The 70223-nt window shown below is 30.7% G+C and overlaps 3 protein-coding genes and 2 long non-coding RNA genes across 6 annotated transcripts in view; 1 reads left to right on the top strand and 4 right to left on the bottom strand.

Moving 5' to 3' along the window:
* Window positions 1-2136, bottom strand: part of LOC120576914 (phenylalanine ammonia-lyase) — a 3724-nt gene extending 1588 nt beyond the window's left edge. The window contains exons 1-2 of the mRNA XM_039827587.1: window positions 1575-2136; window positions 1-297 (exon numbers count right to left, since the gene is read on the bottom strand). The exon at window positions 1-297 is cut by the window's left edge and continues 1588 nt beyond it. Coding sequence (XP_039683521.1) covers window positions 1-297; window positions 1575-1999 — 722 coding nt within the window. The 5' untranslated portion in view covers window positions 2000-2136. The remainder of the gene's footprint in view (window positions 298-1574) is intronic.
* Window positions 2137-10355: 8219 nt separating this feature from the next.
* On the bottom strand, window positions 10356-13387 carry LOC25499317 (phenylalanine ammonia-lyase). The gene is made up of 2 exons (XM_039827585.1): window positions 12834-13387; window positions 10356-12219 (listed from the first exon to the last, which is right to left on the bottom strand). Exons 1-2 carry the CDS (start codon window positions 13256-13258, stop codon window positions 10470-10472), a joined length of 2175 nt encoding a protein of 724 aa, XP_039683519.1. The 5' UTR covers window positions 13259-13387; the 3' UTR covers window positions 10356-10469.
* An 11388-nt stretch (window positions 13388-24775) lies between these two features.
* Window positions 24776-27901, bottom strand: LOC25499316 (phenylalanine ammonia-lyase). The gene is made up of 2 exons (XM_013594536.3): window positions 27343-27901; window positions 24776-26711 (listed from the first exon to the last, which is right to left on the bottom strand). Exons 1-2 carry the CDS (start codon window positions 27765-27767, stop codon window positions 24962-24964), a joined length of 2175 nt encoding a protein of 724 aa, XP_013449990.2. The 5' UTR covers window positions 27768-27901; the 3' UTR covers window positions 24776-24961.
* An 8955-nt stretch (window positions 27902-36856) lies between these two features.
* LOC112416431 (uncharacterized) lies at window positions 36857-39607 on the bottom strand. Of its 2 annotated transcripts, XR_005643278.1 has the most exons (3): window positions 38956-39607; window positions 37488-37574; window positions 36857-37225 (listed from the first exon to the last, which is right to left on the bottom strand). It is a non-coding gene; the product is annotated as an uncharacterized lncRNA (long non-coding RNA). The 2 variants fall into 2 exon arrangements; XR_003006904.2 differs by lacking the exon at window positions 38956-39607 and having other exon boundaries at window positions 37488-37810.
* Window positions 39608-66252: 26645 nt separating this feature from the next.
* On the top strand, window positions 66253-66921 carry LOC120577135 (uncharacterized). The gene is made up of 2 exons (XR_005643188.1): window positions 66253-66620; window positions 66764-66921. It is a non-coding gene; the product is annotated as an uncharacterized lncRNA (long non-coding RNA).
* The last annotated feature ends 3302 nt before the right edge of the window (window positions 66922-70223 follow it).

Raw genomic sequence — 70223 nt, 5'->3', positions numbered from 1 at the left:
TTAAGTACTTCTCCAGACGGTCCATGAGCTTTTGAATTTGGTCTTCCGGTTAGTAAACCAGCAATGTAAGATAGAGGGACCAAATCTCCTGAAGCTGTGATTGTACCGCGAAGTGGTAAACATGGAGTGACGTTGTTGTTAAGGAGCTTAGTGATGGCTTCCAAGATTTCAAATCTAATTCCTGAATAGCCTTGGAGGAGTGTGTTGATTCTCACTAGCATGGCTGCTCTTGTTGCCGTGTGTGGTAGTGTGTGATTTGACTCTGTTCCATTTCCGAATATTCCTGCATTCAAAAACCTGGAAAACAAGAAGTAAGTAGAATAAGTATTAGGAAATTTTGTTTAATGTTGTTTCTTAACCATAAAACAGACACTGACAAGAACAAGAAGGATTTGCTAAAAAAAATCATATAATTTCAAGTATTTTATATAAGAGTAATGATACATAGACACCCATTATTTTCATACACCCTTGTACACCCCATGCATTAGGAAGAGAGAAGATGAGAGAAAAGAGAAAGTGTGCTTGTACGGGATCCACGTGACTACGTGTCAGATTTTTGTGTGGGTATCAAAGAGTGTATTGCCACCTAAGAGTGTCTATGTATCATTACTCTTTATATAAATAAATTTTTGAACAAGAGTATTTTTATAATTGGTTTGTTTATAAGTTAAAAACAATTGCTGTAACTCATCTTTCTGTTTAAGCATTCTAGTTTAGTCTCCTATAAAAGCAATGTAATAAAAAAAAAGGGTTAATTCTGTAAATATTTAAAATTTTGTTTTTAATCTCTATAAAATAAAATTACACTTTTTAAGATATATATATATATATATATATTTTCTCTGACCTGATTTGCATTATGTAATATTTTTTTTAATGGGTCGGAGTATCCCATTATTATCATTTGCTTAAAAAATATATTTTGTTTATAGAAAAAAAAAACTTTCAACATATTCGAAGAAACCAACACCTATATTATGACATCATGTAAATTACTATTACTTTCATTTTAGCATTATTATTTGAATTTATGTACACACTTTTAAAAAGTCACGCATTAAATGTTTCTAATTTAAAAAAGATATAATTAGACTAAAATAAATGAGAAGCCACTCTTATAAAAAAGTAAGTTTCTTTAGGCAAATAAAAAAAGTTACTGAAATACTTTCAGAATTTTTAAAAGAAGTAACTTAACAAGTTTCACTTTTATATTAATATTAAAAAAAACGGAAGTAAAGTGAGTGGTTTAGAATACCCTACCATTTGTTTTAATATTAAAGATATATGTTGACAAGTTACACCTTTAACATTTATTAACAGATTAAAAGTTACAATTAGCAAATGTACTCCTAAAATAATTAATAGACGAGATTAAAGGACAAGTTTTTTTAAAATCCAATTTATATTAATTAAATTTGTTAATTAAATATATGAAATGCATAATAATTTAATTTTAAAGTCATGTTAATAATTTTAATTAAATCAAAGCTATAATACATTCTTATGAACTGAACATCCATGAAAATAATTATATCAAAATGGAAAAAGAAAGAATGAAAGTAGTGTATTACCTGATGAGTTCTTTCTGCAAAGCACCACCTTGTTTGGTACGGCGGTGTGAGGTGGCGCCGAATCCGGTGGTGACACCGTAACTGTCTGTTCCTTTGTTCATACTCTCCATCACCCAATCACTGCTGGCCTCAACACCAGCCCTAGCAGATTCTGACAGCTCCACCTGCACACCATGGTCATGTGCAGCAATGGCAGCCACCTGAGAAATGGTCAGTGTTTCGCCACCAAGACGGACCACCGGCTTCCGGTACTCCTCCACCATACGTTTCACTTCATCCAAGTGACTGCCTTTCATTGCTTCAGCTGCCACACCCCAATTCAAAGGATCAGCTTCATTCACTTTCATGTTATTATTCTTAGCATGAATCAAACAGAATGATTCATTGGCACTGTTTTTTGTGATAGCTGCTGATATTGTTTCCATATCTTAATTGATAATAATTAATGTTCCTTAATTTTGTTGTGTGGTGGTACCTAGAATTAATTTTGAGAGAATGGAAATCCAAATGATTGTGAAAGAAATAAATGAATATTAGAGTTGTAAATTTCCTGAGATGAGAAGGAAGAGTTATTGAGCATTATATAGAGTAGAGGTTTGTTTTGGAGGCTACAATATATCATTCTTATTGGCATGTGTGTTTGGTAGGTAGCTAGGGAGAGACAAGTTGCATAAGGCGTAGAAAAAAAGTGTAGGTTTGTTGAAAATTAATTATGAGCGTTTGATTATCACTTACCATTGACCGGTTATGATATTGCAAACGTGGCACTCTAGGATTTTGGTATTCTTTGATGCTTGGTTGGTAGATGGGATGAGTGTGGAAGAAAACAAAAAAGAAGTAGTTGGTGAGAAAGATAGTAGAAGCAACCAAGCTAGCCAGAGAGCGAGCGAGTCAATTACATGCATGAATTGACCATGACTCTCATTCAACTATAAACGTCAGTCAACCCTCTACATATCCCATAACATCATTTTTATATATACTACTAACTTATCATCATTTACTTAAAAGAGGGTCTAAGTGCTTATAATATATAAATAACTATTTATATAGACAATTTATGATTATGAAATAACATACTATAATGAGGCATAATTTGAGTTTGTACATGTATCTTGTAGTCTCTTATTATTTTTATTTCGGTAAGTAGATGAAATATAATAACAATCGTTATTAGAAACTCACACAAGTGGAGAAGATAATCTTCGAATCTTGATCATGAAGTTTGACCCAACAATTTTAGAATTTTCATGAGTTGAATTAAGACTTGTGGACAACGATCTCACTTATTTTTTTTTTGTTTTGAAAAGAAAGTACATAAACCCTCACCATTATAGTTTTTGTCTTTGAGATTGACTAGCGTTATCAATGACATATGTTCGGCCTGGTAATTTTTAATAAAAACTAGACTTTCCACCCGTGCTGCCGCACGGGTCATATACATTGTAGATGTAGTAGACACAAACAAATCTCAATGCATATCAAAGAGAATAAAACATGTGGTCCCAAATATATGCAGATGTTGGAATTCGAACCTCAGACACCACACTTATTCACCTTAAAAATATTAATTTTTATCAATCGTGTCTTACTTCATTCTTTTGTTAAAATTATATGTCAATGTTATATTATTGGTATGTTACTTCATCTTTTTTTTTTTTTTTTGACAAAATGTTACTTCATTATTTTGTAAAAATTATATGTTAATGTTATATTATGTACCTAAAAATACCTCATTCTTAACCTCAACATGTAAAATGTTTTATTTAAATAATTTTCCTTTTATCGAATATTTGACATTTACCGTAAATGATACCCTTTAACTGTTTGTTGAAATGTTTCTTCCACTTGTTTGTAATATTAACAAAAAAAAATGTTGCTATAATCTTTCAAAACCCTTTTATTCCAATATGGCGATTTATTTTGTTGAAGAAATATGGCGATTTGTTTTGAAGAAATAGGGGAAATAAAGCGATGCCGATTTGCTTTGTTCATGAAAATAGGAGATTAGGTGTGAGCATTAGGGTTGTTCATGAATATAGGAGATTAGGTGTGAGCATTAGGGTTAAAATAGTAAATTTATGCAATAGGTTTAGGTTAAAATTAGGGCTAAAATATGCTTCTGTGTTAACTTTAATATATAAGAAGACTAGACTTTTCACCGTGCTGCCGCACGGGTCATATATAGTTCAAAACATTACCTGCACTTTTTATTAAAAAATGTAGGCATATATGAGACATATAAGGTCTGTTAAAATAACTCATGTTATATGTCAGTATGTTCTGTTTGAAATAAGCATATATGAGTCGGAAAGTTAATGAGTCCGAAAGTTAGATTGCAATTGAGATATAATACATACTTGGAATATGAAGGATTACATCAGTGTAGATCTCAACATGCTTTAAATTAGAAAGCTGCCAATTAGTACATACTTGGAATATAAAGGATAACATCAGCATATCTGTCAAACTGGTTAAATTATAAAGCTGCCAATTAATTGTCCAAATACTAATATACATATAAATTGGTCTAAGGTGTATGCGTTTTCAGCAGATAAAAAAATATGTCATGGAATGGCAGAACTAACTTAGTGTATATATGAGAGAAGCAAGGTGATACTAAATGTATTTCAAATCACCTGCTTGTCTAAGTGGGCAAATAATTCAAAATCAAGTTTGTTTACACCAAAGTTTGGTTGCACACTCGCAATTTCATGGACAACACCGATTATATCTACAATATAATGACACATAGATGATTACCTAACAATTAATGAAAAAATATGGTCAATAAGAAATAGAAAACAAATATTAATGATTGAGTTATGACCTTCAAGCCTTTCTAATTTGCAGTTCCCTTTAAGGATCTCAGCAAAATGCTTAAAAAAGTATCGCTTTGGTGGTATGTCTTTCATCTCTTGGACTTTGACAATTGTGCCACCAAGAAACACATTTTTTTTTTTTATTGATCACAAAGTTTTCACTAAAAATCATTGTCATACACAGCACCATTGTTGATGATACACGTCATATCTCCTTTGATCTTTCCCTTCCATTCAGATGTATGATCACCACAGATCAGAGCCAGAATCGTATCACCCTAAATTGAAAAAAAGAGTTGAGAAAATTTCAGTTTTGTTGAAAAAATAATAATATTGAATATAAAAATAAGCAAAGAAATTGTTACCTTTGAATCCATCATAACCATTTCAAGATGCTCATTACCCCAACACTATATCAAGAATACAAACAGAAAGTTTCCATGTTTCCTTAAGAGTCATTGACATTTTTGATAGCATCAACTGACCGTGACATCTTTCTATGTGATAATAGGAAATATGCCAAGTTAGAGTTCAAAAAATGTTGTACCATAAATAAGTATGCTGCACAAATTGAAGCTCAAAATCGATAAATAGTAGTCCTTGTTCATACATGTACAGATTCAAACTAAAAAAATGGAAAAATATCAAGATTACATTGTAGATTTAAGTTTTTATGCAACTAAGAAAGAACAAAAATGCAGAACCATAAGAATGTTAAATCTTCTTACATGCATGTACATATTCAAACTGGAAAAATGGACAAACCCGCAAGAAAACGTTGGATTTCAAAGAATACGCCTTTTGGCTACAGCCATGCCCATTGTGTCTTGGATCAGTCCCGATTCTGCTACCATCGGAACATCCATGAATCATATCCTTACATATGCTGGAGCATACTTATACAACTGGGATTGAATCACCTATTTTAATTCAAAAGTAAAATAATATAATAAAAAATCTCATAGTGAAATATAATAAATCTTAATAGAATCGTACACAGAGATATTTTACATACAAATTACACTTGATTCTAAAACTCATGCTTCATCCTATGGTAGATGTTTTAAATTCTTTTAACATAAAACATGAAACTTCAAAGAAAAAAATCAAAAAGCAAGTGAATTCAATGTTCCTTTATCATCTTTTAATAGATTTTTAAGCTCACTTTGTTACAAAAAAAACTGACAGAAGCAGTCACATGAATAAGTGCAATGTAGTTTCTTCAACACTTGGTTTTGAATATATCAAAAATCTATATTAACTATCTAAGAGTCAAGAGATATATTGAATAAAAAGTTCAAATACTTGCAAGCTTTAGGCACCGATTTTTACTAACAGGATAGTATACAACTCACATTCAAACCATTTCAAAGATTGACAAAATATGGAAGATAAAAGTTACCTGGTCCATAATTTTATAATTACCACACCTATCATTGGATACTTCTGTGTTAACTTTAATATATAAGAAGAGAAGATGTATCGAGAAATTGAGAAGGGGGAAAATTCAATAAGGTTAAACAAAGAAATTTAGCATCAGGGTTAAAATAGTAAATTTATGCAATAGGTTTAGGTTAAAATTAGGGATAAAATATGCTTATGTGTTAACTTTAATATATAAGAAGATGTATCGAGAAATTGAGAAGAGGGAAAATTCAATAAGGTTAAACAAAGGAATTTAGCATCAGGGTTAAAATAGTAAATTTATGCAATAGGTTTAGGTTAAAATTTAGGCTAAAATATGCTTATGTGTTAACTTTAATATATAAGAAGATAAGGTTAAACAAAGGAATTTAGCATCAGGGTTAAAATAGTAAATTTATGCAATAGGTTTAGGTTAAAATTAGGGCTAAAATATGCTTCTGTGTTAACTTTAATATATAATAAGAAGATGTATCGAGAAATTGAGAAGGGGGAAAATTCAATAAGGTTAAATAAAGGAATTTAGCATCACAGGGTTAAAATAGTAAATTTATGCAATAGGTTTAGGTTAAAATTAGGGCTAAAATATGCTTCTGTGTTAACTTTAATATATAAGAAGATGTATCGAGAAATTGAGAAGGGGGAAAATTCAATAAGGTTAAACAAAGGAATTTAGCATCACAGGGTTAAAATAGTAAATTTATGCAATAGGTTTAGGTTAAAATTAGGGCTAAAATATGATTATGTGTTAACTTTAATATATAAGAAGATGTATCGAGAAATTGAGAAGGGGAAAAATTCAATAAGGTTAAACAAACAAATTTAGCATCAGGGTTAAAATAGTAAATTTATGCAATAGGTTTAGGTTAAAATTAGGGCTAAAATATGCTTCTGTGTTAACTTTAATATATAAGATGTATCGAGAAATTGACAAGTGGGAAAATTCAATAAGGTTAAACAAAGGAATTTAGCATCAGGGTTAAAATAGTAAATTTATGCAATAAGTTTAGGTTAAAATTAGAGCTAAAATATGCTTCTGTATTAACTTTAATATATAAGAAGATGTATCGAGAAATTGAGAAGGGGGAAAATTCAATAAGGTTAAACAAATGAATTTAGCATCAGGGTTAAAATAGTAAATTTATGTAATAAGTTTAGGTTAAAATTAGAGCTAAAATATGCTTATGTGCTAACTTTAATATATAAGAAGATAAGGTTAAACAAAGGAATTTAGCATCAGGGTTAAAATAGTAAATTTATGCAATAGGTTTAGGTTAAAATTAGGGTTAAAATATGCTTCTGTGTTAACTTTAATATATAAGAAGATTTAGCATCAGGGTTAAAATAGTAAATTTATGCAATAGGTTTAGGTTAAAATTAGGGTTAAAATATGCTTCTGTGTTAACTTTAATATATAAGAAGATGTATCGAGATATTGAGAAGGGGGAAAATTCAATAAGGTTAAACAAACGAATTTAGCATCAGAGTTAAAATAGTAAATTTATGCAATAAATTTATGTTAAAATTAAGGTTAAAATATGCTTATGTGTTAACTTTAATATATAAGATGATGAGAGCACATATGAAAGAACAACACATAAATAATTATTAAAGAACAAAGACGATAAGTAACGTGTTGTGGGAACGTAAGTAATAAGAGAGAAGTTTATGTTCTTATTATGGATTTTCTGACTTCTAAAACAAAATGGAAGAGACAAGAGGGGTATTCCAACTTCCTTTTAATGTTTATTTGAGTAAAATGGTGAGGCCGAACATGTTTTTGGGCTTTTTATAAAAAAAATCACATATATCATAAATTTGATTCAGACACTCGTAAGCCTATTCAAATCTATATGAGTCTATGTAAGTTTATCTGAGTTTTGTGATAATACCAAGAACACGAGTTTGATTAGAGAACTCGTTTTAGTCACCTAGACTCATAAACTCATACAAGTTGACTCGTGAGTCCTACAACCATGTTTTATTGTATAATATTCATTTCAATTTAATTATATATATATATATATGAATTTATCTCTTTCAAAAGAAAAAAAATATAACGAACTTATCTAGAATTACAATTTTACTATTTTTGTTTTTAAATTAAAATTAAATTTAGAAAGTAACTCAATTGTTAAAAAGAAAGATTATATATAATTTTTTTTTCCCGATTAAACATGATAATTATTTTATTATCTTCTTTATAGTTTGGTATTTATACCACTTTTTCCTATTAAGAAAAAATCAATATTCAAGGTAACAAAGAATTTTTGTTTGTTTGAAAAATAAAAGAGGACTTTAAATATATAATATAAAAAGAAAATGCTCCATCCGTTCCATAATATTAACATCTTTGAAAGGATGAAAGTGAAATTTACTCTAAAAAAAATATTTGTCCTAAAATGAATAACCCTTTTGCTTTTCAAAGAAATATTAATTGATTGTTTTTCAATTCTACCCTCTAATGACTATTTTTAACACTACCAAGTCCAATATATATAACATTATGCATTTTTGGTAATGAAATTACACCAACACGTGATAAAGGATAATTTATAAATATCACTTGTTTATTTATACATGTTTTTTTGATTTATGTGAAACCATCAAAATGATCGATCACTCGTTATAAGGCGGAGGGAGTACAAACTATACATGTTGTCCGGAAGTGAATTACATACAACATCGAGCTACATGTCTCTTGTTGTTAGTGTATATTTTAAGACTCGAAAGTACTTAAAAATATTTAAAAAAAGATCGAGAAAATTATTAGATCATAACGACCAAATGTCTTCTATTATTTTTAACAGGTATATTTTAAAAGCATTGCCATTTTGCCATTTTCATAAGATTAGAAGAATTTCTCTTGTAACAAGTAGCCACCATTTTGCCAGAACAACATTTCCTTAAGAAAACTCTCCTTAAGCCTGCACCAAGGCTAACACAAACAGAGACTTTATTCAAATTCAAGTGGATGCAGTAAGAAATATCTTTATTTTTTACTTGCAGCTCCTCTTACCTTGAGTGAAACCTCAACCGTTGAATTTATTGACATACGCATAATAAATATAATTTATTGATTCATATATTATCTTTTTCTTTTTCTTTCTATGTATATATTCTTTATTTCATAGTGTATCTCTGAAGTAATTTACTTAGATATAGGGGAGATAGATTGACATTTAATTTAGCAAGGATAATGATCTATGGTGCGAATTGTATCAGACGAACAAATAAGCGAAGTGTATATGTTTTCCATTATCACCAATGATATCAGCATCTCCTCACGAATTCCATTAAAAATGGAAATTTAAATTCGACCATCCAATATAGGCTAAGCAGGTGTCGTTGCTCTCTGTGTCGCACCAAATAGCAATACTCTTTTAGCAATTATGTTCAATGCCTAGCTAGTCATTCTATTCATTTTTTAAGGGAAGCTAGTCATTCTATTTATATAGGTATGGATTATAAATGTAAGCTTATGTTTTTGCTTCTGCATATATTTAAAGTAAAATTTGCAGACCATTTTTTTAAACTTTGTGGCGGAAGAAAGTTGCCGTAAGTGTAAGGCAGAAAAATAAATTTTAATTTCGCAGCAGACAAAAGCCGCTGCAAATGTAAGGCGGGATTTTTGTTTTTCAAATTTGATTTTTGCGGTAGACAAAAGCCGATGCGCAATGTTCATAATTTTTTTTTTTTTTTTTCTATATAAATTGACCTCAATCAACTTCATTTTTACATTTTTTCTTGTCTTTACAATCATTCTTCCTCATTTCTCTCTATAAATTTTTCAATACAATTTTTTTTTTTTTTGTGTTTCTTTATTAGGTTGTAACTCATTATCCTCAAACTAGAGGATAGAAAATAGGGTTAATGTTAACAATAAAAGAAGGGATAAGAAAAAGAAAAGATGGAAAAACAGTCAGGTCTCTTATGTAAATTCTTGAACAAAAAATCTAGAGCAAATGTCAGGAAAGAGAGAGCAAACTTGAGAGGAAAGCAGTGAGAAAGAGATCTGGATGAGGGGAGAAGACAACAAACAATGCAGATGACATAAAAAGAGCACAATGTAGCGCAAAGGGACCGGCCTGATGAAGACTATATAAAGTCTTATTACGGAAACAGAGAAACATCAATGGTAGCACAAGGGAGAAAGTAAGGGTTGAAATAGACTAAACCAAACTTAGAATTATGTGATATAGTTGCACAATGGCACTAAAGGCTCCGACGAACAAATGAAAGTATGTTCCAAAAGTAGGAAAATTCTAATATTATGCCTTAAGAAATTAAATGTGAAACTATTGTTTTGAAAAGTGACTTCAATACCTCTAAATTTAAAAAATTATACTTTCCAACAATAGATTGATCTAAGTGGTAAGATATTTGAACCCCATAAGCAAGTAATCAGAGGTTCGATCTCTGACTCTTGCATATGAAAACTTCATATCGATAATATGGTAACCAAAAAAATAAATAAGTCTCCTTAGGACACACATTAGCAATACCATAAAAGTAAATTAGAAGTTTGACATTAATATTGCAGAAAATTTAAATGAAATTTTCAATATTAATTAAAGGCATGAAAAACCTAATGATTATTGTTACACTTGTATAGATACAAATAAAACATTTTCAGAATTAACCAACAAAGTTAACAAATTGGAAGAGGAGCACCGTTCCACTCTCCCAAGCATTCAAGAAGAGGATCAATGATTTTTCCCTGACACATAGCTGTGAATAATTTGTCACACACTTCACCGGGTGAAATGACATTTTCTCCAGTTAGTAAACCAGTTCCCAACTCCTCTCTAACAAACTTGTAAAGTGGATAAGATCTGCATCCATTGATCTTGTTTGGAATTGTTGGGTTTCCACTCTCATATGCGGTCCTTGCACTTTCAACCTCTTTTGGCAAGAGGCTCTTCAACTCTTCCTCAAAAGTTGCAATCTTTTGAAAGATTGAAGTGTTCAAATTCTTCTCACTCTCTCCATTAACTAATGCATGATCTACCAACACTTGCCTGAGTTTTTGACTCAATGGGTATGTAGCACTACAAGGATCATCAATATAAGCAAATACATGCTCTCTATCAACCACTTTCAATAAGTCTTTTTCACAAAATCTTGAAGGATGAAGTTCTCCATTCACGCCTATGGTAAGGGTCTTTTTGGCGACTTGACTTACGGTGTTCTTGACTGAGTTTTTCAAGTTCTCCTCCAAATGTCTTAAATCAATTGCTTGGCAAAGAGCAATCAAGAATGTGGAAGACATGAGTTGAAGGATCTCAATGGCTTCATATGTTTTTCTCGAAGAAATCAAACCCAAAGAGTTCACATCTTGGTTGTGCTGCTCGGCACTTTGGACGTGGGTTGTAACCGGATTTGCAAGATATTGCAACTCAGAACAATAGGAAGCCATGGCAATTTCAGCTCCCTTGAAACCATAATCCAAACTAGGATTTCTACTCGCAGAAAGATTTGAAGGCAATCCATTGTTGTAAAAATCATTGACAAGCTCAGAGAATTGAGCAAACATAAGTTTGCCAATTGATGCGAGAGCCAAACGTGTATTATCCATGGATACTCCAATAGGCGTTCCTTGAAAGTTTCCACCATGCAAAGCTTTGTTTCTTGAAACATCAATCAAGGGGTTGTCGTTGACAGAGTTGATCTCTCTCTCAATTGACTTGGTAGAGAATCTAATCACTTCAACCAAAGGACCAAGCCATTGTGGTGAAGTTCTAAGCGCATATCTATCTTGTTTTGGTTTCTGCAATGGATCCATCTCATGCAACTTTTTATCTGCTTTGACATAAGCACTTCCATCCAAAATGTGTTCCATAATAGCAGCAGCCTCAATTTGACCAGGGTGGTGTTTCAACTTGTGTGTCAAATGATCGGTAAACTCAGGTTTCCCTTGCATAACTTCAGCAAAAATAGCTGATAGAACTTCAGACAACACAGCCAAAATGTTAGCCTCGAAGAGAACAATTGAAGCTAAACCGGAACCAACAGCTGTTCCGTTAACAAGTGCAAGGCCTTCTTTTGGTTGTAATTCGAAGAATTCAGCATTGATTCCAGCCAATGCAAAAGCTTCTTTTGCATTAAGTATTTCTCCAGATGGTCCATGAGCTTTGGAATTTGGTCTTCCAGTTAGTAAACCAGCAATGTAAGATAGAGGGACCAAATCTCCTGAAGCTGTGATTGTACCGCGAAGTGGTAAACATGGAGTGACGTTGTTGTTAAGGAGATTGGTGATGGCTTCCAAGATTTCAAATCTGATTCCTGAATAACCTTGGAGGAGTGTGTTGATTCTCACTAGCATGGCAGCTCTTGTTGCTGTGTGTGGAAGTGTGTGGCTTGACTCACTTCCTTTTCCAAATATTCCAGCATTCAAAAACCTAAAAACAAGAATTAAGTTGAATATAAGCACTTGGAACTTGTTTTCAATTATATATGCTGAGTATAAACTAAAAAGAGTGCCATTCAAAAAATAAAATAACAAGAGTTACTAATATACTTCCATATTTTTTTAAAAAGAAGTAACTAAATCATTTGCACCTCTATAAAAAAAACTTAGCCTGTTGCACGAATTTTAATAAATATTAGAAAGTTCATAGCATTCTCCGTAAGAAAACACATGTAACACAAAAAAAGGCAAGTATTCCTTAAAAAGAGAAAAAAAAAAAACGCAAGTACATAAATATTAGCACATACCCTACCACTTGTTTTCATTTCAAAGTAGTGCGTTTTTATTTTTACAGTACTATGTTGAGAATTTACACCTTTATTTATTTTAAAATACATATAGTTAGTACTCTTAAAAAAAACATAAGAGAGTAGATTAGAAATCCAAAATAATAAGGATAATTTTTTGAAAAAATAGATAATGTATATTTTTTTTGAAGTGATTATTAATAATCAATAATTTAAACTTTAAATCAACTGAACAATACATTTTATTATGAAATCCATGATAAGATTACTTATAAGATGTACAATTTAAGAATAATACCTTATGAGTTCTTTCTGCAAAGCACCACCTTGTTTGGTACGGCGGTGTGAGGTGGCGCCGAATCCGGTGGTGACACCGTAACTGTCTGTTCCTTTGTTCATACTCTCCATCACCCAATCACTGCTGGCCTCAACACCAGCCCTAGCAGATTCTGACAGCTCCACCTGCACACCATGGTCATGTGCAGCAATGGCAGCCACCTGAGAAATGGTCAGTGTTTCGCCACCAAGACGGACCACCGGCTTCCGGTACTCCTCCACCATACGCTTCACCTCATCAAGGTGACTGCCTTTCATTGCCTCAGCTGCCACACCCCAATTCAAAGGATCAGCTTCATTCACTTTCATGTTATTATTCTTAGCATGAATCAAACAGAATGATTCATTGGCACTGTTTTTTGTGATAGCTGCTGATATTGTTTCCATGATCTTATATTGATACTAATAGTAATTAATGTTGCTTAATTTGTTGAGTGGTGGTAGCTAGAATTTAGAGAGAATGGAAATTCAAATAATTATGAAATAAAGGAATAATATTAGAGTTGTGAATTTCCTGAGATGAGAAGGAAGTAATTGAGCTTTATATAGAGGTTTGTTTTGGAGGCTACATTATTATTCTAATATGTTATCTCTTGCATGTGTGTTGGTGTGTTTGGTAGGTGGGGATGGACAATGCACAAGTTGAATAAAAAGTGGGTTTGTTGAAAATTAATTATGGCCGTTTGATTATACTTATTATTGAGCGTTTATGATTTTGCAGCTTGGCACCATAGGATTGTGTCTTGCTTGGTTGGTAGATGCATGTGTGGATGGAATTGGACTAAAACTAAGATTAGTTAGTTGGTGAGAAATATAGTGGAAGCAGCAGCAACCATGCATGACCATGACTCCAAATTCAACTCAAAATATCGGTCAACCCAATCCTATCGTTTATATAGTAGGCTTAATTACAAATTTTGTCAAAATATTTTGTCAATATAGTATACTAATTACTAAACTTTGATAAAAAAAAAACAAACTAATACTAATACTTTTTTCTTGAGGGGTACTAAAACTAATACATGTTCATTTAAAAAAAAGTATACTATTACTAATTTTGTCGCCAAAAAATATACCAATACTTATTTCATTAAAAAAATATAAATTCATACTAAACAATCATCATCCAAGTGATTTCTCCTTACAACTCGTCAAAATATTTTTAGGTGTACGTTTATACTAGATATTGAAAGGTTAATTGGTGCTATAGGGTCTAATTGTAATCACAACGAGCTTGTTTGGTTTTTTCAGCCTTTTACTTCTTTGGAGTTTGCTCTTACTTCAAACGGCATTCGGCTAGTTTGACATTCAACGGTGAAGTTGATCTCAAAGTGTCAAAATGATGTTCATATTGTTAAATATGACGGTGAGCAATTAGTAAATCATTTCATATTCTCTTTTCGAGAGTGATTTTCAGGTAAGTCATCGGGATCTCCTAGTACTTTCCATCAATGGGTTGGATAGGGTATACAAAACTCGACCTAGTCATTTAGCTGCAGTGGCGGATCTTCTAAGGGACCGGCGAGGGCCACGGCATCCCCCAGGTTTTCCTTATATACAATATTAGTTGTATTTTATCATTAAAATTCGGCTGGTTAAGTGGAAAGGAGGTGCCATAAAATCCTAAATGTCACGAGTATGAGACATCCATGTTTCCTTTTTTACATTTTATCTTCTAATTTTAAATATTGTATTAAAAAAAAAGCTTATGAGGGGATTCAAACCCCTATTCCATTGCTACTTTGAATTGATTCATACCACTAAAACGGTTATTAATAATTGATATTTCTTGAAACCATTTAATATATATTTCATATATGTTTGGCACCCCCAACAATTTAACTCAAGATCCGCCACTGTTTAGCTGAGCCCGATCCATTGGCTTCTGGTCGGGTTTGAATCGAATCCAACCTGACAAAAGATGGGGAAAATACATAAACCAATACTAAAGAAGAGATTGTGTCCGAGTTGTTTATTCTCATGTTACCAACATCCCGTCCCAAACATTATTTAGGACAAGAGTATTATATTATTTTTTACTCATATTTTCTTATGAGTCAATTTTTTTATTTGGCAAAAAAAAATAATCTAACACTTAGCCAATGATTCCCAAACTTTCACGAATTTGTTGAAGTTTGAAAGTAAAATTTTGAGATTATTGTTATTTCTATTGTATTTATCCTCAGTTACTCATCCCGTCCTAAATATTATTTAGGACAAGAGTGTTATATCATTTTTGACTCATATTTTCTTACAAGTCAAATTTTTAATCTGGCAAAATAAAAAGTTTAACACTTAGCCAATGATTCTCAAACTTTCAAGAATTTGTTGAAGTTTGAACTTAAATTTTGAGATTATTGTTGTTCCTATTGTATTTATATATATATATATATATATATATATATATATATATATATATATATATATATGATTTATTTTGATGTTGTGTTATAAGTGTAGGTTATTTGGTCTAAATGTCAACTTTTTTTGGTAGTGGTCGGATATCTTGCATATTTTATACATTATCTCTACCAACTAATCTAAGCTCACGAGAATGTTTAAATATCAACCATTACTATATTATTCTACTTAAAAATAAAAATTTAAAATATTTTGTGTAGGCACAATCCCACCCCACAACACACATGCATCCGTCCCTTATTTTGATTGTTCAGATTGTTATGTGGTTGATTCTGATCAGATTATATTCCTATTGTCAAGTAACAAAAGTTTGGTCTCTTGTTGATTATTTTTGTTTAATAGTTGTATTACCATGAGTTACTTTTTGATTAATTTTGTTTTTCGATAAAATAACTTTATGTATTACTACTATTTGTCGGCTCTTCTTGGGATCAATCGGTTGTCTTTGTAACGTCTGACCAAATTTTATCAGGTTAAGAGTCGGGTTTAAGTTTAAAATTAAAAAATTGGTCATGTTTAATATTATAGAGGCTAGGGCGAAAAACACACAAAATTCGACTTAGGTCCTTTGTACATCCCTAGTTGTGACTTGTGAATTCAATTCCCTACAACTTTTGGGATAGTTTTATAATTCTTCTCTAGTTCTTCCTAATAATTCTTATCTTCGATGTTATTATGTCTTGCCTAACTTTCTCTTTATCTTTGTAATGGATTGAATAGACTTGTACTCACTTTTTTATATGATATGATTTGCCATTATAAAAACTCATGTATTATGTTTTAAAATAAAATAGTGACCATATATCTCAACCAGCTCAATAAATGAGAACATAATAATGCCTACTAGTATGAGATAATGGGAGTGAGCCTTTAACGAAAGTGATGACGTATTTCCATCTCGTCCAAATTATTTGCGTTGATGAAATTGATCATCCATTAATAAGTTTTTTTTTTTTTTGAAGGATTGATAAGTTATACTTTGATCTATATTTTTTCACTTTTTTGTTTTTTTTTTACTAAAAATTAAAAAATAGACTTAAGTGTGAATCACACATGGTGGACTGAATCACACATAGAGGTGGGCCAACACTGCAACTGTAGTTTTGAGGTGGCTGACCAAGTCAATGATGACTCAAATTCAATGGAACTCCACTTTTAATTTAACTGCAATTGAAAATAAACAAGTTAATATAACAATTTTAAAACATTTTTTTTTACATATATGTTATTCATTGTGGGACGGCATGACTATAGTGGTCAAATATGCCGTCAACCGAAACTATGTGTTCCTTGTATGGATATATTATTATTTTTTTTCTACGTGTTCTAACTTCTAACATGATAGTGGTATACTATTTTTGGTATGGAAAAAAAGACATGATACTATACAATTGATTTTCATGTTAGTTGCCACCTACCACATGCATACAAATACAATACGTCAATTAATATTGCGCAGTTAAGAAGAATAAATAAAAAACCATGGTGCAGTTGTTAGCTAGAGAAACAGATTAATGGATAATATTTCATAAACTATTCTTGGTATATGAAAGTCTTCACCTAATTTGATTCTGATGTAGAAGATAATTGTCAAAATTTGAAGAAAATCTTGCTTCTATGGAAAAATGGACATCCCTCGTCCTTACTCTGGTGGAGAAGGTTGATACAAATATGGATGCCAACCGAACTTCAAGGGCAAACCCAACCTAGGACAGTTTGGTATTTAAAATTTAAAATGGGACAGATTGGTATATACATTTCACACAAGGGGCAGATGGAAAAAGAATCCCAAACTCAAACGAACAATGGAAGTAGTGTTATGGTTGACTTGAATAGTTTATCTTAAAATGAAATTATATGTATTTCATCATTGTGTTATAATTTTTGAAAAAATATCTGAAAAAAAAACTATTTTAAATAGCTTTTCATAAAAATCATTTTAGAAACATGTCATTTAAAAAAAGAAGAAGTGATTTTTACTATGTAAAATATCTAACAATGAATATTTAAGTTAGTGAATGTTAAAATCTCCGTTTTAACTTATGTCAAATGTATTTGATATTACATTTTTTAAAATCTATAATAAACAGACCCTTAAGCATGCATGAATAGCTCAATTTAAAAGACTATTCCATTAGATAAAAGTAGGGTGGAGCCGTGTTTATGGCTCAAGGGGTATACCTCCATTGTTTTTAAGTTTATAAATGACCGTTAATTTACACCTACCTAAAAATAAGAAGGTGTAAATTAACATGTGTACACTTTTTTATTTGAAAAAAAAACTAAGCTTACCATTATTCAAATCAACTTTAACTAGAATGTTAGTTTTGTCAAATTTATTTAATTAAGGCTAAATTACGCCAACGGTCGTTTAAGTTTGAGGTTTGTAATAGATTGATCATTTAAGTTATTTTGGTCACACATAAATCATTTAAGTTTGTAAACATTTTCTATTTAGTCATTATGTAATTAACCAAACATTACAAAAACGATGATGTGACAGAAGGACTAAATCGAAAGCGTTTACAAACTTAAATGACTTATGTGCGACCAAAATAACTTAAATGACAATCTGGTACATACCTCAAACTTAAAAACTTATTTGTGAGCAAAATAACTTAAATGATCAATCTACTACAAATCTCAAACTTAAAGAACCCTTGATGTAATTTAGCCTTTAATTAACTAAAAAGAATCTAAAATTACTATCACACCAAAACACAAGTAATGAGCCTCTCCATTTATAAAAATAAATGAAGATTGTCATTATGAGAAAGATATATATATAAAAAATAAATGGTAAATCCTATCATTAAAAAATCCTACAATCATTAATTATTTTAACTTTTATTGTGTTTTTGGTATCTTTGAATGGAAAAATGTAAAAAATTCTAAATAAAGAGGATTACTCCCAAAATACACGTTGCTGACATGAGAAATGTGTGTTTTGAAAGACGCATGAGAAATGTGTGTTACAACTCATGATATGTTGAAGCGTGGGTACTCATGAGTCATGACCCTACTAAGGTGCAATATACAACAAAAGTTGAAGCGTGTGACATGTTAGTTTTTTTTTTTTTTTTTTGTTACAACTTGTGCCATGTTAGTTACATGTCGAAAGACACACCATTTTGAAAGAGACACGTCCCAATCGCCAAACACTTGGCCATGAAAAGTTGATTTGCGTCTATCCTTACGCTTTTTTAGGGACTTGATTCAGTGGGATCAATCTCTTCCATTTTGTTTTTCGTTTTTTTGCTCGTGTCTTCGTTGTGATCCGTTTTTGGGAACTCAACTTACTTCATTGTAAAATGTCTTTAGTTATAAACTCTTTATCCAATATGAAGTTTTGAACATTGTTGTTACAGTTACTAGCCATAAATACATATTTTGATTAAATATAAAAGTTTTTCCTGCTTATGTTCATTACATACAATATATTTTTTTTTACCGCAAGTTGAATTCAATGGTTACCTTTCATGTGACGTGTCATATATTTGTGTAGTGTTAGATAAAAGTATCAGATTGAGTCAACAAGCAAATGTTAAAACAATAGCAAGAGATCAATAAACCTAATATTTTTAGATAAAAACGTCATTATATCGTTTATATCTTTCTTGCAATTACATCTATCTTTCTTTCTTGCTTCATATCTTCTTGACCATTCTTGATCTTGATCACTATCGTAGACCCCAAAATCTGATGACGACTGAAGTCAGCACTATATTCGACGAATCGACCAAAGGCACTGGCCCTGAAGGCCCTTCCACCAATGGGACAGTGACTTCCTCCAAGGCACAGTGATTGGCGCCTTCCTTCAGATGGGATGGGCAGTGACTTTTTCATCACTATTTACCATCGAAATAATTTGTTGGATTTCTATGATGTGATCTCAATATTATTTTTAAATAAGTAATACGATTTCAATATTAATAATATAGTGGTTGCTTGATACTTGTTATTTCGACAAAAAAACTCAATTATTCAATTTATCATGAATACTCTAACTTAGCTACATTGTCATTATGTCATCAATACTCCAATATATCATTCAATTTATTATTCGAATATACTAACACCTTTTAGATTCAGCAAATATATAACAAATTGTTTCTATAATATATAAGATACTTTAAAATTCTAATATGTGAATTTTTTAAAAATCTTTGGCATGAATGACAATAATTGACGGCAGATAAAGACCTATTATAGGTTAATTTGATGTTGTAATGGAATAGTTTGTTTAGTTTTTTTTTGGTACAAAATAGTTTGTTTAGTTAATCGTGTTGTTTTGTGGAATCCGTCAATATAAAAAGAGAAATGATATTTCTCAACGTGGTGTATAGCACGAAAAACCTTTCGATACAAGATAGGGCCGTTCACATGAAAGAATATAAAAAACCCTTTCTTCTCTTTCTCGAGGGGGAAAGAGAAAGAGGGTCTTATGGAGGGAGGGGGAAGGCTTGGGCTGGGCCTACCTATCCCGATAGGACCTCATAAAGGAACGGGAGCTGTTGATAGGTTCCATATTGCCGAGCCGAAGGGCAGCACTTCTGTACGTGATCGTAGTATGTCATCTCGTCCCCGCTGCATTGAAAAGTACCTATGCACTATTTCCGGTTCACTGATAAGGAAGATAGAGTTGGGGTGGGGGTCTACAATGTGATACTCAAGTATGACCCGGGGAGATACATGCTAACTATGGGTAGAAAGCAGGAACCCTTATGTAAAAAATTTCGGGGGGTTACAGATCAAATCTCTTATACTACCATCGATCGACAGAGCGGAACGACCAGAAAAAAAAAGTGAAGTTAGAAAGCCGTATGATAGGCGGTAACTATCTTGTACGGTTCGGGGGGTAATCGGCGTACTCCGATCAGTGGGGGGAATCTTTGGCTCTATCGAACATACAGGGAATTGGAGGTAGCATTCCACCGATGTTAAGTCATGGACTGGTTCCTTCAGCCCTTTTTCTATGTGTTGGTGTTCTATACCAGAAAGAAACTTCGTCTAACACCAGATCTTGTTGAAGCTCAGCCAGGGCCTGAAAGAGATCAGTAAACCAACGCTTCTCCCTCTCCAGACTCAAGCCATGATCCAGTTCCAGACAACATGCCTGAGGTAGGCCATTATTCCTCTCGTCCTGTTCAAGGCTTTGCTCAAGAATAAATATTGGATAGATTGGGAGGAAACCTTAACTTCAGTTTGTGAAGATTCGGACTTTACTGGCTATTGCTGCATCAAAGAAGTGGTCCCTATACCAGCTAGATGTTTTTAGATTCAGCAAATATATAACAAATTGTTTCTATAATATATAAGATACTTTAAAATTCTAATATGTGAATTTTTTAAAAATCTTTGACATGAATGACAATAATTGACAGCAGATAAAGACCTATTATAGGTTAATTTGATGTTGTAATGGAATAGTTTGTTTAGTTTTTTTTTGGTACAAAATAGTTTGTTTAGTTAATCGTGTTGTTTTGTGGAATCCGTCAATATAAAAAGAGAAATGATATTTGTATAACTATTTTTTTGACAACTTTCAGACAACTTTCTCTCTCATACTTACATTATATTCTTACTCTCTATTCCTTTTTCTCTCTGCATTGTCTTTGACCAATAAGAAGAGGAAAAAAGGAGGTTGTCATAGAAGTTGTTATCAAATGGTTGCTCAAATATAAAAATATCAGATTTTAAGCTTTTTGGCAAATTAGAAGTTGTTGAGATGGGATGTAGTTTTTAAGAGCAAAATGACAGTAACACCATTTGTACAGTTGGGTATATCGCTGACAATGCGTGAGAATAATAGAGTACAAGTGTGGAATTTTGGTGATTTGGAACTGAATAAGTTTCCAAAGAGCAACATAATTGATTGGTTGACAGGGATATTATTTCTTTTAAATCGAGTATCATTTTATTTGGAAGACTCTCATTATGGTTGTAAAGGGTTTGGTTGGGGTATGATGTAGGGCTGGACAAGATTTGTGCAACCGGCCCAAACCGGCCGACCCATAAGGCCCGCATGCAAGCGGGTGGGTTATTTCGGGTTATACGGTTCAATCGGATTGGCAAAGACGGTTATGAATGAGTAATTACGGGCGGTTTCGGATGGGAGAAATCCACCCATGGATACCCACATCCAACCGATACAATATATTTATTTATTTATTTACCTAGTGTTTGACCGTATAGGCTCGATATAAAAGCCATTTTTCCCATTTCTCAACAATCCTCTCTCTCTCTAGAAACATCATCCTTGGCTTCCACCTCTCTCTACCCATATCAGCTTTCTATTCTCAATCTTTTCTCTTCCTCTCTCCATTTCATTCTGAAACTTAACATCATGTACATCTCAAAAATTGAAAATTGAAAACCCAAATTTCAATCAATATGTTTCTTTTTCCAGAAAAATCATTATCCCTAACCATCACAAATTGATTATGTTTTCCACATCATTCAACATTCACCTCACACCACACAAATTGAATTTATTTTCCATAAAAATTCCTTCTCTTTATTACCGTGAATACAGACAATGGAAGAGAGGATGTTGCAAGGCTGCAATCTGAATCACGTTTCTTCATCTTTCTTTAATTTTTATTTTGTTTTTTCTTTTCATTCTTAGTCTAGATCTGAAAATTCTTGATGTGTGAACTGTGAAGATTTTTTTTTTCTATCAAATTTTGTTTAATGCAAAACCGATACAATCCACCCGATCGTCCGTGAAAACCGTCAAACCGACACCGCTAAAACCGAGGTACTCGTATGGGCGGAAACAGACTATAATATTCCAACCGTCGGGTGAGTTGGTTTCGGATTTTAAGACCGATTTCTGACCGAACCCGATCATTGTCCACCCCTATATGATGGGAGTTTGGAGGGGTTATTTTGGAAAGAGAAAATGGAAGTAGTTTAATGATGTCAAATCACGTTTAGAATATTTTGTAACCGTGGTATATGGTGTATTTTTTGTTCTATCCGTTTGAGATGGTGCTAATATTAGTGATTTAGATATATATAATATAGTTAATTTTTTTATTCATAAGGATGAACACCCTAGAAGAAAATTTGGTAGTAGATGAGATAACCGTAGTTTATTTGACATTTTGGTACTTTGCATATGATGTTCAAAGAATTTAAAAAAAATCCATTTCAGTTAGTAGGTGATGGATTCAAAATTTCTAAGTGATGGCGTTGCTAACCTAAAGAAAGAAGATAGTATTCAAATCAAATTTTACGATATTGATATCATTAAAGAAATTTTATTATTTTCCTAATGTTTGTATGATCAAACCTAGTTAGCATTGCGTCTGTTGAATCACATTTTTTTAAATTGAAATTTTTAAAATTTTATGAGATTTATTTTTTAACTGATTAGATAAAAGAGTTTTGCTTTGATTTTTAGCAAAATACTTTTTTCTTAAAGAACATTACTTATAAGTATATTGTTGATTTCCCTAAAAAAAAAAAAAAGAATACCGTTGATTATATTGCAACAAATAATACGAAGGAAACATCTCTAATGACATGATTACGAAGACATTATTCATTTAGTTTGCCTAGTGTATGAAAAATCTTAAGAACGACTATGACTCAAAGAGTCGTCTTTTATATTGGTAGATCTCAAAGAGTCATATTTAATACATGAAACAAGAGGAAAATGTATATTATTTATAAGATATATTAATGATTCATGCATGTAGTTGATGTTGTAGTTTGTGATTGAAATACATGACTCAAGAGTCTTGTTTAATTCATGATAATGAAAGAAAATAAATTGCGCGTGATTTATCTAACACTTTTTAGGAGTTCTAATACTTAAAATATATATTTTTTAATTTAAATGATATATTAATTGTATTATAATTGTTTCTTTAATTAATAAAATATGGATTTACCAATGTCTAATAGGCTTCTAAAATGCTTCCATTTATTAATGATTGAAGCAATTTGTGAATCAATTCACAATACTAGCTAATTGTTGTAATGACTAGTTCCTAACTAGAATAAGTTATTTACATTTTAGATCATCTAAAGAGTAAATTTAGTAGTGTAATAGGGTTGATGAGTGGTCCGGTAAAAGAAAAATAGTTTAGGCAAATTCTATGGTACATCCAATAAATTTGGGTGTATCGATACACTAAGTCGTAAAATTAATAATAAATGAGTTGTTTTTTTGAAGAAAAATAATTATTTTCTATCATTGACAACTAAGATAATTAAATTTTATTTACCAAAAGCTTCGACGAAATAAAATTTAATTTTTAAGAACTTTTATTACTCATAACAATGAATTTTGATTAATTTTTATGACAAAATGTAAATTTTTTAGTATGATCCTTATAAACAATGAAATGGTGATTTTTCTTATGAAATGATGTTTTCTAAAATATAAATATTGACAAATACCTTTTTATTTCATTAAAGTGATCGTTAATTTATATATTTTGTAAAACAAGAGTACCGGTACACTCAAAATTGTGAATATACGATAGAAGTCCCCGATAGTTTATGGGACTTCCTAATTTCCAACACTCTCGCTCAAGTACAAACGAGTTTCTCTTCCTTATTTGTTGTGACCCGTTTTTTTTTTTTTTGTGTGGCTTGTTCTCAAAGGGAACATGTGTATTAGGGTATTAGAATGGTTAATTAACTACTAACTATATACTTGGAGACTAAAATGACTTTTAAGAAAGTATGTTGTGAATTCGATGAGAATCACATCAATAACAACTTGATGTGTGGAGCAAGGGATAATCAAGCAACCAAAACAAAGTGTATGAAACAATTAAATACAAGCCAAAAATAGAAAAAAAAACGGCGAGAAGAACACAAAGAAAAGAAGAACACAAAAGAATTTGTTGACCCAGTTCGGTCCAAATTGACCTAGTCTGGGGGAGAGAGCAGCCCTTCGATCCACTATATGATGAGTAACGTTACAAAAGAGAAATCAATAGGTTACAAGAATAAGTCTCCCGCCTAATTCTACCCAAAGTCCCAGCCTCTTCCCGTAACTAAGAGACTCAATCCTAATAGTGTTTTCCAAAGTAAATCAACCCACAAACCCTAGTGTTTGTTCCAAAGAGACAAACTCTATACAAACCCTAGTTTTGTTGTTGCCTTTCTAAACCCTTGTTTCAGCCCCCTCTGTCCCTCTCAAAGTTTGCTATGAAACAAGGTTTATATTTATAGTGAAAGTAATCCCTTAAAAAACTGAAACAAATCTTCAATAAAAATATGTTTTATTTTTATCTTCAATCGCACCATCGTGGCACGATTCGATCCAATCGTGACACGATTTTTCCAGTGATTGCTCCAGAATTTTGCTTCAACAATCGTGGCACGAAGCTTCTTCATCGTGGCACGATTCTTCAGAATTCTGATTTTAAGTTAACTCTCATAAAGTATGATTAACATTAAAGCTATTTTTGTTTGGAGAAAAGCTATTTTATTTATATAGTTGCACAATTGCACTAAAAATTCCGGCAAACAAATAAAAATCTATTATTAAATAAATTACAAGTTTCACCGTGATATTAGAGGAAACTGAACTGGAGCTTTGAGCTTTCCATATTAATTTGTTAAAGGCATGAAAAACCTACATGATTTTTGATACACTTGTATAAAATACAACAAATAAAGCATTTTCAAAAGTAACCAACAAAGTTAACAAATTGGAAGAGGAGCACCGTTCCACTCTCCCAAGCATTCAAGAAGAGGATCAATGATTTTTCCCTGACACATAGCTGTGAATAATTTGTCACACACTTCACCGGGTGAAATGACATTTTCTCCAGTTAGTAAACCAGTTCCCAACTCCTCTCTAACAAACTTGTAAAGTGGATAAGATCTGCATCCATTGATCTTGTTTGGAATTGTTGGGTTTCCACTCTCATATGCGGTCCTTGCACTTTCAACCTCTTTTGGCAAGAGGCTCTTCAACTCTTCCTCAAAAGTTGCAATCTTTTGAAAGATTGAAGTGTTCAAATTCTTCTCACTCTCTCCATTAACTAATGCATGATCTACCAACACTTGCCTGAGTTTTTGACTCAATGGGTATGTAGCACTACAAGGATCATCAATATAAGCAAATACATGCTCTCTATCAACCACTTTCAATAAGTCTTTTTCACAAAATCTTGAAGGATGAAGTTCTCCATTCACGCCTATGGTAAGGGTCTTTTTGGCGACTTGACTTACGGTGTTCTTGACTGAGTTTTTCAAGTTCTCCTCCAAATGTCTTAAATCAATTGCTTGGCAAAGAGCAATCAAGAATGTGGAAGACATGAGTTGAAGGATCTCAATGGCTTCATATGTTTTTCTCGAAGAAATCAAACCCAAAGAGTTCACATCTTGGTTGTGCTGCTCGGCACTTTGGACGTGGGTTGTAACCGGATTTGCAAGATATTGCAACTCAGAACAATAGGAAGCCATGGCAATTTCAGCTCCCTTGAAACCATAATCCAAACTAGGATTTCTACTCGCAGAAAGATTTGAAGGCAATCCATTGTTGTAAAAATCATTGACAAGCTCAGAGAATTGAGCAAACATAAGTTTGCCAATTGATGCGAGAGCCAAACGTGTATTATCCATGGATACTCCAATAGGCGTTCCTTGAAAGTTTCCACCATGCAAAGCTTTGTTTCTTGAAACATCAATCAAGGGGTTGTCGTTGACAGAGTTGATCTCTCTCTCAATTGACTTGGTAGAGAATCTAATCACTTCAACCAAAGGACCAAGCCATTGTGGTGAAGTTCTAAGCGCATATCTATCTTGTTTTGGTTTCTGCAATGGATCCATCTCATGCAACTTTTTATCTGCTTTGACATAAGCACTTCCATCCAAAATGTGTTCCATAATAGCAGCAGCCTCAATTTGACCAGGGTGGTGTTTCAACTTGTGTGTCAAATGATCGGTAAACTCAGGTTTCCCTTGCATAACTTCAGCAAAAATAGCTGATAGAACTTCAGACAACACAGCCAAAATGTTAGCCTCGAAGAGAACAATTGAAGCTAAACCGGAACCAACAGCTGTTCCGTTAACAAGTGCAAGGCCTTCTTTTGGTTGTAATTCGAAGAATTCAGCATTGATTCCAGCCAATGCAAAAGCTTCTTTTGCATTAAGTATTTCTCCAGATGGTCCATGAGCTTTGGAATTTGGTCTTCCAGTTAGTAAACCAGCAATGTAAGATAGAGGGACCAAATCTCCTGAAGCTGTGATTGTACCGCGAAGTGGTAAACATGGAGTGACGTTGTTGTTAAGGAGATTGGTGATGGCTTCCAAGATTTCAAATCTGATTCCTGAATAACCTTGGAGGAGTGTGTTGATTCTCACTAGCATGGCAGCTCTTGTTGCTGTGTGTGGAAGTGTGTGGCTTGACTCAGTTCCGTTTCCAAATATTCCAGCATTCAAAAATCTGAAAAACAAGCAGAATAAGCATCAGAACCATTTATTTTCTTCTGTATTCTTGCTACCCCTAAAAAATGTTACTTGTTAAACTTTCATATTTTTTAAAAGAAGTAACCTAACAAGTTGCACATTTAAATAAATCTTAAAAAAAATAAAATCATAACATTCTCCTAAATTTAAAACGCAAGTACATATATGAATTAATAGTAAGTGGTTAGAAATTTAGAATACCCTACCACTTGTTTTTATTTTAAAGCAGGACGTTGACAAGTTACATTTTTTTTATTATTTATTGACCAATTAAAAGTTACAAATAGATGTACCAAAAACGTTGCAAATAGTTTTTTTTTAATTTTTTTACGGAAGGTTACAAATGATAGTAGATCATAGCAATCCAGCAAAATAAGGATAAAATTTTGAAGAAAAAAATATATGAGATATATTGAATTTATTGATTTTATATATGAAATGCAGGATTAACTTTTAAGTGATTGTTAATAATTAAAAGTTTAAATCAAAGGAATAATTTAAACTTAAAAGTTGCAGATTGAGATATGCAAATTAAGAAAGAAAAAACGTATATATGAAACGTATGTTTCATTAAAAAAAAAAATATATGTGCAAATGAAGAATAATACCTGATGAGTTCTTTCTGCAAAGCACCACCTTGTTTGGTACGGCGGTGTGAGGTGGCGCCGAATCCGGTGGTGACACCGTAACTGTCTGTTCCTTTGTTCATACTCTCCATCACCCAATCACTGCTGGCCTCAACACCAGCCCTAGCAGATTCTGACAGCTCCACCTGCACACCATGGTCATGTGCAGCAATGGCAGCCACCTGAGAAATGGTCAGTGTTTCGCCACCAAGACGGACCACCGGCTTCCGGTACTCCTCCACCATACGTTTCACTTCATCCAAGTGACTGCCTTTCATTGCTTCAGCTGCCACACCCCAATTCAAAGGATCAGCTTCATTCACTTTCATGTTATTATTCTTAGCATGAATCAAACAGAATGATTCATTGGCACTGTTTTTTGTGATAGCTGCTGATATTGTTTCCATATCTTAATTGATAATAATTAATGTTCCTTAATTTTGTTGTGTGGTGGTACCTAGAATTATGAAAGAATGGAAATTCTAATGATTATGAAAGAAATGAATATTAGAGTTGTGAATTTCCTGATTTGTGAAGGAAGTAGTTAGGCTTTATATAGAGGTTTCTAATTTGGAGGCTACATACATTTACAATTATTATAATATTATTATGTGTGTTGGTGTGCTATGTGTGTTTGGTAGGTGATGAGGGACAAGTTGCAAAAGTAGGAGGAAAAAAGTGGGTTTGTTGAAAATTAATTATGGCCGTTTGATTATCTCTTACTATTGAACGGTTATGATCTTGCAACGTGGCACTCTTTGATCGTGGTATTCTTGTACCTTGGTTGGTAGTTGGTGAGAAATATAGTGGAAGCAACCATGCATATGACTGGTCTAGATTCAACGCAAAATGTCAGTCAACCCAATACATTTATATTAATATACTTATCGATCAACATTTACTTAAAGAGTGTGATCAATGCTATATGGTTGTAAATGACTTCATCTTTTTAACGATATATTCCCCACATATTAAGTAATGGATATTATTGTTTCAAACAAAAAAAGTAATGGATAATATAAAAAATAAACAATTTATGATGATGATAAGTCGTCACTATGTTATTTTCGTACATAGTCGTCGCTATATAGTGAGGCATTGTCCGTAAAAAAAAAAAAAAAAAAAATAGGGAACTTCTATGGTACATCCGTAAATTAAGATGTACCGGTACTCTCGCTTACATTTTTATAAATTAACTATCATTTTTTTATGAAAGAAATAGGTGTTTGTTGACATATATATTTTAAAAAATATCATTTTATAAGAAAAAACATCATTTCATTTTTTAGAAAAATCATACTAATTTTTTCTACATTTTATTGTAAAAAATAATCAAAATTCTCTATTATGAATAATAGGAATTTAGAAAAATCAAATTTTATTGCGTTGACGTTTTTGGTAAATAAGATTTAGTTATTATAATTATAGGTGATAGAAAATATTTTTTTTCCTACAAAAAATAACTCATTTAACTATTAATTTAAAGATTTTGTGTACCAATACACTCAAATTGTTGAGTGTACCATAGAATTTGTCATATATATATATATTGAGGCATTGAGTAGTTACGTTGTAGTGGGTAAACGTTCAAAATATTAATAGCTTTATATAAAATTTTCAATTGTTAACGTATTTATCAAATAAATCTAAGTGTAGATCATTTATGGAACCCCAATTATATTGAGTTATGTTCCTCTCTCTTGAAGTGAGAATTTTTTTTTTCTTCAAGAAAATAATTATAAATAGAAGTGATAAATAACAATATATTGATACATGTGTTGTATTTTATTCTCTTTAAATAAATTCAAGGCCGGTCTAATATTTACGGAGACCTAAATCAAAATAATAGAGGCCCCTTTAAAAAAATAGAGGCAGACCACTATGATTGGTGTAGCGGTGAGGGGTTTAGATAGTATTGCTTGAGGTTTCAAGTTTGAACGTCATTTCCTCCATTGTAAACAATATATAAATGATTTGAACCTTTACACCATTCTTCCGAATGTTTAATGAAGAAGTTGAAATTCAAACTCAGATTCCGCACTTATGTATTTTAAGGGTGAATTTTCAACCACCAGATTAATTGACATAAAAGAAGTCATTTGTTCATGTTATATAAGATTATTTAACATATAATAGTAATATTACATCGGTGTGGTATTGTTTCCCATCAAAATTATTTGTAAAATTTACCATGAAATTGATTAATTAGATATATATTTTTTAATTAATTTGACTAAACAAGATATACCAATGTGAATCTACATCATGGTGTGGACTCGAGCACGGGGTAGGCCAACGTGCAGCTGAAGTTCTGACTACCTAGCCTGTTTTCAAGTCCATGATGACTCAAATTCAATGAACTCTTTTTATTTTTATTTTATTAAATATATTTTTAATCCTATAAAAAATTTATTTTAATCTCTAACAGAATTTTCTTCGACTTTTAACCCTTTAATTGTCACCGGCTATACCCCACATAAAAAAATGTCCAAATTTATGATATTTTGATTGACCTTAATATATATATATTCATTGAATAAACCAAATTGAACTCTTGAATAAGATGGTTTGGATCTAGAGTCGTCCATGAACAAAAACATTCAGCTTTATGGAGTTTGACCTCCAACTTATGAGGTCTCAATGTTTTTTTTTATTTTTTTTTATTTTTAATATGAGACCCCAATTATTGAATATATATTTTCAACGTCAAGTACCAATCATATATGTTTCATTAGTCTAGCAACAGTAGCGTGCATTTGCAAATCGAATGTCTCTAGTTCAATTTTTAGGTTTTCGTTTTTTTTTTCACAATTTTTTCTTAGTTTAATATTAATTTCTTTTAAAAAGAAAACTCAATGAAAATTGAACCCGAGACACAATATTGATATAGAACACACATTTACACTAGCATATAGAAATCGATATGTTTTATAGTCGAAATGATAGTATATACAATATTCAATAACCCAACCCGTGCCTATTTTTACTATGAGAGATAAAAAAAAAATACAATTTCAAAGGGACGCCCTTGTGTTGGATCTCTTCTTCTTGCTTAGTTAAAGACCATGGATTCAAATTTAGCCATTTAAATGCAGCAACGTTAAAAAATTTGATAGAGAATTTTACTGTCTATTATGGTTCTGCTCATGTTTGAAAGATTAGACTCTCCAATTGAGTGTAGACTGTAGAGGATATCTAATTTAGAAATATATGGTTTAGAAAAAAGAGTATGCATTGAATAACTTAATACTAGTTGTTTTAGATTATATTTCCAATTCAATTAGCTAGTTTATTAACTTTTAGTTTTCAATTGACCCTGTATAATATAAATTTTTCAACTTTCAAGTATGTTTTAATTCTTAATTAATTAAATATATTTTTTTTATACAAGATGACCAACTATTTCTATTAGAAGTTCATAAAATATAATACCAAGTACTATATAACTAGTTCAAAAATTGTGGTTGAAAGGGGAGACATAACTTACAAAAGTGATGAACCAAATTTTTCGATGGTGATTAATTAATTATTGATAAAATTGGTGAATTTTTTCATTGTTAGTATAATATCAAAAACAATTTCATAAAAAACTATGGAAAATGCTAACACATGTAGCATTAGGATAGAAATTATGTATTGAAAATTACTTTTTTTTAATAAATATTTGTTAAGGTATTGAAAATTTCTTTTTCTTAATAAATATGTGTTATTTGTTAAATCCTTAATATATGGTTTAATACATAAAATTGCAAGAAAATCCCAATTTTATATTACAATTTAGGATTTGTCTATAAAGAATTACAATTTTGCCGTCAAATACGCCGTCAACCAGATTCTGTGTTCTTACATAACAATAACACAATTGATGTTGAAGTTAGTTGCCACCTACCACATACATACAAATACCAATTATATATGCTCGTAGTCGTAGAGTCGTTAGTCTTCATTCAGTATTGCAGTTAAGAACATGAGAAATCGAACATTAAATTAAAGTTTAAAGATCTAAGATACAATGAGTGAGGACTTTGTCCGTATAGATAGCTCAAATTAAAAGAATAATTCTTCCATTTACAAAATCAAACTCATACTGAGTACTACATGTCTACATAACTCACCGCCCCCCATTAATAGAACAAAAAAAATATTGTTTCTACGGTTCTACCCTCCCTACAATCGAAGTATAATAAGTGTTTTACACGATCCATCACATTCTGAATGTTTATCATTTTTCCATTAAAATGGATGTTATAGGAGCTCCAACTAAATAAACCAACTGGTGGTTAGTCAAATTAAATATGATATTTTATTTCTATTATTAACTCTCCTCTCCTCAGCAACTGCAAAATTTTCATGATCGCTATATCGAAGCCACCTGAATGTGAATGTAAATGTGTCGGCTTTTGCTACACGAGCATGTAACATGCGACAATAAAATGTTTAGATTTGTAACAATATGTGATTACGATGTAGATTTAAATTTAAATTTTGAAAAAATTCAGTTGTTATGGTTAAATTTGTTTAAAAAAGTAGTTATTCTCCTTCTAAAATTATAAATTGTTTTAGAAAAAAAAATCATTTTTAAGTCACTTTACAATTCCAATAAATTATTAATGATATTTTTCTATTATACCCTTTAAAATTGTCTCAATTACACCTTATTTGTTATATTGTTGGTGTAATTGAAATTTTTTTCTATGGATAAGGTGTAATTGAGAAATATAAGTATAGTTTGTTTTTTGAACAAGATAAATATAGTTTGTTATAATATGAAAGTGCAAAATAATTTGAATCAAAATCGAAATAATTTGAATCAAAATCAGAATTTTTTAAAAACTACTATTTATAATTTATACGCAACATAACAATAAAATTAGCTAACAAACGGGTAAAGAGAATCCTCCTCAACACTAGTAAATAATAGTATAGATATTAGATAGGGTTAATAGTGCTTTACCCCCTGTAATATAGGACATTTCCGGTTTTCTTCCCTATAATTTTTTTTTCATCCTTGAAATTTGAAGATTTTTTGGTTTTGGACCTTCACGGAAAATTTCATCCCCTGTAATTTGAGCAAATTTCCCCCTTGTAATTTGAAAACATTTTGGTTTATCCCCCTGTTAATTTGAACAAACTTCGGTTTATCCCCTGCCATATTTTCGATTTTGTACTGTCAAAATTCATGAAGGTCTAAAACCAAAAATCTTTAAATTATAAGGACGAAATCCAAAAAAAAATATTTTACAGGGATAAAACTGAAAATAACCTATATTTCAAAGGGTAAAACACTATTAACCCTATTAGATATTACTGGATCTTAACTTGACTTAACAAATTTCCACAAATAAAGACTTGGTCATGAGAAACAAGGACGAGTTGCATAAAGTAAGTCAGTAATGTTGTCTATTTTATACTTGTTAAGTTTTTCTAAGAAAGAGGCGCGCTGAACTTGTTGAGTCAAAAGCAAAGGACCAAGTCACTGTTAAAGGATGAAAAATAATTGAGCAAAATGAAGCTAGGAAGGGCGCCTTTCCAAAAATCTATATAAATCATATAAAAACTTAAAAATTTCTATGTGAAAAAAGATGTTAAGTAAATGTGAATGAAGACTAGTTAAGGAAGAAAGGGTCAACTCGAAAGTGGAAGAAGGTAAAAGTTGGTGCATGTAAAAGAAAATAAACAACTCAAATACTTTAAAGTCGGTGCATGTAAAAGAAAATAAACAACAACTCAAATACTTTTTCATCAACTACCACCAACATGTGGTGGTCTTTTTTGATCAATTCAACATGTGGTTAGACATAATGGTGGGGCGGGGATATGTTTTACTTTCTCTATGATTACATACGTTTACATATTCTCATCTCTTATCCTATTTATATTTAATGGGGATATAAAATTAAATTTCATCTCGATCGATTTGGATATTCTCGACCCATCCCATCTCTGCAGTGCATAATTTTTTTAATAAAAAAATAAGCGTTTATTAGTCCTGACGCAATATTGTAATACAATATCCAGCAAAAAGATGAGGATAGAGGAGAGAGAGAGAGAGAGAGAGAGAGAGAGAGAGAGAGAGAGAGAGAGAGAGAGAGAGAGAGAGAGAGAGAGAGAGAGAGAGAGAGAGAGAGAGAGAGAGAGAGAGATGTGAAAGGAGAAGAGAGAGAAATCGGATAAGTGAGTGTTGGCTAAGAGGCTGAGACTTTGACAGTATGAGTGAAAACTCAAATAGGGAACTTTATATATTTGTTATCTGTCCATGCCCGTATTTTAAAATAGGAAAAAACTCAAATTCATACCTAAATTCTATCAAAATGGGAAAATCCGTTAAATTGTGATTGGTTCGAGTAAAAACCCGTAGATTTTGTTGCCATCCCTGGTCTGTGTAGCAAGTCTTGTTGCGATTCACTTAATATTTGAGTAAACTCTTAAGTTTTTTCTTTCTTCCTTTTTTTACTCAAATAAATTCCAAAGTTTGCATTCTAAATTTATACAATTAATCATCGAATTTGCCTTCATAAAAATCAAAATTAAAAGCCAATGCATTAATCTTTCAAAAGTTTTATATTGAATTGGTCCCTAATAAATTGAACTATTCATTGTCATAATTATGTTAAACTCGTATTTGACTATTTTTGGTATGTTAATCGATTAGATGATATATAATAATGGATTAGATGAGTAAAATATATGTTAAGAGATTTCAACTCATTAAGCAAGTGGTAGGTTTGTATTTTTTTTTTTTTTAAAGAAGTGGTCAGGTTGGTATGTTAATCGACTAGATATATAATAATTAATTAGATGAGTAAAAATATTAGGTAAGGGATTTCAACTTCTTAAATGGTGGAAAAAAAAAATCGGTTGAAGGAGAAAATCAACTTTAACAAGATTTGGCGACATAATACTCCAGAGTGAGTGAGGTATTTTATGTGGTTGCTTAGACATGGAAGACTCATGAAAAATTATCGTAAAATGCAGAATGAACCTTGGCGCTCCCCTCTAGTGATGTTACCGAGATAGAGCTACATGTATTATGGGATTGCTCTCAATGCATGGTTGTTGGATCCCAGTTGAGGGAGTTATTTTTTCAACTCGAATTTGCAATAGTGGATCAATTTGAACTTAAAAGGAGAGGTTGAAAGGATTGATATTTCTAACCCGCAAGCATTTTAGGTTACTGCTTGTCATTCCCTCTGGAAGTGGTGAAATAAGGAAGTTCATGAAGAAAATTAGCTGAGACCCATGCGACCACATATGGAAATTGCTAGATATGCTAGAGACTATGGCTTAGCTGATAAAGTGGTTAATATTGTAACTTCACTTCCAAAAAGTTGGTGCATGGATAACTGTTTTGCCTATTTACTCTAAAGTTAACTGTTTTGCAGTTAACTTTCTTGTTTCCACCTTCTAAGAAAGACGCCTTATCGTCATTTTTTTTTACTCGGAAAAAACTTTTATCTTATAATTCACTTTTGTCAATTTGGGAGAAAGTTCACTCATGTAGAAAGGAGAGGTTTATTCGTGTTATCTTAACAGAGATTAACAGCAGTAATAGATAGAGATGGCTTGTGTCGCATAGAAAAACAAAGGCTTAGATGCAGTTATTGTCCCTCTATCTTGACAAAACGACAATTTTAGCCCCCCTATCATTATGCAATTTTGGTCCCCCACACATAAATTTTAACTATTCAATTTGATGATGTAGCATTAAAGTTAAGACAAATGAATAACTTATCATATTTACACCCATTTTTAAATTAAAAAATATATTTTCATCATTTACACATTTTAATAAAACAGACTTCTCATTAAAATATGCTACAAAAAACTCATTAACTAAAAAAAAAAAAAAACAATTAAATTATCAAAACCCCATAATAAAAAATTAGATCGCAAAAACCGAAAATTCTCAAATTAAAAATTAGATCATAAAAATCGAAAATTCTCAAACGACCGTTCCTAAGTTTTACGGGTCTTAAGCATAATATGAGATTACATAGTATATCATACTTTTTTGGGTTAATTAAGTTTAGAGTCTCTATAAATATTCACAAGTTTGTTTTTAGCCTCTACAAAATAAAATCACACTTTTTAGTCGCTGTGACATTTCCCTTAAGCATTTTAGGGACAAAAATGTTGATGAAAATTTTTGACAGGGACTAAAAATGCTGATGTAAAAATTTTATAAGGACTAAAAATGTTGATGGAAAATTTTATAGGGACTAAAAAGTGTGATTTTATTTTATAGGGACTAAAAATAAAATTCTGAATATTTACAGGGACCATTTACTTAATTAACCGTACTTCGTACTTTTTTTTAAGCTCATTGTTGTGCTTTTATCAGGTCTGCTTTCGTTTTTTTTCCTTGCTTATTACTACCAAAAAAGAACAACAAAACAAAAAAAGATGAGTGAGCCACATTATTCTAAATGCACCTCACATCTATTTCATGATCATAAATGCATCTCGCATAATTTTGCATTATCAAATCCAATTTTGAAATTTTTTTAATCAATTGAAGAAAGTTGACATTACTATAATGATATAATTTCATTTTTTGTAACCTTTGAAAGACAAGATTAAGATTAATTTCTCCAGTATACCCAATTTCAACTAAAACATAATTTGTTTTGTTATAAAATTATCCAAATTTCTTGGATAATAAATATGATCAATATTTTTAATATTAGTGAGACACATTATTAGGAGCAAATGGCCAAAAAATATCATTAATTTCGTCGATAATAATTTCTTCAGCCCAACCTTTCATCGTGTCAATGTTGGGGCCTTTCTGTGAACTTTTCTATATACATCCCCCAAAAACCAAATATTTTTACATACACCCCCACCATAAAAATTTATTTGGACCCCCTACGTACCGGCATGGGCCCTAGACCGTCACACCTTGACCTTTCACTAGGGCCTCCCCCCCCCCCCCCCCCCCCCCCCTCTCTCTCTAACTCTTTCACGCACACATACACACACACACATAAGTGAAGGAGTCGACGTTCGAACCTAATTCACGACGTCCAACTTAACAATTTTGTCAACAAAACTAAAACTTGCGGTCTAAGCTAGCAGCGAATATAAAATTTTAATACGACTAAATCGAACTTATAATTTTTATGGAAAATTAATTATATTATTTAAACTTACATAGTAAACAAAAGAGACGTCTTTGTTCGTAACGTCTAATTCAACCGACAATAATACTAATATTGCTAGACCAAACATATAGATTTAAACTCAAAACTTCGCAGTTGTGTGTGAGCATAAATTGCATTTGTCACTTTGTCTATTACCAACATTCAATTGACAATAATACTAATATTCCTAGACTAAACATCACAATTCAAACCCAAAATTTTGTAGTTGCCATTGAGTTTCATATTGTGTTTCCACTTTTTCTATACAAACTATTTGAAAGGAAAAAAAGTGGCATATGAATCAAGTCATATACCCATTAATGGCAAAATAAAATTAATTTCTTAACAATTCATTCAAGTCCATATGAAGCATGAGTGATAATAAATTAATAAGAATCCATCATATTTGTAAATATTTATTACAAATTATAAAACAGTTTTCCAAGTCCATATTATAATCCACGACATTTTATATATAAAACAAAAAAAATAAACAAAAAAATATGGCATTCATTGGACCTTTTGTTATGGTTGAGCTTGTGGTGGAGGAGCTGGTGGGCCATACTGCTGTGGTTGGGAAGATGATTGTTTGCGACCTCTGTACTTGCCCAACAGGTAACAAGCTAAAGCTAATATCAAGATGAATAATATTAATGGCAATGAAATCACCAACTCGAATCCCATTCTTTAACTTTCCTTTTTCTTCCTTTATTTATTTTTACCTAAGCCATGCGATCTTCAATTCTTAGAACTCAAAATTCACAGTGATAACAAAACAATCTATATATATGATCAAAATATAAAAAATTTGTTATGATCAAAATATTTCATACTAGATTGATGGTTGATATATAGAGGTATTTAAATATCACGGAATTGAAATATGTTTTTGGAAATGGATGCAAATTGATGATGATTTTTGAGAGGATGATAATTTTTTTATGACAAATTGGGAAAGAGAGAAAGGAATTGTTAATTGCGTACCTGATAGATTAGTGATAATTTCAGTGAAGGAAGCACCGTGTGCAACACGAAATCTGATGAGGGAATGGATGATGTTAATTTACGCAGCTAGAGACAAGATGAGATCTCATTAGGCGTTAATAAAGTAGCTCTGTTTCTAGAAGACAAAAGTATTTTTTTACTCCATCTATTTTAAAACGAGTGTCGTTTTAGATGTTTACACAATATTAAGAAATAGAATGATTATTTTACCAAATTATCCTTATTAACTATTGGTTAGTTTTAAAAGTAATACTTCAGAAGTAGTGTGCAGAGTATTGATTGGAGGGTATAATTGAAAAAAAGTTATTATTGCATTGGAAACTGAAAGTGACATTCATTTTGAAACTAATTTTACTCATTTTGAAACGAAAGGAGTATTTATTTATTTTCGAATAAGGAAAGGGTACTTACACGTTTTTTTAAGCAGTTCGGTGGCTAAAAATTAACTATTTTAAGATGAGTAAACAAGGAATTCAATATTCAAACCTCAACCTTACATATACTATGCAATATTCTTTAAGCTCACAGAGACACAAAATATCTTCATTAAAAGGGGGTTTCTTACGGTTTCAAAAGGTAAAAAGGGAGTAATTTTGAGTTAAATTCTAGGGTTGGGAAACAATCTAAACACTTTGGTGAGTGAAATCATTGAGTCTCCTGATCACAAGAAGAGATTCAGGACAACAAAATAAATTAGGGTTTATCATTGAAATATAATTTCGTATAATCCTTATATCTCTTTGTAAGAATTCTTTGATAGTGGATTTGACAGTTACTCTCTTCCTCGGATGATGAAGGTTAAATTTGGACCGAAATGAGTAAATAAATATCATTGTGTTCTTCCTATTCTCTTTTATCTTATTTTATTGGCTTAATACATCATTTAGTCCCTTAACTTATTTTTGGTTTTCACTTTGGTCCCCTAACTATAAAGTGTCTCAATTTGGTCCTATAAATTTTCTACCGTTTACCGTTTTGGTCCTCTCCGTTAACTTTTTAATGTCTAATATTTTTAATATGATTATAACCGTTTGATTTAAGGTCCATAGTATACTATGGTGAACCATCCATATCTGATTTTTTTTTCCTTCTCTTTTTCTTCTCCTTCTCTTCTTCTTCTCCAGACCAGAAATCAACAACAACCGCCGCAACAAATTCAGAAATTCAACAACAAAATCATCATCACCAAAAAACTAAAACAATCTTGTACTATACAATAGTTGAGACACCTGCCATGCTTGCTACACCTTTCAACCACTATAGCCCCTTTTGCAGAAACCACAACATAACACAATATAAAAAACTTAAGGGGGAGATTATCAATGTCAATTGAAGGAGTATGTTGCTGATGTGGGATCTTAACAATATCAAGTATCAACTACTTTTTCCTAAATAATGAATATGGAAACGATAATTTACTGGAGATGGAAAGTGGCAAAATTTTTACCTCTCCAAATTGTCGTTCTATCCTTCCCACGACATTTAAAAAATGGATTTTTTTGAGAACTTAGTTTCCGTTTTATCTTGCCGCCGTAAATGACATCGAATCACTGCACCACCGTCTCAGTCCTTTCTCTACGAAATCGTTACTTCACGTTGACATTGACAAGGCTTTCGCCGCTTCCGTCACATATAGTTTTCACCTTTCAAACTTGTAAACGTCCTCCGCGAAGCCGACGCCGATCAAAACGGTGGTAGCGCGATAATTCATGGTTTCATCTCTAAATCAATTGAATTTCTGTTTGGATCTAGATTCGATCAGTTGTTGTAGCAGTTTCTACAATATGTTATCGCCGCTGTTTTGAAGTTTCTGTTTGGATCTAGATTTAATCAGTTGCTGGAGCAGTTTTTGTAAGCGGAGATGAACAGCTTCTTAACCGCTGGAGAATGCGCCGGCGTAAAAAACACCTTAAGCTTGAACGGAAGATGGTGGTTTTCGCCGGAGGTGTAATGTTGAGAATGTTTTTAAGAATTGTTTTTAGAAATGATTATGGTCCTGGTAGTAATCTGTTTTTTTAGGAATGATTATGTTGATGAAGATAGGAGAAGAAGATGAAGAAAGGTGAGAAAAATATAAGTGTTGGTGGTTTATAATAAAATACAATAGACATCCAACAATTCTCTTTTAAAGAAAAATAATCAAAATTTAAAAATTTAATAAGGTATATGGGGGATCACCTTGAATCATGGTCCACCTTAGATATTTGATGTTAAAAACTAATAGAGAGGACTAAAACGGTAAACATCAAAAGATTTATGGGACCAAATTGAAACACTTTATAGTTAGGGGACCAAAGTGAAAACCAAAAATAAATCAAGGGATCAAACGATGTATTAAGCCTATTTTATTCTTTGTGATGTTTTTGGATTGATTGCTTATAATTCTGCTCCACACACCAAAATATTGATGTGAGTTTTGTTTTTATTCACTTCACTAGCTTATGCTTAAGCTTAACTGACTCCATATGATTAGCTATCAATAAGTTTCAAAATGAAAAAATATTCCACTTTGTGATTCTTCATAAAAGAATTGCATTCGGGTGACCTAATCCTGGACAATTCCAACTTAAAATTGTCCTGAAAGTTCCTCAGAGAGCTTAATATAATATGATTACACTATAAAAAGTTGAAAGAAGAGCATTAGGCCCCAACAAAATACAATTTATCATCTTTTTATCATACGAGATTCGCGCTGGAGGGCATTGCTTTCTTCAGAGTTTACAGCAAACTCTTGTTCAAGTTTCTCTCTTATCTCCTTCAACATAGAGATCTCCATTTGATGTTAATTTAATGACCTGGTATAGAAGAGAAGTTAAGTTCATGAAGATTCTTGTTTTCTCCCACAATCTCTTGCACCTCTTCCTTAAAACCTTGTTTGGGAAGATCCAAGTCATTCAACAGCAGAAGCCCATATTTAAGCTCCAAAGCAAAAATTCTTTGCTCCTGTTGTGATTGAGAGTACAACTTCTGCAGAGTCTGTAGAGCACTAGAGCCGATTCAATTTGAATAAAGTTGGAGTGTTCTCCGCGCATCAGAGTTTTCAGTCTCTATCTTAGTATGCTTCTCTAGAAGCTCATGATCTTTCAATGCTATCTTTTGCACCAAGTTTTCAGCCTCTAACTTGAGACTTCGGTTTGATTTCTCCAAAATATCACAATGTTTTTTAGAACTCTCAAGTTTTTCAGCCTCTTACTCAGCTTTGTTTTTCAGTTTATTAGCATTTTCTTACGCACTCTTAAAAGGGAACTGATGTCTTGTTTTTGGAAAGGTTTGTAGAGATTTAGAACCAAAACCAATCGTTTTTCGTGAAATTCTCCAAAATATCAGTACTCGAAACATTCTTACTTTCACAATATGAATAAGTCCACTAGTATCTTTAGGCACTAAATATGCTTCAGACTATGAGGACCTTGCCAGTAGTTGCTATCATTGATAATGCCTATGTTTGATGAAAATGGTCTTTGTTTGATGGCAGTACAGTTAGTTATATTTGTCATAATCGCAGAGTTGGCAGTGTGATTATGTCGAGTTATGTATTTAATCGATGTTATAATATTTTGCCTTCTTAACCAACTGGCCTTTCCTGCTGAGTGGCTGCATAAATTGCATTGTTGGCATTGTTATTCTACACCGGTTCATTGTCCGGTCCACTTTTGTTTACCTTTCTAAATAGCAGGACAATGGGAGTATTGCTGCTCTTCCCACATTTGATTTGGTTGTGCCACACGAATAATTTACTCAAATGCCTTTCGGCAGTAAACTGCCGAAGTTTTTGTGCAACCGGCAGCAGTTAACTGCCGAGGAAAACTGATTATGCAGACAGTGAGTTCTGCATAATTCTAAACATTTCCAAGCCATTTTTTCGGCCAGTTTTTACCTGTAATTAAACCAGAGCATTTCCAAAGGCAAAATAATTCATACAAGATTGAAACTCGGTCATAATCAAGATAAATACAATATCTTTTACAATTGTTCATAATTAAATTAAACCGACATTTGGTTAAAATTAAACAAACGTTTGAAATTCATCAAAACATTACAAAGTGTCCATAATTAAACTACTCATTACACATCATTAAATTAAATCTCTACTTACATTCAACGCAATTGCATATGAAACGAACATACCTATATAATATATTATCTTCCACCATAGTCCGAAACATAAATCCGACGTCGCCGTCGTCGCGAATAAGCAAAGGCATATAGCTTGCCGTTTTCCATGCGTATTCATCTCTATCTTCTCCTAGGTCTATGCATGACATTTGACCAAACAAGTGACGTGTATATTGATTTTCACCAAGATGCTCAAAATAAATGTTAAGTTGTGCCTTCAAATTGTCAAGAGAGTCCGTCGGCGTTATCATAACCTTAACCGTCTTTTTAAACGCGGAGTACCTAACACGCCCTTCAATTTGTGCAACCTCAGACATGTCTCACTTGAAAAAAAATTAACATAAAAAGAATCATATATTAGAACAAAATTAAATGGAATGTAATGTAATAACGAATAAATGAAATGCGTAAACATTAAAAAGCTATAAATAAGTATTGCATTATTTTTACCACATAAAAGTCATATATATATATATATATATATCAATATAAATTACATAATGTTAGTTATATATTGGCCACAAAAAATTGGCGTTACAATTCCGACCCCAAAAAATACGTCGGTGTAATTTCTACCCAAAAAAAGAACTAACGCCGACAAAAAAAATCACTCATTAAAGACCAAGTGATTGGAGAAGATCAAGTGACATAAAATCTTCCTCATCTTCCGCAATAACTTCAAATTGTTGCTTTGGTTTTTCGGGAGTGTCCAACAAAATAGGCGCCGCTTTGTTTGACTCCTTTTGTGGTTTGGACGGTTTGTTTCCACTTTCAATAGCCATGAGCTTTCGGAACAACTCATGTTGATCCAAATACTCATCTTCCCAAATCACCGCATCTTCTTTCTTGTGATTGTGCCACTCCATAGATGATGGAGATAGTGGACAACCATTCTTCAAGGAAATAAGCACAAAATGATTTGGAATTGCCCAAGGCACAAGATGGGAGTTTTTTGATTACCCGGCGGTGGTGGCCCTCTTAGTGGGAAAAACGATTCCGAGTTTCCAACTTCAAGATTTGTCAACACCACCACACACATTTTGTAATAATTAGCAACAATGTGTCACATGTCCGGAAAAGTCAACCACTTACAACAAGATGTGCACAAGTTTTAGTATTTGCGGGAGGATGTAATCCGTTTAAAATGTAGTTATAACGATCCTCACCCGCAAATACTTCAACATAATCATCTCTATGATCCATCAACTCTTGGATAAGATGTGTACGGATCATAAGATGATTTTTTTCGGTCAAGCCCATGAACTCGGCTATAGCCCGGAATCCGCAATGTCCATCGCCGATAACATCCACCCCTTTTTCAATAAATGGAAGCATGAAGCGTGACATATAATCAATAGGACGCATAACCGGGATAGCCTTAGGCTTTGGATACCGAGTAGGTGGTGGAAGTGGGGAAAGTGATGTTTTACCAAGACGAACACCTTTTTTCCTTTTATATGATGATGTTGTTGGTGATGGTGACGGTTGGCTATCCGGATTTTGGGAATCAACAACCTCCCAAGAAGAAGGGATCCGACTAGTCGATGTAATTTTTCCTTTAGACCTCGCAATGTCGACTTTTTTCTTTGCTCCCTTGGTTGGTACTTTTCGTGGTGGTGGAGACATCAGGGTGGTTTCAGGAAATGCCAACTGCCGCAAACCCTCTTTGACCTCAAGCTTCATTTGGAAAGGGAGTTTCTTTAGACGTTTTACAATAGCCTTCAACTCAACCTCGACACAAAAAGCAACTTCATTACTTTCTTCACCCATAGATATCCTAACCCAATGGTGGTATATCTCATCCAATAAAATTGGCTTCTCTCGAAGGAGTTTAGTAGCAATTTCGCATGCACATGGTAGCCCATAAGATGTCCTTTGAACACAACCACAAATGTCATTGTCCATGCACAATGTTTCCCTACAACGTGTCTCTTCCAAAGCAATGTTGTCCAAAGCATTTCTAGACACATGACCACCTAACCCCGAGTACAAAGTGACATCTTTGAATCTATGTTTCAACACGCAAACGCTTTGACCAAAGGATGTTTGTATAGAAGTGAACTGAATTAACAACATGTCATGTATTTTCCCCCAATCCATTGTTGACTCGGTCAACGCTGACGTGGCACCCTAAGTGAGGTGCCACGTGTCAAAAAAAATTTATTTTTTTTTGCCTTGGGGGTCCAAAACTGCCAAAGAATCAAAACATAGGGGGCTGTTTTGTATTTAAATTAGTTAGGGGTCCAAAAGTGCAATTAAGCCTATAAATTATGGTCTATTGTGTTAAGCACTAATTAGTTGATGAATATGTGTGATTGGGCTATTCTTTCTAAATGGACCGTGATGGGTTGGACCATTTAGCTAAGTCCAGTGAGAGGTCCCTGTCCTCAGCCGTTTAGTTATTTAAATGTCATCCCATCAGACGGTTAAACTATTCTGAATATTCTAGTGCTAAACGGAATGAGGGTAGTCATCCCTCTCATCCTTCTGACAGTTATCCTTCATCAACCTAATACAAAGGTACACAATTTCTTCATCATTCTTTATTACTACTGATATGCTATAACTTGTATATAGTGATTCATGTCTAAAAACTAAAACTTTTATCAATTGGTATCAGAGCCTATTAGATACCAATTGTGAAGTATCGTATCTGATACCGATATGCCCCGATACGTCCCGATACAAGTATCGGAAAAGTATCAGACAATTAATATTTATTTTTTTGAAAAATAATGACTGATACGTGTCGGATACGTCCCGATACGTGTATCGGAGAAGTATCAGACAGTTAATATTTATTTTTTGAAGGAAAAAAAATGACCGATACGTGTCAGATACGACTAACTTGTACTCTGACACATCTTACTTATACTCCGACACCTATCAAGTCTGGCATCGCTATCAAAATCATATTGTCTCTTCTAACCTAAAAAAATAGGGTTTCTCGTCACCACATAGCAATAGCTATTCTCTCTTCTAACCATTACCACTGATTGAATTCTACTCTATTTCTCTTCTCTCTAATGTTATGTTTCTTCTGCTGTTTGTTTTCACTTACTCGAGATGATTCTATAAATTATCATAAATGTGTTATGTGTAAACATATATGTCGGATTTTAATATGTTTGACTCTTTGAAAGTACTTTTAGATGACATGAAATGTCAATGAGGTCGTATTTAAAATTTTGAAATAAGTGCTTATAAATATGATTGTCAGGATAATAACATAGTTGTACCGTAATATGGAACTTACAAATATTAACAGTCACGAGAATCAATTGTACGTGTAATTTGTTTTGACATTTTTCTAGCTCAAATTTGTTTTTTTCTTCAAATTTTTCTTTTAAAAAAAAACAGTCTCTTATGCAAGGTTTAAGAAGTTTTCTTTATGAGCTATGATTCAATTTTCTATTGAAGAATTTTGACATAAAATTTGAATGATTCTTGATCTCTAGACCGTAGAAAATGATTTGTTAGGGAGTGAAAAGCAACGAAAGGCTTTGGAGTGCAAGGTAATTTATAAACTAATATGTCACTGCAACAACAAACACCGAAGGCAAATAAAAAATCATAGCTAATTCAAGAGTTTTTTTCTTTCCAATTCAAGTAGGTTTGATTTATACATTGTTTCAACGATTCTAATTAGAATGAATTCGTATATATATCCAAAATTTAATTAAGAATAAATTCGGTAGACACATACCACACTTGTTTTTAGTAATAATTGATCAAATCTGTAACAAGTTTTAAACATATTAAATAAGATATAATGGTTTGTAGGAAAAATAATATGTACCATTCATTGAAAATAAATTTTTATATAGTGAAATCGTCAAAAAGTATTTAATTTAATTATTCTTTTGACCAAAAAATTAAATTCACTTAAATGTTTTTATACTAAAATGACTTCTCCATGATCTTAAATACCTTATGGCAAGCCATTTCCTATCAACCTTTCAAAGTAGAATGACGACTCGGATCAATCCTCTCCTTATGTCATTTATAATCATGTGTGTCGTATCAATAATGGCTGCAGGTAAAAAATAAGTTTGATTACTCAACTTTTTTTACCTTTTCGATGAATATATTTTGATTTTAGGATATGAGTTAGTTTTATACATGTTTTTTTTAATTGAGTTATTAGAAATACGTTTTCAAGAAAATGGTTTAACATTGTATCCGAAAAGCAAATAATTAATAAATGATTGAAGGTATCATTTCTAATATGTTTGAGTCAATTGCAACAGGAGCAGAAGATCTGACAAATGATGAACATTGCTTTAATTTTCCACAATGTACGGGTACAGACGCATTTTGCGACCATGCGTGTAGAGTAAAATATGGGGATGATAACGGTGGCTATTGCAAACCAGATAAAATCACATGTTGTTGCAGATAGATGTTGGAGAGAATTATATCCAATAATTGTACTTTCTTCATATGCTTGATCAAGTATATCATCAAACATAGTTTTTAAGATTATGATAAAAATAAGTTCAATAATCAATAAGATTTCAATTTAAAAAATATTTATGCAATTTTTTATTATTATGAAAAAGTTTAAATGCTCATCCAAATCATGGCTTCTATAAAAATTAAAAGAGAATTGATACCAACAAACGCTCTGACACTCTCTTCTTAACACACGCGCATGTATTGGACCACGTATCTGCTCTATTTTTGGCTACCGGGAATTCAAGTTTTTTTTTTTTTACTCTTTTGCTTGTTATTTTTTATTTCTCTCACCAAAACAAAACTGAGATCTGAAATGTCTTCACCACCATCATCTCTCCCTATCAAAAATCATATCACCATATCGTTGCTGTGAATTTAAAATTTCATCCAAAGTAGTTATGAAGGGTGAATTAAATTATGGGTTACAAAGTGAATTTTCAATGTCACCCAAATTAGTCATGAGTGGTGAATTAGATTATTCTTCCTCTGTGGAAAGCAACATGAAGAGTTTGATTGAAATTTTAAAAGGTTGAATTTGATTTTTCCTCCTTGTTTTCTCTAATTAGTCTACTTTCTTTATTTTTCGTTTATAGTTGCATGGTTGTAAGGATGGTGTTGGCTGGATTGTTGAAGTATGGTGGTTTAAATGGAGGTTTTGATGATTATGGCAGGGGTTCGCATGAATAAGGGAAGTGGACGGTGAGTTGTGGTGGTGTTGCTATAGCTGGATGAAGGTTTTCATTGTTAATGTTTGATCTGTCAAAAAAGATTGAAACATGAATAATTTTAAAATAAAAAATAAGTGTTAAAAATCAAACTAGTCAACTTGTTTAGCCTGTAAACCGGTAACTGATATTTTATAAACAGTGACGTGGCCTTTCAAATGAGTGTGTGTTTGTAGGAGAGTGTCCAAGCGTTTGTCTATAGCATTCCCCAAATTAAAATAATTGTAAAATGACATTCGACTGTTGACTATTAATAATTTTATCCCGCAACAATTATTTAGAAATACCTATAAATCAATTTACTTGCGGTTTAACGAAGAACAATGTAACAATTAATATCCTCGAGAATGATAAAATGAAGAGAAAAATATATGTTTAACCATTTAAGTATATATAAATCTCAATATTTTTTCTAGAACACTATTAATAGGGTATATATAAATCACAATGTAACCATTAATATTCTTTTCACATTAAACATTTCATATTTACAAATATTTAACATGAGAGGGTATAATCAAGTGTTGCATATATTTTTTTTAGAACACTTATAAAGTATATCCTTCGAGTTTTGAAATTAAAAATATTTTTCGTCCAAATTATAAAAAAGTACTACTTAAATTGTACATTAATTCATTACAAGTAAGAGTTTAATTTTTAAATTACGATATACAAACACACACACACATAAATATATATATATATATATATATATATATATATATATATATATATTTATATTTTATTTGTAGATGAAATCAATAATGCTTATTGATATTTGTTTTGGGATTCCCTTTTGAAACTATTTATGCATTAATTTATTCGAGGTTATTGGCTTAATCTTTTATCAAGGTATCACTCACATACGCTTCATATGTATATGTTATACGCCGGTCTATGTAATTTATATATTTTCAGACGAGTTTTGAATTTTTACACATGTTGAGCAGGTTTGACTATGAAAACTATAAAATTGTGTACTTTTATTTCGCCAAAGAATTAGAGTAAAAAAGTATAATATGAAAATAAGGACCGACACACTATGTTAAAACCTCAAGACTATTACCTATAATTTGTAACACTCGAATAACTTATTAGAAATAAAAGAGTTAGAAAAATTACAAATATTAAAAATTTAGTGAATTACGATGGGAATTAAAGAAATATGTGAACTTAACTTATTGAAATTTTTTCACTTACTCGTGATGATTCTATAAATTATCATAAATGTGTTATGTGTAAACATATATGTCGGATTTTAATATGTTTGACTCTTTGAAAGTACTTTCAGATGACATGAAATGTCAATGAGGTCGTATTTAAAATTTTGAAATAAGTGCTTATAAATATGATTGTCAGGATAATAACATAGTTGTACCGTAATATGGAACTTACAAATATTAACAGTCACGAGAATCAATTGTACGTGTAATTTGTTTTGACATTTTTCTAGCTCAAATTTGTTTTTTTCTTCAAATTTTTCTTTTAAAAAAAAACAGTCTCTTATGCAAGGTTTAAGAAGTTTTCTTTATGAGCTATGATTCAATTTTCTATTGAAGAATTTTGACATAAAATTTGAATGATTCTTGATCTCTAGACCGTAGAAAATGATTTGTTAGGGAGTGAAAAGCAACGAAAGGCTTTGGAGTGCAAGGTAATTTATAAACTAATATGTCACTGCAACAACAAACACTGAAGGCAAATAAAAAATCATAGCTAATTCAAGAGTTTTTTTCTTTCCAATTCAAGTAGGTTTGATTTATACATTGTTTCAACGATTCTAATTAGAATGAATTCGTATATATATCCAAAATTTAATTAAGAATAAATTCGGTAGACACATACCACACTTGTTTTTAGTAATAATTGATCAAATCTGTAACAAGTTTTAAACATATTAAATAAGATATAATGGTTTGTAGGAAAAATAATATGTACCATTCATTGAAAATAAATTTTTATATAGTGAAATCGTCAAAAAGTATTTAATTTAATTATTCTTTTGACCAAAAAATTAAATTCACTTAAATGTTTTTATACTAAAATGACTTCTCCATGATCTTAAATACCTTATGGCAAGCCATTTCCTATCAACCTTTCAAAGTAGAATGACGACTCGGATCAATCCTCTCCTTATGTCATTTATAATCATGTGTGTCGTATCAATAATGGCTGCAGGTAAAAAATAAGTTTGATTACTCAACTTTTTTTACCTTTTCGATGAATATATTTTGATTTTAGGATATGAGTTAGTTTTATACATGTTTTTTTTAATTGAGTTATTAGAAATACGTTTTCAAGAAAATGGTTTAACATTGTATCCGAAAAGCAAATAATTAATAAATGATTGAAGGTATCATTTCTAATATGTTTGAGTCAATTGCAACAGGAGCAGAAGATCTGACAAATGATGAACATTGCTTTAATTTTCCACAATGTACGGGTACAGACGCATTTTGCGACCATGCGTGTAGAGTAAAATATGGGGATGATAACGGTGGCTATTGCAAACCAGATAAAATCACATGTTGTTGCAGATAGATGTTGGAGAGAATTATATCCAATAATTGTACTTTCTTCATATGCTTGATCAAGTATATCATCAAACATAGTTTTTAAGATTATGATAAAAATAAGTTCAATAATCAATAAGATTTCAATTTAAAAAATATTTATGCAATTTTTTATTATTATGAAAAAGTTTAAATGCTCATCCAAATCATGGCTTCTATAAAAATTAAAAGAGAATTGATACCAACAAACGCTCTGACACTCTCTTCTTAACACACGCGCATGTATTGGACCACGTATCTGCTCTATTTTTGGCTACCGGGAATTCAAGTTTTTTTTTTTTTACTCTTTTGCTTGTTATTTTTTATTTCTCTCACCAAAACAAAACTGAGATCTGAAATGTCTTCACCACCATCATCTCTCCCTATCAAAAATCATATCACCATATCGTTGCTGTGAATTTAAAATTTCATCCAAAGTAGTTATGAAGGGTGAATTAAATTATGGGTTACAAAGTGAATTTTCAATGTCACCCAAATTAGTCATGAGTGGTGAATTAGATTATTCTTCCTCTGTGGAAAGCAACATGAAGAGTTTGATTGAAATTTTAAAAGGTTGAATTTGATTTTTCCTCCTTGTTTTCTCTAATTAGTCTACTTTCTTTATTTTTCGTTTATAGTTGCATGGTTGTAAGGATGGTGTTGGCTGGATTGTTGAAGTATGGTGGTTTAAATGGAGGTTTTGATGATTATGGCAGGGGTTCACATGAATAAGGGAAGTGGACGGTGAGTTGTGGTGGTGTTGCTATAGCTGGATGAAGGTTTTCATTGTTAATGTTTGATCTGTCAAAAAAGATTGAAACATGAATAATTTTAAAAAAATAAAAAATAAGTGTTAAAAATCAAACTAGTCAACTTGTTTAGCCTGTAAACCGGTAACTGATATTTTATAAACAGTGACGTGGCCTTTCAAATGAGTGTGTGTTTGTAGGAGAGTGTCCAAGCATTTGTCTATAGCATTCCCCAAATTAAAATAATTGTAAAATGACATTCGACTGTTGACTATTAATAATTTTGTCCCGCAACAATTATTTAGAAATACCTATAAATCAATTTACTTGCGGTTTAACGAAGAACAATGTAACAATTAATATCCTCGAGAATGATAAAATGAAGAGAAAAATATATGTTTAACCATTTAAGTATATATAAATCTCAATATTTTTTCTAGAACACTATTAATAGGGTATATATAAATCACAATGTAATATTCTTTTCACATTAAACATTTCATATTTACAAATATTTAACATGAGAGGGTATAATCAAGTGTTGCATATATTTTTTTTAGAACACTTATAAAGTATATCCTTCGAGTTTTGAAATTAAAAATATTTGTCGTCCAAATTATAAAAAAGTACTACTTAAATTGTACATTAATTCATTACAAGTAAGAGTTTAATTTTTAAATTACGATATACAAACACACACACACACATAAATATATATATATATATATATATATATATATATTTATATTTTATTTGTAGATGAAATCAATAATGCTTATTGATATTTGTTTTGGGATTCCCTTTTGAAACTATTTATGCATTAATTTATTCGAGGTTATTGGCTTAATCTTTTATCAAGGTATCACTCACATACGCTTCATATGTATATGTTATACGCCGGTCTATGTAATTTATATTTTTTCAGACGAGTTTTGAATTTTTAAACATGTTGAGCAGGTTTGACTATGAAAACTATAAAATTGTGTTCTTTTATTTCGCCAAAGAATTAGAGTAAAAAAGTATAATATGAAAATAAGGACCGACACACTATGTTAAAACCTCAAGACTATCACCTATAATTTGTAACACTCGAATAACTTATTAGAAATGAAAGAGTTAGAAAAATTACAAATATTAAAAATTTAGTGAATTACGATGGGAATTAAAGAAATATGTGAACTTAACTTGAAACGTTATTGAAATTTTTTCACTTACTCGTGATGATTCTATAAATTATCATAAATGTGTTATGTGTAAACATATATGTCGGATTTTAATATGTTTGACTCTTTGAAAGTACTTTTAGATGACATGAAATGTCAATGAGGTCGTATTTAAAATTTTGAAATAAGTGCTTATAAATATGATTGTCAGGATAATAACATAGTTGTACCGTAATATGGAACTTACAAATATTAAAAGTCACGAGAATCAATTGTACGTGTAATTTGTTTTGACATTTTTCTAGCTCAAATTTGTTTTTTTCTTCAAATTTTTCTTTTAAAAAAAAACAGTCTCTTATGCAAGGTTTAAGAAGTTTTCTTTATGAGCTATGATTCAATTTTCTATTGAAGAATTTTGACATAAAATTTGAATGATTCTTGATCTCTAGACCGTAGAAAATGATTTGTTAGGGAGTGAAAAGCAACAAAAGGCTTTGGAGTGCAAGGTAATTTATAAACTAATATGTCACTGCAACAACAAACACCGAAGGCAAATAAAAAATCATAGCTAATTCAAGAGTTTTTTTCTTTCCAATTCAAGTAGGTTTGATTTATACATTGTTTCAACGATTCTAATTAGAATGAATTCGTATATATATCCAAAATTTAATTAAGAATAAATTCGGTAGACACATACCACACTTGTTTTTAGTAATAATTGATCAAATCTGTAACAAGTTTTAAACATATTAAATAAGATATAATGGTTTGTAGGAAAAATAATATGTACCATTCATTGAAAATAAATTTTTATATAGTGAAATCGTCAAAAAGTATTTAATTTAATTATTCTTTTGACCAAAAAATTAAATTCACTTAAATGTTTTTATACTAAAATGACTTCTCCATGATCTTAAATACCTTATGGCAAGCCATTTCCTATCAACCTTTCAAAGTAGAATGACGACTCGGATCAATCCTCTCCTTATGTCATTTATAATCATGTGTGTCGTATCAATAATGGCTGCAGGTAAAAAATAAGTTTGATTACTCAACTTTTTTTACCTTTTCGATGAATATATTTTGATTTTAGGATATGAGTTAGTTTTATACATGTTTTTTTTAATTGAGTTATTAGAAATACGTTTTCAAGAAAATGGTTTAACATTGTATCCGAAAAGCAAATAATTAATAAATGATTGAAGGTATCATTTCTAATATGTTTGAGTCAATTGCAACAGGAGCAGAAGATCTGACAAATGATGAACATTGCTTTAATTTTCCACAATGTACGGGTACAGACGCATTTTGCGACCATGCGTGTAGAGTAAAATATGGGGATGATAACGGTGGCTATTGCAAACCAGATAAAATCACATGTTGTTGCAGATAGATGTTGGAGAGAATTATATCCAATAATTGTACTTTCTTCATATGCTTGATCAAGTATATCATCAAACATAGTTTTTAAGATTATGATAAAAATAAGTTCAATAATCAATAAGATTTCAATTTAAAAAATATTTATGCAATTTTTTATTATTATGAAAAAGTTTAAATGCTCATCCAAATCATGGCTTCTATAAAAATTAAAAGAGAATTGATACCAACAAACGCTCTGACACTCTCTTCTTAACACACGCGCATGTATTGGACCACGTATCTGCTCTATTTTTGGCTACCGGGAATTCAAGTTTTTTTTTTTTTACTCTTTTGCTTGTTATTTTTTATTTCTCTCACCAAAACAAAACTGAGATCTGAAATGTCTTCACCACCATCATCTCTCCCTATCAAAAATCATATCACCATATCGTTGCTGTGAATTTAAAATTTCATCCAAAGTAGTTATGAAGGGTGAATTAAATTATGGGTTACAAAGTGAATTTTCAATGTCACCCAAATTAGTCATGAGTGGTGAATTAGATTATTCTTCCTCTGTGGAAAGCAACATGAAGAGTTTGATTGAAATTTTAAAAGGTTGAATTTGATTTTTCCTCCTTGTTTTCTCTAATTAGTCTACTTTCTTTATTTTTCGTTTATAGTTGCATGGTTGTAAAGATGGTGTTGGCTGCGTTGTTGAAGTATTGTGGTTTAAATGGAGGTTTTGATGATTATGGCAGGGGTTCGCATGAATAAGGGAAGTGGACGGTGAGTTGTGGTGGTGTTGCTATAGCTGGATGAAGGTTTTCATTGTTAATGTTTGATCTGTCAAAAAAGATTGAAACATGAATAATTTTAAAAAAAATAAAAAATAAGTGTTAAAAATAGTCAACTTGTTTAGCCTGTAAACCGGTAACTGATATTTTATAAACAGTGACGTGGCCTTTCAAATGAGTGTGTGTTTGTAGGAGAGTGTCCAAGCATTTGTCTATAGCATTCCCCAAATTAAAATAATTGTAAAATGACATTCGACTGTTGACTATTAATAATTTTGTCCCGCAACAATTATTTAGAAATACCTATAAATCAATTTACTTGCGGTTTAACGAAGAACAATGTAACAATTAATATCCTCGAGAATGATAAAATGAAGAGAAAAATATATGTTTAACCATTTAAGTATATATAAATCTCAATATTTTTTCTAGAACACTATTAATAGGGTATATATAAATCACAATGTAACCATTAATATTCTTTTCACATTAAACATTTCATATTTACAAATATTTAACATGAGAGGGTATAATCAAGTGTTGCATATATTTTTTTTAGAACACTTATAAAGTATATCCTTCGAATTTTGAAATTAAAAATATTTTTCGTCCAAATTATAAAAAAGTACTACTTAAATTGTACATTAATTCATTACAAGTAAGAGTTTAATTTTTAAATTACGATATACAAACACACACACACATAAATATATATATATATATATATATATATATTTATATTTTATTTGTAGATGAAATCAATAATGCTTATTGATATTTGTTTTGGGATTCCCTTTTGAAACTATTTATGCATTAATTTATTCGAGGTTATTGGCTTAATCTTTTATCAAGGTATCACTCACATATGCTTCATATGTATATGTTATACGCCGGTCTATGTAATTTATATATTTTCAGACGAGTTTTGAATTTTTACACATGTTGAGCAGGTTTGACTATGAAAACTATAAAATTGTGTACTTTTATTTCGCCAAAGAATTAGAGTAAAAAAGTATAATATGAAAATAAGGACCGACACACTATGTTAAAACCTCAAGACTATTACCTATAATTTGTAACACTCGAATAACTTATTAGAAATAAAAGAGTTAGAAAAATTACAAATATTAAAAATTTAGTGAATTACGATGGGAATTAAAGAAATATGTGAACTTAACTTGAAACGTTATTGAAATTTTTTCACTTACTCGTGATGATTCTATAAATTATCATAAATGTGTTATGTGTAAACATATATGTCGGATTTTAATATGTTTGACTCTTTGAAAGTACTTTTAGATGACATGAAATGTCAATGAGGTCGTATTTAAAATTTTGAAATAAGTGCTTATAAATATGATTGTCAGGATAATAACATAGTTGTACTGTAATATGGAACTTACAAATATTAACAGTCACGAGAATCAATTGTACGTGTAATTTGTTTTGACATTTTTCTAGCTCAAATTTGTTTTTTTCTTCAAATTTTTCTTTTAAAAAAAAACAGTCTCTTATGCAAGGTTTAAGAAGTTTTCTTTATGAGCTATGATTCAATTTTCTATTGAAGAATTTTGACATAAAATTTGAATGATTCTTGATCTCTAGACCGTAGAAAATGATTTGTTAGGGAGTGAAAAGCAACGAAAGGCTTTGGAGTGCAAGGTAATTTATAAACTAATATGTCACTGCAACAACAAACACTGAAGGCAAATAAAAAATCATAGCTAATTCAAGAGTTTTTTTCTTTCCAATTCAAGTAGGTTTGATTTATACATTGTTTCAACGATTCTAATTAGAATGAATTCGTATATATATCCAAAATTTAATTAAGAATAAATTCGGTAGACACATACCACACTTGTTTTTAGTAATAATTGATCAAATCTGTAACAAGTTTTAAACATATTAAATAAGATATAATGGTTTGTAGGAAAAATAATATGTACCATTCATTGAAAATAAATTTTTATATAGTGAAATCATCAAAAAGTATTTAATTTAATTATTCTTTTGACCAAAAAATTAAATTCACTTAAATGTTTTTATACTAAAATGACTTCTCCATGATCTTAAATACCTTATGGCAAGCCATTTCCTATCAACCTTTCAAAGTAGAATGACGACTCGGATCAATCCTCTCCTTATGTCATTTATAATCATGTGTGTCGTATCAATAATGGCTGCAGGTAAAAAATAAGTTTGATTACTCAACTTTTTTTACCTTTTCGATGAATATATTTTGATTTTAGGATATGAGTTAGTTTTATACATGTTTTTTTTAATTGAGTTATTAGAAATACGTTTTCAAGAAAATGGTTTAACATTGTATCCGAAAAGCAAATAATTAATAAATGATTGAAGGTATCATTTCTAATATGTTTGAGTCAATTGCAACAGGAGCAGAAGATCTGACAAATGATGAACATTGCTTTAATTTTCCACAATGTACGGGTACAGACGCATTTTGCGACCATGCGTGTAGAGTAAAATATGGGGATGATAACGGTGGCTATTGCAAACCAGATAAAATCACATGTTGTTGCAGATAGATGTTGGAGAGAATTATATCCAATAATTGTACTTTCTTCATATGCTTGATCAAGTATATCATCAAACATAGTTTTTAAGATTATGATAAAAATAAGTTCAATAATCAATAAGATTTCAATTTAAAAAATATTTATGCAATTTTTTATTATTATGAAAAAGTTTAAATGCTCATCCAAATCATGGCTTCTATAAAAATTAAAAGAGAATTGATACCAACAAACGCTCTGACACTCTCTTCTTAACACACGCGCATGTATTGGACCACGTATCTGCTCTATTTTTGGCTACCGGGAATTCAAGTTTTTTTTTTTTTACTCTTTTGCTTGTTATTTTTTATTTCTCTCACCAAAACAAAACTGAGATCTGAAATGTCTTCACCACCATCATCTCTCCCTATCAAAAATCATATCACCATATCGTTGCTGTGAATTTAAAATTTCATCCAAAGTAGTTATGAAGGGTGAATTAAATTATGGGTTACAAAGTGAATTTTCAATGTCACCCAAATTAGTCATGAGTGGTGAATTAGATTATTCTTCCTCTGTGGAAAGCAACATGAAGAGTTTGATTGAAATTTTAAAAGGTTGAATTTGATTTTTCCTCCTTGTTTTCTCTAATTAGTCTACTTTCTTTATTTTTCGTTTATAGTTGCATGGTTGTAAGGATGGTGTTGGCTGGATTGTTGAAGTATGGTGGTTTAAATGGAGGTTTTGATGATTATGGCAGGGGTTCGCATGAATAAGGGAAGTGGACGGTGAGTTGTGGTGGTGTTGCTATAGCTGGATGAAGGTTTTCATTGTTAATGTTTGATCTGTCAAAAAAGATTGAAACATGAATAATTTTAAAATAAAAAATAAGTGTTAAAAATCAAACTAGTCAACTTGTTTAGCCTGTAAACCGGTAACTGATATTTTATAAACAGTGACGTGGCCTTTCAAATGAGTGTGTGTTTGTAGGAGAGTGTCCAAGCGTTTGTCTATAGCATTCCCCAAATTAAAATAATTGTAAAATGACATTCGACTGTTGACTATTAATAATTTTGTCCCGCAACAATTATTTAGAAATACCTATAAATCAATTTACTTGCGGTTTAACGAAGAACAATGTAACAATTAATATCCTCGAGAATGATAAAATGAAGAGAAAAATATATGTTTAACCATTTAAGTATATATAAATCTCAATATTTTTTCTAGAACACTATTAATAGGGTATATATAAATCACAATGTAACCATTAATATTCTTTTCACATTAAACATTTCATATTTACAAATATTTAACATGAGAGGGTATAATCAAGTGTTGCATATATTTTTTTTAGAACACTTATAAAGTATATCCTTCGAGTTTTGAAATTAAAAATATTTGTCGTCCAAATTATAAAAAAGTACTACTTAAATTGTGCATTAATTCATTACAAGTAAGAGTTTAATTTTTAAATTACGATATACAAACACACACACACACACACACACACACACACACACACATATATATATATATATATATATATATATATATATATATATATATATATATATATTTATATTTTATTTGTAGATGAAATCAATAATGCTTATTGATATTTGTTTTGGGATTCCCTTTTGAAACTATTTATGCATTAATTTATTCGAGGTTATTGGCTTAATCTTTTATCAAGGTATCACTCACATACGCTTCATATGTATATGTTATACGCCGGTCTATGTAATTTATATATTTTCAGACGAGTTTTGAATTTTTACACATGTTGAGCAGGTTTGACTATGAAAACTATAAAATTGTGTACTTTTGTTTCGCCAAAGAATTAGAGTAAAAAAGTATAATATGAAAATAAGGACCGACACACTATGTTAAAACCTCAAGACTATCACCTATAATTTGTAACACTCGAATAACTTATTAGAAATAAAAGAGTTAGAAAAATTACAAATATTAAAAATTTAGTGAATTACGATGGGAATTAAAGAAATATGTGAACTTAACTTGAAACGTTATTGAAATTTTTTCACTTACTCGAGCTGATTCTATAAATTATCATAAATGTGTTATGTGTAAACATATATGTCGGATTTTAATATGTTTGACTCTTTGAAAGTACTTTTAGATGACATGAAATGTCAATGAGGTCGTATTTAAAATTTTGAAATAAGTGCTTATAAATATGATTGTCAGGATAATAACATAGTTGTACCGTAATATGGAACTTACAAATATTAACAGTCACGAGAATCAATTGTACGTGTAATTTGTTTTGACATTTTTCTAGCTCAAATTTGTTTTTTTCTTCAAATTTTTCTTTTAAAAAAAAACAGTCTCTTATGCAAGGTTTAAGAAGTTTTCTTTATGAGCTATGATTCAATTTTCTATTGAAGAATTTTGACATAAAATTTGAATGATTCTTGATCTCTAGACCGTAGAAAATGATTTGTTAGGGAGTGAAAAGCAACGAAAGGCTTTGGAGTGCAAGGTAATTTATAAACTAATATGTCACTGCAACAACAAACACCGAAGGCAAATAAAAAATCATAGCTAATTCAAGAGTTTTTTTCTTTCCAATTCAAGTAGGTTTGATTTATACATTGTTTCAACGATTCTAATTAGAATGAATTCGTATATATATCCAAAATTTAATTAAGAATAAATTCGGTAGACACATACCACACTTGTTTTTAGTAATAATTGATCAAATCTGTAACAAGTTTTAAACATATTAAATAAGATATAATGGTTTGTAGGAAAAATAATATGTACCATTCATTGAAAATAAATTTTTATATAGTGAAATCGTCAAAAAGTATTTAATTTAATTATTCTTTTGACCAAAAAATTAAATTCACTTAAATGTTTTTATACTAAAATGACTTCTCCATGATCTTAAATACCTTATGGCAAGCCATTTCCTATCAACCTTTCAAAGTAGAATGACGACTCGGATCAATCCTCTCCTTATGTCATTTATAATCATGTGTGTCGTATCACTAATGGCTGCAGGTAAAAAATAAGTTTGATTACTCAACCTTTTTTTACCTTTTCGATGAATATATTTTGATTTTAGGATATGAGTTAGTTTTATACATGTTTTTTTTAATTGAGTTATTAGAAATACGTTTTCAAGAAAATGGTTTAACATTGTATCCGAAAAGCAAATAATTAATAAATGATTGAAGGTATCATTTCTAATATGTTTGAGTCAATTGCAACAGGAGCAGAAGATCTGACAAATGATGAACATTGCTTTAATTTTCCACAATGTACGGGTACAGACGCATTTTGCGACCATGCGTGTAGAGTAAAATATGGGGATGATAACGGTGGCTATTGCAAACCAGATAAAATCACATGTTGTTGCAGATAGATGTTGGAGAGAATTATATCCAATAATTGTACTTTCTTCATATGCTTGATCAAGTATATCATCAAACATAGTTTTTAAGATTATGATAAAAATAAGTTCAATAATCAATAAGATTTCAATTTAAAAAATATTTATGCAATTTTTTATTATTATGAAAAAGTTTAAATGCTCATCCAAATCATGGCTTCTATAAAAATTAAAAGAGAATTGATACCAACAAACGCTCTGACACTCTCTTCTTAACACACGCGCATGTATTGGACCACGTATCTGCTCTATTTTTGGCTACCGGGAATTCAAGTTTTTTTTTTTTTTACTCTTTTGCTTGTTATTTTTTATTTCTCTCACCAAAACAAAACTGAGATCTGAAATGTCTTCACCACCATCATCTCTCCCTATCAAAAATCATATCACCATATCGTTGCTGTGAATTTAAAATTTCATCCAAAGTAGTTATGAAGGGTGAATTAAATTATGGGTTACAAAGTGAATTTTCAATGTCACCCAAATTAGTCATGAGTGGTGAATTAGATTATTCTTCCTCTGTGGAAAGCAACATGAAGAGTTTGATTGAAATTTTAAAAGGTTGAATTTGATTTTTCCTCCTTGTTTTCTCTAATTAGTCTACTTTCTTTATTTTTCGTTTATAGTTGCATGGTTGTAAAGATGGTGTTGGCTGGGTTGTTGAAGTATTGTGGTTTAAATGGAGGTTTTGATGATTATGGCAGGGGTTCGCATGAATAAGGGAAGTGGACGGTGAGTTGTGGTGGTGTTGCTATAGCTGGATGAATGTTTTCATTGTTATTGTTTGATCTGTCAAAAAAGATTGAAACATGAATAATTTTAAAAAAATAAAAAATAAGTGTTAAAAATCAAACTAGTCAACTTGTTTAGCCCGTAAACCGGTAACTGATATTTTATAAACAGTGACGTGACCTTTCAAATGAGCGTGTGTTTGTAGGAGAGTGTCCAAGCGTTTGTCTATAGCATTCCCCAAATTAAAATAATTGTAAAATGACATTCGACTGTTGACTATTAATAATTTTGTCCCGCAACAATTATTTAGAAATACCTATAAATCAATTTACTTGCGGTTTAACGAAGAACAATGTAACAATTAATATCCTCGAGAATGATAAAATGAAGAGAAAAATATATGTTTAACCTTTTAAGTATATATAAATCTCAATATTTTTTCTAGAACACTATTAATAGGGTATATATAAATCACAATGTAACCATTAATATTCTTTTCACATTAAACATTTCATATTTACAAATATTTAACATGAGAGGGTATAATCAAGTGTTGCATATATTTTTTTTAGAACACTTATAAAGTATATCCTTCGAGTTTTGAAATTAAAAATATTTGTCGTCCAAATTATAAAAAAGTACTACTTAAATTGTGCATTAATTCATTACAAGTAAGAGTTTAATTTTTAAATTACGATATACAAACACACACACACACACACACACACATATATATATATATATATATATATATATATATATATATATATTTATATTTTATTTGTAGATGAAATCAATAATGCTTATTGATATTTGTTTTGGGATTCCCTTTTGAAACTATTTATGCATTAATTTATTCGAGGTTATTGGCTTAATCTTTTATCAAGGTATCACTCACATACGCTTCATATGTATATGTTATACGCCGGTCTATGTAATTTATATATTTTCAGACGAGTTTTGAATTTTTACACATGTTGAGCAGGTTTGACTATGAAAACTATAAAATTGTGTACTTTTGTTTCGCCAAAGAATTAGAGTAAAAAAGTATAATATGAAAATAAGGACCGACACACTATGTTAAAACCTCAAGACTATCACCTATAATTTGTAACACTCGAATAACTTATTAGAAATAAAAGAGTTAGAAAAATTACAAATATTAAAAATTTAGTGAATTACGATGGGAATTAAAGAAATATGTGAACTTAACTTGAAACGTTATTGAAATTTTTTCACTTACTCGTGATGATTCTATAAATTATCATAAATGTGTTATGTGTAAACATATATGTCGGATTTTAATATGTTTACTCTTTGAAAGTACTTTTAGATGACATGAAATGTCAATGAGGTCGTATTTAAAATTTTGAAATAAGTGCTTGTAAATATGATTGTCAGGATAATAACATAGTTGTACCGTAATATGGAACTTACAAATATTAACAGTCACGAGAATCAATTGTACGTGTAATTTGTTTTGACATTTTTCTAGCTCAAATTTGTTTTTTTCTTCAAATTTTTCTTTTAAAAAAAAACAGTCTCTTATGCAAGGTTTAAGAAGTTTTCTTTATGAGCTATGATTCAATTTTCTATTAAGAATTTTGACATAAAATTTGAATGATTCTTGATCTCTAGACCGTAGAAAATGATTTGTTAGGGAGTGAAAAGCAACGAAAGGCTTTGGAGTGCAAGGTAATTTATAAACTAATATGTCACTGCAACAACAAACACCGAAGGCAAATAAAAAATCATAGCTAATTCAAGAGTTTTTTTCTTTCCAATTCAAGTAGGTTTGATTTATACATTGTTTCAACGATTCTAATTAGAATGAATTCGTATATATATCCAAAATTTAATTAAGAATAAATTCGGTAGACACATACCACACTTGTTTTTAGTAATAATTGATCAAATCTGTAACAAGTTTTAAACATATTAAATAAGATATAATGGTTTGTAGGAAAAATAATATGTACCATTCATTGAAAATAAATTTTTATATAGTGAAATCGTCAAAAAGTATTTAATTTAATTATTCTTTTGACCAAAAAATTAAATTCACTTAAATGTTTTTATACTAAAATGACTTCTCCATGATCTTAAATACCTTATGGCAAGCCATTTCCTATCAACCTTTCAAAGTAGAATGACGACTCGGATCAATCCTCTCCTTATGTCATTTATAATCATGTGTGTCGTATCAATAATGGCTGCAGGTAAAAAATAAGTTTGATTACTCAACTTTTTTTACCTTTTCGATGAATATATTTTGATTTTAGGATATGAGTTAGTTTTATACATGTTTTTTTTAATTGAGTTATTAGAAATACGTTTTCAAGAAAATGGTTTAACATTGTATCCGAAAAGCAAATAATTAATAAATGATTGAAGGTATCATTTCTAATATGTTTGAGTCAATTGCAACAGGAGCAGAAGATCTGACAAATGATGAACATTGCTTTAATTTTCCACAATGTACGGGTACAGACGCATTTTGCGACCATGCGTGTAGAGTAAAATATGGGGATGATAACGGTGGCTATTGCAAACCAGATAAAATCACATGTTGTTGCAGATAGATGTTGGAGAGAATTATATCCAATAATTGTACTTTCTTCATATGCTTGATCAAGTATATCATCAAACATAGTTTTTAAGATTATGATAAAAATAAGTTCAATAATCAATAAGATTTCAATTTAAAAAATATTTATGCAATTTTTTATTATTATGAAAAAGTTTAAATGCTCATCCAAATCATGGCTTCTATAAAAATTAAAAGAGAATTGATACCAACAAACGCTCTGACACTCTCTTCTTAACACACGCGCATGTATTGGACCACGTATCTGCTCTATTTTTGGCTACCGGGAATTCAAGTTTTTTTTTTTTTACTCTTTTGCTTGTTATTTTTTATTTCTCTCACCAAAACAAAACTGAGATCTGAAATGTCTTCACCACCATCATCTCTCCCTATCAAAAATCATATCACCATATCGTTGCTGTGAATTTAAAATTTCATCCAAAGTAGTTATGAAGGGTGAATTAAATTATGGGTTACAAAGTGAATTTTCAATGTCACCCAAATTAGTCATGAGTGGTGAATTAGATTATTCTTCCTCTGTGGAAAGCAACATGAAGAGTTTGATTGAAATTTTAAAAGGTTGAATTTGATTTTTCCTCCTTGTTTTCTCTAATTAGTCTACTTTCTTTATTTTTCGTTTATAGTTGCATGGTTGTAAAGATGGTGTTGGCTGGGTTGTTGAAGTATTGTGGTTTAAATGGAGGTTTTGATGATTATGGCAGGGGTTCGCATGAATAAGGGAAGTGGACGGTGAGTTGTGGTGGTGTTGCTATAGCTGGATGAATGTTTTCATTGTTATTGTTTGATCTGTCAAAAAAGATTGAAACATGAATAATTTTAAAAAAATAAAAAATAAGTGTTAAAAATCAAACTAGTCAACTTGTTTAGCCCGTAAACCGGTAACTGATATTTTATAAACAGTGACGTGGCCTTTCAAATGAGCGTGTGATTGTAGGAGAGTGTCCAAGCGTTTGTCTATAGCATTCCCCAAATTAAAATAATTGTAAAATGACATTCGACTGTTGACTATTAATAATTTTGTCCCGCAACAATTATTTAGAAATACCTATAAATCAATTTACTTGCGGTTTAACGAAGAACAATGTAACAATTAATATCCTCGAGAATGATAAAATGAAGAGAAAAATATATGTTTAACCTTTTAAGTATATATAAATCTCAATATTTTTTCTAGAACACTATTAATAGGGTATATATAAATCACAATGTAACCATTAATATTCTTTTCACATTAAACATTTCATATTTACAAATATTTAACATGAGAGGGTATAATCAAGTGTTGCATATATTTTTTTTAGAACACTTATAAAGTATATCCTTCGAGTTTTGAAATTAAAAATATTTGTCGTCCAAATTATAAAAAAGTACTACTTAAATTGTGCATTAATTCATTACAAGTAAGAGTTTAATTTTTAAATTACGATATACAAACACACACACACACACACACACACACATATATATATATATATATATATATATATATATATATATATATATATATATATATATATATATTTATATTTTATTTGTAGATGAAATCAATAATGCTTATTGATATTTGTTTTGGGATTCCCTTTTGAAACTATTTATGCATTAATTTATTCGAGGTTATTGGCTTAATCTTTTATCAAGGTATCACTCACATACGCTTCATATGTATATGTTATACGCCGGTCTATGTAATTTATATATTTTCAGACGAGTTTTGAATTTTTACACATGTTGAGCAGGTTTGACTATGAAAACTATAAAATTGTGTACTTTTGTTTCGCCAAAGAATTAGAGTAAAAAAGTATAATATGAAAATAAGGACCGACACACTATGTTAAAACCTCAAGACTATCACCTATAATGTGTAACACTCGAATAACTTATTAGAAATAAAAGAGTTAGAAAAATTACAAATATTAAAAATTTAGTGAATTACGATGGGAATTAAAGAAATATGTGAACTTAACTTGAAACGTTATTGAAATTTTTTCACTTACTCGTGATGATTCTATAAATTATCATAAATGTGTTATGTGTAAACATATATGTCGGATTTTAATATGTTTGACTCTTTGAAAGTACTTTTAGATGACATGAAATGTCAATGAGGTCGTATTTAAAATTTTGAAATAAGTGCTTATAAATATGATTGTCAAGATAATAACATAGTTGTACCGTAATATGGAACTTACAAATATTAACAGTCACGAGAATCAATTGTACGTGTAATTTGTTTTGACATTTTTCTAGCTCAAATTTGTTTTTTTCTTCAAATTTTTCTTTTAAAAAAAAACAGTCTCTTATGCAAGGTTTAAGAAGTTTTCTTTATGAGCTATGATTCAATTTTCTATTGAAGAATTTTGACATAAAATTTGAATGATTCTTGATCTCTAGACCGTAGAAAATGATTTGTTAGGGAGTGAAAAGCAACGAAAGGCTTTGGAGTGCAAGGTAATTTATAAACTAATATGTCACTGCAACAACAAACACCGAAGGCAAATAAAAAATCATAGCTAATTCAAGAGTTTTTTTCTTTCCAATTCAAGTAGGTTTGATTTATACATTGTTTCAACGATTCTAATTAGAATGAATTCGTATATATATCCAAAATTTAATTAAGAATAAATTCGGTAGACACATACCACACTTGTTTTTAGTAATAATTGATCAAATCTGTAACAAGTTTTAAACATATTAAATAAGATATAATGGTTTGTAGGAAAAATAATATGTACCATTCATTGAAAATAAATTTTTATATAGTGAAATCGTCAAAAAGTATTTAATTTAATTATTCTTTTGACCAAAAAATTAAATTCACTTAAATGTTTTTATACTAAAATGACTTCTCCATGATCTTAAATACCTTATGGCAAGCCATTTCCTATCAACCTTTCAAAGTAGAATGACGACTCGGATCAATCCTCTCCTTATGTCATTTATAATCATGTGTGTCGTATCAATAATGGCTGCAGGTAAAAAATAAGTTTGATTACTCAACTTTTTTTACCTTTTCGATGAATATATTTTGATTTTAGGATATGAGTTAGTTTTATACATGTTTTTTTTAATTGAGTTATTAGAAATACGTTTTCAAGAAAATGGTTTAACATTGTATCTGAAAAGCAAATAATTAATAAATGATTGAAGGTATCATTTCTAATATGTTTGAGTCAATTGCAACAGGAGCAGAAGATCTGACAAATGATGAACATTGCTTTAATTTTCCACAATGTACGGGTACAGACGCATTTTGCGACCATGCGTGTAGAGTAAAATATGGGGATGATAACGGTGGCTATTGCAAACCAGATAAAATCACATGTTGTTGCAGATAGATGTTGGAGAGAATTATATCCAATAATTGTACTTTCTTCATATGCTTGATCAAGTATATCATCAAACATAGTTTTTAAGATTATGATAAAAATAAGTTCAATAATCAATAAGATTTCAATTTAAAAAATATTTATGCAATTTTTTATTATTATGAAAAAGTTTAAATGCTCATCCAAATCATGGCTTCTATAAAAATTAAAAGAGAATTGATACCAACAAACGCTCTGACACTCTCTTCTTAACACACGCGCATGTATTGGACCACGTATCTGCTCTATTTTTGGCTACCGGGAATTCAAGTTTTTTTTTTTTTACTCTTTTGCTTGTTATTTTTTATTTCTCTCACCAAAACAAAACTGAGATCTGAAATGTCTTCACCACCATCATCTCTCCCTATCAAAAATCATATCACCATATCGTTGCTGTGAATTTAAAATTTCATCCAAAGTAGTTATGAAGGGTGAATTAAATTATGGGTTACAAAGTGAATTTTCAATGTCACCCAAATTAGTCATGAGTGGTGAATTAGATTATTCTTCCTCTGTGGAAAGCAACATGAAGAGTTTGATTGAAATTTTAAAAGGTTGAATTTGATTTTTCCTCCTTGTTTTCTCTAATTAGTCTACTTTCTTTATTTTTCGTTTATAGTTGCATGGTTGTAAAGATGGTGTTGGCTGGATTGTTGAAGTATGGTGGTTTAAATGGAGGTTTTGATGATTATGGCAGGGGTTCGCATGAATAAGGGAAGTGGACGGTGAGTTGTGGTGGTGTTGCTATAGCTGGATGAAGGTTTTCATTGTCAGTGCTTATTGATATTTGCTTTGGGATTCCCTTTTGAAACTATTTATGCATTAATTTATTCGAGGTTATTGTCTTAATCTTTTTATCAAGGTGTCACTAATATTTATTTATTTTTGAGCAAGCCATTAATATTTTCTTGACTTATCATTTAGCTAACAATTTATTTCATGAGATATTGTTTTCCAGCTTATCTGTATGATCGTTCAAGATTTATCATTTTTCTTCCATTCTTTTTCATAGAAATCCTTTTAGAATAACTTGGCTTTGACTTCTCTTAATAATCCATTTATTTCCTCTATATATGCACGTTGACATGGATGGAATCAAGAGAAATAATTATGATTATTGCAAAAAAAAAAATCAATTATGACTTTAGTAAATAATATTAAAATAATTTTTTTAATATGTTCAAATATGGTTCATGTTTTTATTTGTATATGATTTAATTAATTTTTAATTAATGATTTAAATCAGCAAAAATATACAGTCTTGATTGATAAAATCGAGTATTATTTCTTTGAGTTAAATTTTGATTTCATTACACTATTATAGTGCTTTTATTGTTGCTTCTTTTTAGAAAAGAAAAATCATAACTTTCTTGTTTAATTCTTTAATGTAATCCAAGACATCAAAAGAGTGTTGATTATGTTTCCTCATAGAATCACAATGAATTAAATAGTATTAAAATCAATAAATATTAAATAATGAAAATTTAAGGATTTTGTAAAAATAAAATAAATAAAGGTTTGAAGTTTTCTCGGCAGTTAACTATCGAATGAAAGTTTTCCTCGGTAGTTAACTGCAACCGGTTTATGAATTCCTCGACAGTTAACTGCAGAGGAGGTATTTTGATATTTTACCAGTGTTTCTCAGCCTTATCAAATGTGTCAGCAGCAATTTTCATATTGGCCCCTCTTCACTTACTAGTACTTTTTGGACAATATTGTGGTCACCTTGGTCCTTGAAGACCGACTTAATTTGATCTTTGAATTAGTACTTTTCTTGGATGATTATATATAGCAAATACAATTAAACAATTTCATTTTTTTTAAATAAGCATAATCAACTTAATTTGTGAAGAAGGAAGAATTTTTAAAAATGTTTGAAAAATCAAGGAGTTGAATTTGTTTTATTATAGAAAATGATTTTTAGGGTATGAACATAGTCAGAAAGCAAAACTATATGTCTTGTGCGCAAGATAGGTAGTACACAACTGGGCCAAGCGTACCAAACCATGACAATGATAGGTACACAAGAAGAATAATGAACCATGTGTGCAAGATAGCAAAAATGTAGCTGGTAAAAAAGTTCACAAAGTTTGGTGAGATGTCTTGTGATTAAATAATGAGAAGATTGAGATAATCACAGCAAGAAAAGTATCTTACTTGATAAAATAGTCTACAGTTCATAGTTTTAAAATTTGGTTCGATGATCGACTCGGTAAAGGTATCGAATCACCGAATCATTGATCGAACTACTGAGTTATTGGTCGAACCGCATGATTGAATCAAATGACTCGATCATATAACCCGGCATCTAAAAAAAACTTATATTTACATTGAATTAGGTGATTTCATATTTGAAGGTTAACTATCCCTATAAAATGTTAGATATTTAAAAATTAAAATTACTCTAAAATGTTAGAAAACACTTAATTTGCAAATAAATTGAAACACCTTACCTATAATATGTAATAATAATATTTTCTAAACATAACAGTAGCATGTTCTTTCGAAAATATTTTAAATTCATTTTTCTCCTCAAGTACTTAGCATTAAACAGTATTAAACCGACCTGGTCAAATATTCACAAATTTAAGAAGAAGAAAAAAAAAGGAGTCCGATCGGTCCGACTCGAAGACCGTCCGGGTTACCTAGTTTTACCGGTTCACACCGGTTTCTTCGATTCTTACTGGGTCAATTATATGGCCGATCTCATTGGTTGCTTGACCCAGTCTATCCACCGGTTCTTGATTCAACCGGCCAAGTCGAGCCGAGTTTTAAAACCATGCTACAATTATAGATATGCAGCCCGGATACGAGATACGATACGGATACGATACTGCACTGATATGCCGATACAAAATAATTTCAAAAATCAATATATGATATGGTTGGGATACGTTAATAAAAAAATTATACAATTAAATGGACAATATAACTATAACCATTTTTTTTTAATATGCAAATATACTAAAAAACAAAAGAAATCAGTCATAGGCTCGTAGCACATCAACATAAATATAAATAATATTAACGATTAAGAGAGTGATGATTAGTCAATTATATACACAATATATCCCAAAAAGAGTATCATCAGTGTTATACTATATCTAAAAGGAACATTGTTAGTGCTATACTATATCAATCCAAAAAAGAAACACTATATCCAAAAAAGAACAAATTAGTACTCAAGAGTTAAGTTATTTTAATTAACATTAATTGGGAAATATCGGAGCAGATATCGATGCAGGATAATTATTGGATACCCTTATGATTCGTATCGGAAATATCAGATAATTATTTTTAAAAAAAATAAAATTTAATCTTCGGATACTCTCCTGATACGTATCGAGAAGTATCGGGCAGGTATCAGGGCATGATACGCAGAAAATACGATGCGTCATCCATTTTGAAGTATAGACAAAAAAAAAAAAAAAAAACTACTATAAAATAGATTGTGTGAAGAAGAGAATAAGGTAACTTCAAGGGTTAATAACTAAAAAAGATCAAAAGACATTACTTTCATATTAGTGTACCATAGCCTTTTTAGATTGTGCAGCTCTAATTGGCAAGATTCCAACACGTTTTAATTTCTAATCGACCCTACAATTTAAAGGCTCAAAACACCTTTTCGGACAAGATTCCAATACTTTCGATTTTTAATTGGTTATTCAACAAAGTTTGTCAGTCAAAAAAAAATATAAAAAAATAAAGTTTGGATATGTGACCAATTCAAATAAAAGGGATATCGATAGAATTTTTATTAACTATTTTAATTAGATTATTTCTAACAAAAAAAGTAAAGGAAACGAAAACATAGACCATTTTAAAAAAATATGAAGAAAAAAAACATTAAATAAACGGTGGATTCTAGGGTGAGGGTTCAATGAAGTCCCTCACCGATGGACCATGAAAAATATACCATCAAATTTAATCAAAGGTTCATATTTGTTAAAAATAAAAAGAAGAAAATCTATACATTCTCACACGGAATGACACACAATACTATCCATGTATCTCCCCCATTAGTTTTTCCATGGATGCTCTAAAAGGATTGGAAGATGAATACAATTGAAGTGTGTTCATTTTGTTTATATTCATGAATAAATTAAAATAAATTAAACGAAATTACGAAAAATTAAAGAGGTTTGGTCATTCATTAA

The sequence above is a fragment of the Medicago truncatula genome, chromosome 7 (assembly GCF_003473485.1).
Source record: "Medicago truncatula cultivar Jemalong A17 chromosome 7, MtrunA17r5.0-ANR, whole genome shotgun sequence".
Classification (NCBI taxonomy): domain Eukaryota; kingdom Viridiplantae; phylum Streptophyta; class Magnoliopsida; order Fabales; family Fabaceae; genus Medicago; species Medicago truncatula.
The sequence above is the reverse complement of the archived record's forward strand: the minus strand, read 5'-3'. Positions and strand labels throughout refer to the sequence as shown.

Excerpts from the sequence above, each read along its gene's own strand:
- LOC25499316 (XM_013594536.3), bottom strand. The coding sequence starts at position 27,767 with ATGGAAACAATATCAGCAGCTATCACAAAAAACAGTGCCAATGAATCA. Across the intron at positions 26,712-27,342 it reads TTGCAGAAAGAACTCATCAG|ATTTTTGAATGCTGGAATAT; the intron begins GTATTATTCTTC and ends CTTGTTTTTCAG.
- LOC25499317 (XM_039827585.1), bottom strand. The coding sequence starts at position 13,258 with ATGGAAACAATATCAGCAGCTATCACAAAAAACAGTGCCAATGAATCA. Across the intron at positions 12,220-12,833 it reads TTGCAGAAAGAACTCATAAG|GTTTTTGAATGCTGGAATAT; the intron begins GTATTATTCTTA and ends TCTTGTTTTTAG.